This window comes from Neopsephotus bourkii, unplaced genomic scaffold (genome assembly GCF_033783945.1).
Source record: "Neopsephotus bourkii isolate Nb327-2 ecotype Australia unplaced genomic scaffold, CSIRO-AGI_Nbou_v1 NB_259, whole genome shotgun sequence".
NCBI lineage: Eukaryota > Metazoa > Chordata > Aves > Psittaciformes > Psittacidae > Neopsephotus > Neopsephotus bourkii.
Genome location: NW_026900768.1, coordinates 71,801 through 143,889, shown reverse-complemented (window position 1 = coordinate 143,889; position 72,089 = coordinate 71,801). Strand labels below are relative to the sequence as shown.

The 72,089-nt window shown below is 39.4% G+C and overlaps 1 protein-coding gene across 4 annotated transcripts; it reads right to left on the bottom strand.

Moving 5' to 3' along the window:
- Nucleotides 1-17,262: 17,262 nt before the first annotated feature.
- On the bottom strand, nt 17,263-56,677 carry GABRA4 (gamma-aminobutyric acid type A receptor subunit alpha4). Of its 4 annotated transcripts, none has more exons than XM_061346144.1 (10): nt 56,342-56,676; nt 56,132-56,250; nt 46,876-46,943; nt 44,252-44,472; nt 44,067-44,149; nt 42,173-42,316; nt 40,627-40,779; nt 37,268-37,527; nt 18,327-18,741; nt 17,263-18,006 (listed from the first exon to the last, which is right to left on the bottom strand). In XM_061346144.1, exons 1-10 carry the CDS (start codon nt 56,422-56,424, stop codon nt 17,876-17,878), a joined length of 1,677 nt encoding a protein of 558 aa, XP_061202128.1. In that variant the 5' UTR covers nt 56,425-56,676; the 3' UTR covers nt 17,263-17,875. The 4 variants fall into 4 exon arrangements, with proteins under 4 accessions (XP_061202128.1, XP_061202131.1, XP_061202129.1 ...); XM_061346147.1 differs by lacking the exon at nt 56,342-56,676 and adding an exon at nt 51,403-51,502 and having other exon boundaries at nt 56,132-56,248; XM_061346145.1 differs by lacking the exon at nt 17,263-18,006 and having other exon boundaries at nt 18,095-18,741.
- Nucleotides 56,678-72,089: the final 15,412 nt, after the last annotated feature.

The following is a 72,089-nucleotide window of genomic DNA, read 5'->3' as shown; positions in this document are numbered from 1 at the left end:
AAGCTCTAAATTTTAACTTTTATATAAAAAAATCTCTAAAAATTTGGTTTATCCAATTCTAATTTCTTTGCTACTAGAGCTCATTCTTTTCTCCAGCCTCATTTAAGAATGCAGTTCAATAGTCACAATGCCATTCTACATTTATCAGTCCTTACCTCCTCCTAACCTAAGTATTTTTCTACTATCAATAACAGGCATTGATAGCTACAGTATCCTATCCTTTAGGCTTATCCATAAGGTGAGATATACAAAACACTGAATTTCATGTCTGATATCCCTCTAAAATTAGTCTTTAATTATAAAGTTGCTGAAAATATAAATTTCATTATATTGAATAGTTTTGCACAGGTCAAAAGTCTACAAATATGAATTTTTTTTGTTTGGGTTTAGTCTTGCATTTATCTGAGCTTTTGACTCAGCCAGGCATATATAAGGCTTATAATTCATAAAGTCACTGCTTACCTGCTTAATTTGGTACAGTGCTGGGCAGGACTGGAAGGTTCAATAGCAGACACAGACATTCAACTATTTAAATTAAAATAAATAAATAAATGAGTCCATGACAAAGAACATATAGAATCATACTGGTTAAAAAATCCTGTTCCTTGACTTAGCTGAAGACTGGAAGTCAGATCCAGAGGTGTCTCCTTGTCTCTCAGGGAAAGGAAAACACTCTAAGTCACCCTGAAGCTCTTGACCTTCATCAGGAATCATTCTTATTTACCTGAACTCTCCCATTTTCTCTTTGAAATTCAAGGCAAGCAGGTTACATAGCCTTATTGTCTCTGCAATACAGTATCACAGAGCTGTGCAGATGATCAAAACAAGATTTGTTCTTGATTGAGTCATTTCCTTAAATTTTGAATACTTTCCTTCTCTGTCACCTGCAAGTCTGCAACCCCTCATCTGAAATTCTTTAGGCCAAGTTTATTAAAATAGGACATGCACACCCCTACTCAGTGGTTGGTTTATTAATACATCTTTTTCTATCACAACTGGGAAAGACTGTTTTTCCATAGAAAATTTGAAAATCTGGGGTTTGTTGACCTGTAAACTTGGGTGCTTTAAAGATTTATTTTTGATCATTGTCTTAGTTTTTGAAGCTCAACTTTTTAATACGGAAGAACATAAAATTCTGTGATTATTTCATTTTTTACGCCATCTTTCTTGCTCAAAGAAAGCTCTATGAAACATTTTACATCAGAATAACTCCTATGCTTCTCTAACGTTTAATGACAATGACACGAACTCAAGCGATCTGCAAGGCAGCAAAGGCACCTGCATAAAAGGGCCAGATTTCCTGTCTCCTGTCTGACCTGAAAGACTACAAGAAATGAAGAGATTACCTAGAATATGTGCACTTTGGCCATGTGTTTGATGATTCATGGAGCTGGCATTGTATGTTTGGGTGGAATAAGCTGTGGTATGTCTCAGGTACTTATATGCCACTGCTAGGATGTGATTACAGACCGTGAGGTTCACATGAGATTGCACCAGCAAGATCGTTTACTTGTGATGTCTGAAACACTAAATGGCTTTACCTGAAAATAAGGGAATGTGTTAGAGTTATTTCCTAGAGAACAGAAAGCACTTCCAAAGGATCTAATTGCAGTAATACATGTCAATTCATTTTGAAATACAGGTAATAAGGGCATACAATGCACTAATGATAGCTAAATTTGGCCTTCAGCTAGGATTATTAAAACGCAATGGGGTTTTCCTCTGCAACTGCTATTTAAAAATTCTGCTTTCAACACAGTTTGCCACATTCCTCCATAAAGTTTCTGCTAAATGACCAGGTAAAATGATAGTCTCTTGAGGAACACAAGGACTCCTCTCTACCCCACTGCCTTCTGTTGCACTTATGTAATAGGTTAAACCTGCCCAGGACATTGGCCTGCTGCTGAGGCCAGCTGGCAGTGAACTGAGTAATGCCATTTACTTCTCTTGCCTTTCAGTGAGGGCAACTATGTACTGAGAAAGCTCTCATCATGAATTCCCAGACTGCGTCCAGAAACCTCCTGGCTAGCTGGTGCAAGCTAAAACCATTCCAGAGACTAGTTTAGATACTTCTAGTACAGACATAATCAGGAATAAATAAAAGTAAGAAAGACATAAAACTATGTTTTTGTTTCACTGGCCAAACACTGGACTTCAGAGTATAATTATTGCACTGGGAGGTGACAACAAATGTTACTAAATTAATATCTAAGAGGGGTTATTTCTCTCCCACACCAGATATCTGAGACAGGTTTATGTAGCTGCCTGAACAATTTATTAATAAAATAATTTTTGACAAAATTAACATGAACAAATTGGTTTTGCATTCATTCATAACTCATAAAACTCTTCAGAAACATTATTTACTTCACAGACAATTTTAGTCCTGATTAACTAGAGCATCCTTCTTCAGGAGAGCACTTGAGCATGTCTTCAAGTCCCACTGAAGTCAATGATTAGGTTAGTTAAGAAAACAGTTTTGAAGCAAGATCAGGGAGGAACACTGGACAGGAAAAAAAAAAAAAATGGAAAAAAAAAAAGAGAAAAGCAGAGAAGGAAAGAAACAGAGGCAGGACACAGGATAAAGCCTAACTGAAAAGAACCAGCAGGATTTGAGATTAAATCTGATGGCCTTGGACTACTGTACTTTGGCCATTGTAGGGATCTGTACCTCATTTTTCAGTACCTCCAGCACAAACATAGTAGAAAATATCTTCTGTACTTCTCTAATTTCTTCATAACTCATGTAAAATGCTTTATTCTATACAAGTTTTCCTAGAAAACTCTTAAAATAAGCATGTTAATAACACAACACAAAGCTATATGTAACCTGAATTAAGTACTTGTGAGGGCCACCTAAATTTAAGTACATAAATGTAATATGTATTAACTGAATACAGAAAAAAAAACAACAAAATAATGGTTACAGAAAAACAGCAGCAATGCATTTGCAAGAGCATCCCTAATACTCATGGGGAAAATCCATGACAATGAATTAAGCACACAATTAAGTAATGATTTGGTTGATTTGCTCAATTTAGCATACCCTGCTCCTATGATAATGGAAGTAAGAGCTGCTCACACTATATAATATAATTTACTCAATGAATGTGAATGTGAACAAGGTAATGATAAATCAAGCCACATGAAACAAGAAGGGAAAGCTCAGGCTTGTTCCCTCAACTCTTACTTTGAGCACCTGTCACCTGTGGCTGTCATAGGTCAGCTCTTCCCATCTGACAGAACAACCAGACCACAACATCCACTGGGACAGCGGCTAGATACATAACCAAGGATTTAATTTAGAGTTCAGTATAAGTCTCTACATAATCAAATTTAAACATTTTAGCAAGACTTGAATTCCATAGCATACCTGTTAGAGGGGGGAAAAAAAGCCATAAAGCAATGACTGCAAGACCTTAAATTACCTCAGAAAACAAACAATTTTTTTATATTTTTCAAATTATGTCAAGATTATCTGAGAATAGAATTGCCTTCCTCTCCCATCCACTTCCCTCCTTTAGTTCTCTGTCACCTGCCCTTCTCTCCTCCCTACTCCTAGAAAAAAATGCAGGAAGAAAGGCCTTTGCAATGGTATCAGCATGAAACAGCATCTGCTTGAGTTTAATTCAAACTCTACAATAGGTTTGGATGTTGAATTTCACTGAGGGGAGCCTAAAAAGCTGTGATGACCAGCATTTAACCCAGGTTTTTTAATCCAGAACTTTACAGGCGCAGACCCATACAGTGTCATAATACAGGTACATAATCAGGGCAGTTTAACTTCTGACTGGCTACCTCTACCTTTACACACTCTCTTTTTGAGCCAAGTATCAAAACCACTGTGGCATTTAACAACAAAGCTGGGGTGGAGTTCACAGGATGCTTGTGTCACTGGGGAAAAATAATTCTCCTATAGCTTGGTCTGTGTCCATATAACCCACATAACCCTTTGCCCTCTTCAATTGAGTCCAGTTCCCATATTTCAAGGCCATAAACTGCTTTATCAGCTGCCATTTTAGCAATATTTATGGCCAAATCCAGCAACATCAGCAGGCACTGCAAAACCTGTCTCTTCGCACTCCACGTACAATGTTACCTGGGGCTTAAGGCAATCTGAGCATATAGGTTCCCCAAACAAGGGATCCTGAAACACTGTGAAAAATGTGTCCAAAGTTATCCCTTGAGCTAGCAACTGAATTATGCACCTTTGTCACCTCCAGATCCTAGACAGGCTTCTAAAGCAAAATACCTTCTAGCGTGCTCCAAGGAACACTATGAGGCTTCTTTACTATAGTGGCCCACTGGTTATGTTTACAGTTATTTTATGCCATCTGGGAACCTGCATCATATACACCTTGTAGGCAGGAGTTTTTGAAGGTTTCTTATGGGCAAGTGCTCAAAGATTAGCCTTGTAAAGAAATTACATAAGTACCACCTCAGTCAGTAATCAGTTTAAAAACTACCCGCCCAGCAGCTACAACAGTGGGAAGCCCCGGTTGTCCATGTCATTTTGTCGTGCTTTCCCATGCTGTGAACGACACTTCAGAGTAGCTCTTTATTCAGCCTCTTGTCGTCTGAAAAAGAAAATACTTTAATACATTTTTAATTTATTTTCTGTAGTTCAAAATGAGATTTTCTCATTTTCTCCACAGAGGAAACAGAAAAAGTCATATAGGAAATATACCCAAAATTGTAATAAATACTAGTGAACACATTTGGACACATTTCCCATCCTAGAACGCCTTTATCATCTTATCTCTATGGCTTCACATCTGCTAGTTCTCCAGCAAGATTCCTTTCACAGCATCCCTCACGGCATCAACATAATTCCAGTCCAGAGGCTTTCATTAGCATTAAAGCAAGCTCAGCAATCCAGATAAATCCTCCACTTTTCTCAAAGACTACCCTTCAGCATCACTTTCCAACAAAGTTGAAAAACAAGCCTTTGATATATAATTTCTCTAAATCTTGCTGCCTTAATCACTTCAACTCCTGCCTTTGTATTCCCTCACCTAATAACATCAGGTTGTCACCAGTTCCTTCCTGCTCTCAAACTGGGGCTACGCTTCACATTGTCTCTTGAATTTCTCCAGCCTCACTCAGCTGTGGTCTTTCCCAGGGTGAAGTCAATGCAACTGCCTGTCTCTCTGTGCCTATGCTGGCCATCATCCTGACATGACACCTGCTAGAATAAGGTACAACAATCTATGTGAGTTACATCCAGTCTATTCCCAGGTGTTCCTTCACTTTTTTCTGGAGCTGTTGTCTGGTTGATTTCCTAGATAATTTTACTCTTATCATCTCAGACTATCTAAGAGGCTGAGCTGGCTTTACATTTAATAAATTCCAGGTCAGAGTCTGCTCATTAGATGAACAGCAATATCCTCCATTTGAGACCAGGACCTTTTATTCAAATAAGGACATACTTACCTGTCTCTTCTCCAGGATCATTCCAGCAGAGTATCTCAGAATACATTTATGAGACTAAGCCCTGCAGAAAGGAAGGAGGAAAAGGACAGAAGACAGTGGCAGGCAAAGAGCCAAACCTGACTTCCCCAACCGAGTCCTTCTCAGTTGTACAGGTCCACAGTGAAAATGCTCAGGCAGCAAACAGGCTCGATTTCCTTCAACTCAAACCGAACATACACATACAACAGAACTCTCATGCTGCTAACTACCAGGAACAGATCCTAGTGCTCTCAAGAAATACTAATCACACCCAAATATGTGAAGATGTATGAAAAATGAATTTAGGAGGTGCTTTGCAGTAGCCTAAAGCAAAATTCCTAGTTGCTTTCAGCATGGGACTAAATTCTTTTCACAGGAAGAGTTCTGACTTGCATAAAACCTGATCCTAGCATCCACTGAAGCCAATGGCAACTTTCCTTGGATTCTAAACAGGCCTCATGTGTGGCCTAACAGTAGAATCCCCTGCCTAATCAATACAAGTGCCATTAATAAAACATGGGATGTGGGGTAGCATCATGCCATAGAGCATTAAGTGGCAGCAGCAGCACATAGGACTGATTTGTGCATCAGGCTTAAAAAGCACAGCCACAACAGCCAGGAAAAAAGGACATAGAGTCTCCCAAATCTAGGAACTAGCTGTGGCTGTCAAACACAGCAGATTTCTTGGCATCAACATCTGTGCCTGAAGCAAGCAGCAATTACAGCACTTTGCACTTCTGTAAGCCATTCTGACAGCTCTCATCTCAGCCTGCAAAAAGATTTGATGGTTCCAGCCACACTTAGCAGTAGAGGTGAGGGTGCCCCACTCCTTGTCTTGCACAGGCAGCCACACACACCAAAATGATTTTTCCATACATCTCTCTCTACACGTATTTAGTGCTAGGCATTTTTCATCCTTACTGAAACACAGGTTTTGCAAGTCTATGCCTTTAAATGCATGTAAGCTTTACCAGGCCCAAGCACAGAACATTAGAAAATCTTTTTAAGTCACATAAAGAACCAGAGCAGCTCACAACTGGCCTGTTGTCAGATAAGGCAAGAAGTGTTATACATTACCTCACAGCAATAAGAAATAAAATTAAATTTAAAAAGAGATAATAAAGTGGGCACTGCTAGTATGTGTATTATTTGTTTCTGCTGCTGGGAGAGGCACGGCAATTTATTTAGTTTTTAACTTGTTAACATAACAACACATCTTGACAATGATACAGCAGTAGACTGGTGTGCCATCTTAATACAATACAATATTATTCATCATATTGCTGATTAAACCCATCCCTTTTCCTATCTTATATAAAGCATCAGGTTGATTGATTCATTTAGCTAATGCCATTAATGTTCCAGCAATAACTGCAGGAGGATCCATCTCAAAGTTTACTATACTCCTTCCTTTTCCTGCTTCGGGCCACAATTAGAAAGACAACTGTTTAAGAACTCTCACAATTGTATTTTATTTGACATCAGCAATATACACTGGAGTATAAGAGGAACAATTTTTTTGCACAATCTTTCTTGCAAGATGGATTTATTTTCCAAATACATAGATGTTCATAATACAGGAAGGTAACACTTAAGCTGCACAATAGCAAAACAAGTTGACAGCTATCAAACCACCTTTTAAGTTTGTTAGTATAGTCAGGTGACCAGCATTGAATATACGCATTCAGACAATTTAGTTAACCTCTGATTCTTCCAATCCTCCCAGCCACATTGTTCTATGCAACAAAAATATGCACGAAGAATAGGGCAAAGAAATTCAACTCCAGGTTTCCCTTTGCTTTGATTTCCCTTCAGATTTTCCCCCATGTATGAGTTAATACGAAGGGATAAACATCAGAATTTAGCGTGGCATATAAATTCTTGTAACATGCATCTAGGACAGGTCACATATTGCAGAAGTAGTAACCCACTGACAAAGATAGTGGATTTAGGACTTTCCCAAGAGGGTGTTAAAGAATCATTTCTACTGTGCTGCCTTAGTGTGCATTTCCTGCATGCCATGGCTTTTACAGAAAACAGAATATAAAAATACTTCAAAAAGCTTCATATTTTTCCCTGGGAATATTCCTTACAGTTTCTTACAGCCTAAGCTTAAACCCAAATGCTTTGGTTGCAATGGGCAGGGCTTCAAAGGAAAATAAAAGCTTACAGTCAATTAAAATACCAGTAAATACCATCTTATTGTTTTATTTTTTTTTCAGCTTAAAAACTCACTTTTCCTTTTGGCTCCTCAGGTGGTATGGCTATTAAACTTTTAATTAGCACAGAAGTTATCATCTCCTAGCCTACCTCTCTGACCACTGGGAGTTGCGAGAGTGAGAAAAAGGATGTTCCACATCATTTGTTAGATGGACTGATTTTAACAGCTCAAAAAAGTTCTTCAGCAATTAGGAATATCAGAACTGGCAGGGTTAGCAGAGCTCAAAAGCTGAAGGTAAGGGTGAGGAGAAACAGGACCTTGAGGTAACTATTAGGGAGCTTATTTATCATCAGCATGTAAACACTGTGCAGACAGGCTTTTAACATCGTGTTGAGGCTCTGTGTTTTTGCTAGTGATGCAACACTCTTCACATGAATCCAAGTCAAATGGTCCCACAGAATGAGTGGGCACTGGTAGTATGCATCCAGAAAATACAGAAACCAGGAAATCTTCTGTCTGCTCTAAAACTGACTTGTATTTCAAGTGTCCAGAGTGTTTTGTGACTCTGCGCTAATGCTGGAGCTTGAAACCTGTGCAACAATCTTTAAAACCACTGCCTCAGTACTCCAACCCTATGCACGCTGCACCTTACTGCTTGGCTATCAGGTTTTATCTGCCACCAGCATAGGGACATGCCCTCCCATTGCCCAGGCTCTGCTGTCCACCTTGGTGATGCTCAGTGCAGAGAGAGCCTGCAGCCAAGCAAAAGGCATGTGAAACCCTCACCATACCATCCCAGTGGCTGCCACCCCCACCTCGATGCAAGCTAAGAGAGCAAAGCCAAGAACAGGTCCAGAACGAATCCAAATGGTGCAAAACTAGCAGGACATGCTGAAGTGTGTTTCTAGACTGTACACTTCAGGGTTTTTAAATAGCTAATGAGCAGCTCTGAAGCCTAATTCAAGTCCCATGTCTTACCTCAGCAAAATGGGTAATGGTCTCCAGCCTCAGCGGTTCTTACCTGCAATTGGGATTACCTTCTGCTGAACAGGTTACTCCATCAGGACTAAATTTAGACCTACAAAACCACGTTCTTAACTCAGCAAGGCCAGCACTTACCAAGTGCCCTCCTGACTCGACTGATGAACTGAACCTAAAAATTCCTAGGTCTTGATGGAAAAGGCATTGCCTTCTGTACTCCCCCCGTGGCACAGCAGAGGGAAAACCTGAAAGTGTATAGGAAACTGTTAACTCATGTACTTCATAAGAACAATTGAAAGTATGAAGATCAAAGAAGGTCTTTTCTTTACTCACGTTTTCTCTTACCTGATTTCACCATATTTATGCATATGATATCCAGGTAGGAAGTGAGAAGTAGCCTTTTTAAATCTCTCTACAAGACTATCCCACCTTGTTTATGCGCAATCATCTTATTCTCCAAAGGAAAATAAAACAAAACAATCCATGTCTTTATGAAATGGCTACTGAATATCACACAACTAAGCACCTTTCTCACAATGACATACATTAACTAGCTTATTAACTAGAAAACCCACATACATTCGTGTCTTACCTTACTAAGTGAAATGGCTACAAATAAAATTCAGATAAAAATTCAGCTTGATTTTCTCCCTCACAAAGACACAGCAGAGTGAATAAATGAGCAGCAAAGAGAAAACCCCTTTTCCAATGTTTAAGCTACAGGGGAAGTGGTAAGGGCATAATAACTATACCTACGAAAGATCAGATGCAGTCTGCTTCTGGGAAGGCCCACTAACTGCTGACATGAGACTGTGGGTACTTGCCAGTTAGCAGCACTAAGCATGCTCTGTTTCATTACCATATGTGTACTTGTCACTCCCACCACGCTCTGTATCTGAAGATTTAACAGACACACAAAGAGAAGACGACTGCAATACACCTTTGTCCTCCTTGGGGATGTTCAGTGCTGTTAGTGGGCATCAGCAGGGCTGAGTTGAAGGAAGAGTCAGCTTCAGTCTGCTCTATTTTGTACTCTAAAAAAGCATTTTTCATCCCACCCCCAGTGACCCAAGGATGCTGACACCCCATGGTACAGCTTAGATGCACAGCAAAGTGGATGCATCCCAGCAGGCAGCAGCTGCTAGCTCACATCTCTCCAGTTTCCTATTCACCGCATCAGAAACCTTAGGACAGATTAACTGTGCTGATCCTCAGGCAGGATTCCCAGTTGGTGCTGAATTCCACATTGCACTCAGCTGGTGCCTAAGCTGCCTATTTGGGAAAGAGTTTAGCTGGTATTTTCATAAGTGGCTTAATCCAATTTAAGATCTGCAGTGTGTCTGAAAGAGGCAGCCTCCTCAATCTCCTTCCTCCATTCTATTTCTGACCATAGATTTCTGCCTTTTCCCAAGTCAGCCACATAAAAGCCTTCATGCACTTAGTGGGTTACAAACGCATCTTTGCCTTTCATGGCACTGTGCAAGTGCTGATGTTGTGGATGTGCATTTTCAGACATATGTCCCATAAATGCAGCTGCAGCCCACAAGCTGTAGTATGACTGGATTATCAGAAATACTAAGAAAAAAAGCTCCCATAAATTCAGGTACAGGAATTAAGTCTTCAGATTTAGTAGGAAGGCATGATACTTCCAAAACTGACTGTTGCTGTAAGGAAAGCTTTTTTCTCACATTCCCGCCCTCCCCCTGAATTAAAACAGAAGTAGCAATCTTTGTATTGAGTCTTTTAAACACAAAGCAAGTTAAATGCTAAAAGCTCCAAAGTGATTCATTACTTTGAATATTAGATTACTGAAAATTAAATATATGAAGTCCAGAAAGATAAAATTGCTACTCTTTACATTTTTGGTTGAGAAATGCTCTGAGACAGTGGGAAAGAGTAACACTTAAAAAAGCCACAATCTTCTTCCTTTACCATTTTGATTCCTAATTCTCTTTGGCTGACAATGAAAACATCCTTTTTAAATGAAAACAACTTCAATGGAACACAAATGTTTCTAAGGGGACATTAGCAACTTAGTTTCTATATTACTTTCTCATTATATTTATAATGAAGTAATAATTATTTCTAGGCTGTTTCCTGCCAGATGCTGTTCTAGTACCTCTAATAGGACATATCTTAAAATAACTGCTTGGTAACAAGAAACTAAATTTTTCGTCCTTACTCATGTTTTCCTTTCTCTTCCTTTTCTCTCTCTTCAAGTAACTTCATTGATTTGGACCCTTTCATAAATTCTGGCCTGCTATTTTTCCTCCATTATTTGTTATTGAGGTAATTCATAAAATCACCTTTATGGGGGAAAAGTGACTACAGAGGGCACCTGATGTTCAAAAAAGGCAGAGACTACCTCTGTTTTAATGCCAACAGAGGCAGGATAAGAATCCTCAGGCTGTTTCACACCAGCTCAAAACATCACTTCTCACCACTTCCTTTGTACCACCACTAAGACAAGGAACCAGATCAGAGAACTGATCCCGCTGGCAACTAACCAGCCAAAAGACCAGCCAAACTTGGCTTTTTAGCTAGACAAGTTATTTCAGCCAGCTCACCACAATCACACAAATACTTCTCCCCACACAACACAAGACAGCAAGGAAGAAGGTGGCAGCACTATATTCAGATTCATCAGTAATATAGCTTTATGGTGGAGTAATCACAGTCCTAAAAAAAAATCCCAAACCAAAACCAGAAAATCCCCCATAGATTCTGCTAGCAGTCTGTCTGGAGCAGGCTGCCTCAGCGGATGGTGGGACATAAGCCAGCTCCAATACAGAAGCTTCTTAGAGTAACCTTGCCCCGAATCCTGCCCAGCTTAATATGCTTCATGAGCCCTTCAAATAAGGGTTAAATACTCAAGGCCAGGATTTTGCACAAGTGGATTCATTTTCCCACGAATATGCTGCTGGTATTGATTTGCAAATGCATGTGTCAATGAAACAAAAGGATATTTTCATTGTAATTTTACAAGAACTCCAGTTATCTGAAACTCCTCAAATTTTCACCACGGCTCTGGTGCCAGAGAATGTTGCCAAAAATTAATAAAAAATGGTTTCATGTACCTATGGAATCATTTATTTATGAAAAGTTTATTATTCTGTTGACAACCTGGCATATTCGAACTGAAAAAGAGATTTCCAACCTTGCAAATGTAAAGCAGACTATGAAGTTACTGTCAGTAATAAGGTTAACTATCTCATCCTTTGAAAGCACTTTGAAAAAATACCTGTACACATTCTTGACTTCTGAGTGCTCCATCATTGTGCATCTTTACATACCATGGAAATGAGTCACCAGCACAAGATGATGAGGCAAAGCACAGCAGTACTCAACTATATTTTGTAATGCACTGAGTTCAGAAGTCCAACTGAGTGCTGTCACCTGATTCTTCTATCAAACTCCAGTTGAGTTTTTCCCATGGATGAAAATATATTCACAAATAATTATTATTTCCTTAAATTCTTCTCTATGCCATCGGATCATTCGTAGAGTGCTGTGTCAGTATCCAGCAACATGGATACAACATTCAAAATAACACAGCACAAAGGTTGAAGGTGCTCAACAACAGCAAGACCACCAGCAGGAAATAACCTTTTTGTGCTAGTTAAGGGTTAATTCAGTAGTTCTGTATTTTTGCTCAGGACCTTTTTCTTGAAAATACAGGTATGAAGATGATAATAAAAAATTAAAAAATTAAAAAAATTACCTACCTTACATGGTGCTTTCCATCCAAAAAGGAAATCTTCCAAAACAAGACTGCTTGTAACTGTGTCTTGAGTCTGCCTCCCTTACAGTTCAGGGAATTCATATTATTTGAATGGATACATACATATGCATGCATCCAGGCTGCAATCACATTAGTATTTTAAATGCTAAAACTATGCTATTATATAAAAAGAGCATTCAATAGTTGATGGAAATTTGGATGGTTTTCTAAAAAGGAAATCTCCAAGGCTTTTTATTTTTCCTGCTGTTATTTTTATTTTAAAGAAGCCATCACACTCTCAGTTTCTCTTGCACAAGAGAAATTAAAATAGAATATAACAAAAAAAAAAATGTAGTGAACTGAAGTGGATAGGGACTGGTTTGCTTTCAAGTCCTTTCTAGTGGAATAATATAAAAAAGCATAAGTCTGAAATATATGTAGATGCATTACATTACGGTCTAGAAGGCCCTGTTAGTCAATTTTGAAGTAAATGCCTACTGCATTGTCTAATTCATGTGAAAACAAGGTATGTCATACAAATTCTACCAATTTTACAATAACTGTATTTTTCATTCCCTCCGGTTAAAACAACGGTACATAACATTAGCAGAGATCTTTATAGAGTGCTCTGTACTTCACACTACTCTCACTTGCTTGGGATGTGGCAAACACTTTCAGTCTGATTTACTTAGAACATGATGAAACTGCTCACCGCACACGTTTTATCCAAAAAGGCTACATTTTGACTCTGAGGGGAGATCTACAAATTAAAACTATACAAATTAATGCCTATCAGACTCTTTCAAAATGGTGCATTTTTCTTTTCAAAGTGTTCAAACTTCCTGTTCAAAGTACATTGAAGCCAATGAGAAACACCTATTGATTTCAATGGATACCAGTACACACCCTTATAACAACATAAGTAATTTTCCTTGAAATCACACAGTGAAAGAAATATAAAGTCTGGAAAAAAATGGTGAGAAAAGATGCTATTGTCATTTAACTGGTTTCTTTTATTTCCTGGATTTTTTCCTAGTCTGGGGGGATTGGGGATGTAGTTTATACTGACCTCCATGGGGCTATTTAGCTTTTGGATTTTCACTAAATAAGAAATCTTATTTGTGGAGGTTTGCTCCTCCAACTTTATGCTGTTTCACTTTATTCTTGTCAGACTATGTAGAGAAGCCCCTCCTGTTCTCCCCACTTTCCGCTGACCTGCACAAACTTACTACTACATAGTTATGCAATGCTTCTACAACTTTGATCATCCTTGGCTTTATCAGAAAACATTATACTTCACCTAGGCTTCTCAACACCTCAGCTGCCATTTTCCTAATCTGTTGTTTAATGTTGGGGTTAAATAAAACCAAGAGCAAATTTTGTCAGCTGTCTGTACTGCAGTTCACAACAGTCAGTGCTAGCCACAGAACACCTACCTATTTTAGTGCAGTCAAGCCTATTGACAAGTCCCAGGAAGACAAGAAGGAACTCACCAAAACTTCTTTCTTCCTAAAACTTTTGGGTCAAGCAAAAATTCTGGAGCACAGTGTGCAAGGTCCATCATCTACTCTGCTTTCTAAATAGACCTCTTGGAAGCTTTGGGGATTTGGAGGGTGATTGTGCTACAGCAGAAACCGTGCTTCAGCTTTCACATTGAGCAAGATTCTCCTAGGAAATCTCCTGTAGCACCTCTGGGAAAATGTCTCAGGGGGACAATATGGTCATTTCTTCCATTCTGGCCTTCCCTCCACTTCCAATAGCAGAAGGAATATGGGAATGTTAGGTTTTGGATAAACTGGATACATATACACTGTATACTCCGATGTCTTCACATGGCATACAGACACGGTGCTAAAGCATAAGGTATACCTCAGCCAAATGATATACAGGAGATATGCAAGAAAATGGAAGGAGACAGAATTCTGTGCATATTGAAAAGCTGAGTTCATCTGCTTTTCTGTAGAAATACTGGTTCTATCCAATTAAATACAGTTACTTGGTTTCCCCAATTTTTTTGCAAGGTCCATCCTGAATGATGAAAATGGTAAGATGCCAAAGGGCATGTTTGAACATTCTGTAATAAATACCTTTTAGTTCCTATTAACAGAAAAGCTCTAATCATATTCCTTATTAAATTATTTACCTCTGTCATCAAATTATCTTATGGTCTATTTGCCTGATCACAGGGTAATGACTGGATGACAAAACTGTCTACAAAGTCTACTTGGTTTTCCCTTAAAAGACACATGGGAGAAGAAATGTGCTACCAACATCCATTTGATGGAGATGAGCCCATTTATAGGAGGAGAAACATAATCCAGTTCTGCCAGTGAGCTTGAACAGCTCAGGTCACCAAAGAGAGCTGGGGTCTAGGCTTGTCACCTTGCTTGGCTTCATTATTTTCGTACTTGAAGTGAAACTTGTTAATAGCAGGCTGATAGAAATTTGACCTTGCTCACAATTGTCTATAAAACATACTTCAGTTCCCATGAAGGCAATCTCCCTCAACTTAGTTTTTAACTGGTTCTCTCAAATGATTTTGCTAGTGGTTGGGGCTGCATCACTGCAATCTGTGGGAGTTCTGCTGTTGGTAACAATGTCTCCGAGGAAACAGCAGTCAGTGGAGATCTCTGTTTCCTGGTAAGGTTTTTTGGCTTTCTATCCAGTTTCCTTTCTGTTGATTGAGATGACTTACCTGAAGGGTTTGGTTACTTTTAAATCACTACGGTACTGTCAAAAAAGATTGTCTGACGTAGGCAATAGCAAATACTAAAATAGCTCCCGCAGAGTTCATCTCACACAGACCCGTCCCTAATTAATCATTTGGTCAAAGAAATGACACCTGCAACATTCTCCCTTAGGATTTTAGTTAGCAGTGTTGAGTATTTGAGCTACTACATTTAATACAGATTTTGTTTGTGCTTCTGAATTACACAGTATTCAGAACCTGCCAGTTTACTTCAGGCTTTTAACTGTTTCTGATCACTCTACAAGGAGATTAAATATAATAAAGAGCAACTGTTAACAATAAACTCCTATTCACATTGTCCATAGGTACTTTGGAAAGCTAGTTACAATAGCTTTTTTATGTACTGTAACACAAAAATGTAGCACAGTACAATAAATTAGTCCTAGACTTATAATTAGAGTCCTATGAGTCCTAGACTCATGATTTTTTTCTTGAAATCTCATTTCGAACATAGGCATTCAAATGTTGGAAGGTACTTCAGACATAAATTGATGGGTTAAAAATAGATTTTCTTAGTGTGGTATCATTAAAAATTCTTCCAAAATAGAAGGATATAAATATTTGGAATATTTTTTTTTTTAATCCTTTTTTCTTCTTTATAAGTCTTTAAAATGAAATCAGAATTCAAATGAATACAAACAGCACACTGAACCCTGAACCTGTGTTGCTCCTACTGAACAATGCACTTGAAAAAGCTGTACAATCAGTATACAGGGATGGGTGGAAGGATGAGACAGCTATTTCTAGTGAGTTGTTTGAAGCTCTGCCTGACAGAAAGCACACTTGGTTTTTAGCATAGAGGAAAACAGAGTAATTTCAGTAACTTATGGTGCAAACACTAGGTTCGAAACACAGCAGGCCATCATTCTTCATACTAGAAATATTATCTCACTTGTGCAATTATGATCAATAATTGCAGAGAAGTAGCTTCGTTTCTTCTGGCTCAACAAAATAAACAAACAATCTCTTGTATACTATCTTCTATTCTGACAATCTGAAATAATGCGATCAAATCAGGGAAGAAGCCGCTATAGCAACCAGAGATACAGCCAAAGATGCAAACTACTGCAATTAGACACCTTGCGCAGGTGCTCCATTTTCAGTTCGGTGCTATGGCACATGTAATGGTTTTCTGAAGAATGTTGTAATCACAGACTTCTTCTAGATGTAAAACACAAAAAGGAATGGACCATACCTGGCCTTCTGAGAGCATTATTTAAGTGAAGAACAGGCTAAGGTAACAGCTTATACCACTATATCATAATAAAGTCATCTAAAACATTCCCACATCCCTATCATTCTACCATTGACAGCCCAATGCTATACATGAAATAGCAGCCTGGGATCCATACTACATGCTGTAGTCTTGCAGTGTCTCAGGTCGTGCAAGTTAAATGTCATATTCTCAGCCATAAACTGCCTAAAAGGTTTGAAGAGACAGAAAGAGGCACAACAATACAGTCATAATTTCACCATTACAGAGTCTTTTTACTCTGATTCTTCTCCCAACACAGTCTAGGGCAGTCTCATGCATGCCCTCAAGTGTCCCAGATTCTTATGGCCTCCATCAGTCACTTTATTATTACCTCAGCACAAAAATCACTCAACACTTACCTGATCTGCCCCCAACATAAAACTTTGACCATAGGCCACCAATCTGCTATTCCAGTCAACTGAAGCCAAGGATTAGCCCAGACCCTTTGAAGGCACAGCCAAATCACAGCTGAGAATTTGGCCTTTGATTTTTACATGTCACTTGCACAGAAACACTAACCACTTGCCTAACCAGACGGATCTGTACAAACATTTTCAGGTTTATTCCCAGCATATCTTCCACCCATTCTCATGAAAAGAACGTTTCTAATTAAGATTTCTATCAGGTTTAAACAATTCAATTCTTTAATAAAAGTTGCCTGCCTGCATATTGCAATTTGAGCCACTAAGAAAAGAACTTATCTATGCCACAGTTTGAGAGAAACAAATGGATCATAAACTTTGTATTCCTCAGGCTCCATCTAAAACCTTTATTTTCATATTTATGTCACAGCATTCCTTCACAAAAAAAGGTGTCTCTCATTCACTCATAGATGTGCCATAGCCACACTCATCAAAGCACAGGAAAATTTGTTTTGCTCAATTTTGAAGCCATTTTTATAAACTGTGTTGAAAATGTAACACAAATGTATATGAAGTGGGGGGTGGGGGGAGTGAGGGGAGGAATATGTGTTCAAAGGAAATCAGAGGAATGTGATTGAAACATAGGGAGGGGGGTGTGATCCTAAACCCCAAAGCATCCAAAGATAGAACAAAAATTTCAAATAAAAAGTTGAAGACTGTGGGCCTGGTCCTCATCTACCACAACTGATGTAATTTAGGAATAAAGCTACTCAAGCTGGTCAACAAGGTCAAAAAAAGAATCAACACTTAAGATTACCTTACCAAACCAAAACCTCCAATTTTGAAAATTACATTAGATTTCAGATTTTACAAGGTTCACTCATTCTTATTTTGGAGTGAGAATTTCCCAGGTTGCAATGCAAAATAATGCTTAGTAAAAATATATGGAGCTCTACAACTCCTTTGCATAACTTTTCTGGAGTTGCACTCTCCCAGGCTGGACTCTCTTTTCTTTTTCCACTGTTCATTTTCTTCCCCCCATTCTGCCAATTTAAATCTAGCAGGGAAAGTCCTTTTTCTATCAAGCACTGTCAAAATATTCAGGACATGGACCTTGCACTCCAAGAATGCAATGCTCTGTCCAGACAGCAGTGCTGGGTGCCTCAGGGATCTGAAATAATCAACATGCATATTCCTAGCAGTCAAGATGTGTTCCACTGCACAGCTGTGCACCTCTACCTTTGATTTGTTTCGGGTGCATGTTCCTCCCAAAGGCAAGTTCTGTGTAGCCAGGGTAGTCTGAAGAAAGTGATGGTTCACTGCTAGCTGAAGGGAGGAAGATAAATCTGTTACCCATTACCCTGGTAGGAGTCAACTAATTATCCCCAATAACTCCAGCCTTTACAATGGGAAAGTAGCACACAGCTTTTATAAATAAGAATCATTGACCTTTTTTTAATAGTTTCAAAAGAAGAAACTCTGCATCAAATGTGAGTATAATTTAGGAACTACTACATAGCAGCAAAACTACATTAGACTTTCCGATTTTTCCATGGTATCCTTGGATAGATACACCACCCAGTAGACCATGTTAAATGCTCCAAAGGTAACAGGAAATAAAATGCGTGCATATTTGTCTATCTTACTCGTGCCAGAATGAGAGGCGGGGGGAGCAGGTGGTGTGACAGCAGATGGCTTTGCAGATCCTCCTAACATGTTAGGAGTGGTGGTCTGAATCTGCTCCAGTCTAGATCCAAGCAGGCGCTGAATGGAAGGGGATCCAGCTGTGGCATGCTGGGATACAAATCCAGTTAAAATTGGGGTAGAAGGAGGAGCTGGAGGGGTAGCTCTTGCAGAAGATAATGTCTCTGATGCATTGATTCGTGTGAAAGGGTTGGGACTTGATGCAGAAAGGGAATGGGGTGTAATGTCAGAAGACCCCTGAGCTACAGAGGGAGGCTGGATGGAGCTATGCCTTGTGTCAATTCGGCTCCTACCATCAGCTTCGGACTGTACTGTGGCATTTGTTCTTTTCCTCACATTTGAGTTGGCATCTGTACTCTGCAAAGTTAAAAAAACCCTAGTCATTCTTAAAATAAACACACAGAATCAATGGAAACTTTATAATCAAGCACTATCAGAGTAATACAAATATAACCAGTAGCTCCATCCTGAAGGCACAAAGATACCACGTGCTCATGAAAATAGATTTATTAGCATATAAAGTGATAAACAAGAGTTCTTTTTACCTGTGGCTGGAATACCAGGGTGAACACACCTGATGCATCATATTCCATGTGATGTGGTACCTATGTAAATTCAGTATCATGAAGCTAAGGACTCTTGGATTTCCAGAGTCCAAGTTTTTTTTATTTTCAGGCTTATGCTCAAAACAAAATTCTCTGATGTTTACCTATTTTCTCATGATATAAAAACATTCTAGAGGCAACTTACCACCATGATGGTTTAGTTATGGCTTATATCTCCAGAAAAGTAACTACCATATATAAGGAACTCTAGCCTGTCTTCTACAGTAGGTGCTATTAAAATGCAAGTATTTCTAAAACCAAGTCACCACATTGCAGCTCTTTCAGAAATAAAGACAGTGCTTTTTCACATCAAACATAGGCAATAAATTCTCCAGCTGTAATTGAACTAGTGAATAAACCAGTCTTTCATCAACTACTCCTTTCCATTAATTAAACTAAGAAAAGTGGTAAATTCTCCATCACTTGATGTCTTTAGGCAAGTCTGGATGTCTTCTGAAATACATACTTAAGCCAAATAGTACTTATTAGGCTGGATGAGAAACTGAAAGACAGATAAATAAGTACAGATGGAAAATCTAGCAGACTTTAATATTTTATTGACTTCTGAGAGTGGGACTCAGGCTTTGCCATTCTTCTCTGTATCTAAGAAGAAACCTAACATCTCTTGAATCTCCTTTTGGAAGGGTACCTGAAGAACACTCTTTTGAACCTTCAGCCCTGCACCTAAAATATTATATAAAACTTATTATATTTTAAATATAATACTTGAATATATTTTGTGCAAAGACTCACTGCTTTCCAAAAGACAAAGATATAATGCAGATAGAGTACTCTCCAGGTTTCAGCTTTAACCATGACAGGAACATATACACAATAGCAGCAGTACCAGTCTAAATACAGGGAGAACCAAATAACCACTTGCTATAGATAAAAAATAAAATAAAATAAAATCATGTTTTGCACCTCTCTAATAATACTGTTCACAATTATCACTCTATAACACAAATACTGTGCCTTTGGCTCCCATTTCTTTCACCCACCCCTACCAGAGAACCCTGCCAAGGCTCACAGCACAAGGAAAAGGGAAAGGAAGCGGGCAATGATTTATTTTCCCTCCTTCATTCAACAGAAATTCTCTCCAGCTAAGTGCCAGAACAGTAATGGAGAACAACCCAGGTGTTACTCAAGGTACAAACACCATGAGAAGTGAGTAGTGAGAAGAGTAACAATCTGGGAGGGCTGTTTGCTGCATCAGTTGTGCTTAGCTGCTTTGATCAAAGAAACAGAGAGACGGAGCTGAGAAAAAAAAATGAAAAAAAAAAAAGATTTAAAAAAAAAAAAATCAAATCACTTGACATCTCCAGTACTCCTACCATGGCCAGAATGCGGTCCCAAATCCTGTTAATTGCAGTACAAATCAGTCATTGGCAATACTGCTGGCCTGAATTTATCTGAAGCTGTCATAGCTATATGCCAGTTCATGGCTGATGTACTTGCTAGCTCATGGTTGATAGATCAAAGAATCCCTCTTAAGTTTCACTTAGCTTTCCTTCTTGCATAGAAGTATGTCAATCCCTTTTATTTATTTTTCTGCATCTGCAATCCAAAGAAGCAGAGGACTGGAATAAATGCCAGAGGAAACTGGATTTCCTGAAAGAAACACTAATTGTACTGTCTGAAAGAGATGCCTGAGTCATTCTTTGGGAAGTGCAGAAGCACACACAGGTGTGCAATTTGGATACTTTCACACTAGTGATGTTCCACACTAGGTTTCAAAACAGCTAAATTGAAATTATAAAGCACAATCAGAACAGGAGTGCATTTACTAGAGACTTGGTAACACCTAGCAGACTATCACGTTACTTGAAGGCTTGCAAAGCTAAGCATGTGCAAGTCATTAACGTTCACTGTCCAAAACAATAGTTCCGTTCTACAGAGAAGCTGGCACTAGAGTCATTGACAGGAGGAGAGTTTTACCTTCTATGTGCAGCTCCTTGTTCAACTGGCTTTGCTCAGGTGAGATTCTCCCATCATAAAGTTCTCAAGCAGTGCCTGGTGAGCAAAAGTCCTTGGGCTGGGACAGGGGTTGCAAAGTAGATCTGCACTGGAACTAAGACATGTCTCGCTTCCCTCCTGGTCCCTGCCTACGTTAGACATGTAGCAGTGCCATTGCAGAAAAGTACCACACCTTGAGACACTCCAAGCCTATCCATAAAAGAGTGGTCCCAAGAGTAGAACAGAGAACTGAATGCAGTTCTCAGAGGCACCAATTTAATGCTCCTGCTCACTTGTACTGCGACCTGTTTTCAACAATCATCTCAGTGCATCATCAGCCACAGACACTGGTAAGACAGACAGGTAACAGCCATGCTCATTCTCTCATCACAGTCATCTCCATTTCTTTAGTGGGAACTTTTTTTCCATTGATAAGTTTGCATAACATTTCCTCTTCCCCCCACTTCAGCTGTCATCTAAGTGCCCAAATGGGACCTATTGCTATATTTTATCCACTAGTGCTATCCCATTACAGTGCTTATTCTAAAATAAAATTGTATATATATATACACTCATAAACATATATATCACATCAAACGGTCAAAACGTATAGCTGTCTAAAACTCTACATGGCATTCTCTTTCTTGCCACTGATACACAAAGCTTCCAATATTTCAGGAACCTTAAGATTAGAGAGAAACCCAGTTTCCTTGTAAGTATTACAATGTACACATAAAGCCCAAAGAGATAACACAACATACCACTGCACAACATGCCTTAAAAATATGGGTACTTACTTTTTTAACTCTTTTGAAACCACCTTTCATGCGCTCAAAACATGGAAATTAGAAATGTTATTTCCAATGTGGTCTACAGAGAACATATCACTGCAACCTGTTTTTTTCTTGCATAATGTAATTGACATAGCTTGGTTTTGTGTTCTTGAACTGAACCTTGTCCTTGAAACATACTGAAATATATAACACTGGAAAAACCACATTCCATACAGAGATGCTACATTACGCATAGAAAGACAGGAGCTTTGGCCAGTGCTAGAGTAACCCTGTTTACCATAAATACTCACTCTAACAGTGCTGGGAGCAACTTTAATATTGGAGATAGAAAATCTCCTGGGTCAGTATTCAGTTTCAATACCTTACACATTCCACAAGGCCCTGTCTAAGGGGAACACATTCAAACTCCCATCCCCAGTAAGTTTTGCAGAATCAGCATGTCGCAGCACAACAAGAGGCAGTCAGCCTGCCTCACTGCTTCCTTTTTTAACACGGCAGCTGTACTGTTCCCACTGTGAAGGGTGAGCACCCAGCTCTGTGCCCTGTCAACGCTGAGCAGAATGCACCCTCACTGCCAGGACGGCCTCTCCAGCACATTGCCCACCACCTTCCCTCATATAGCCTTTTCTTGCTCTTGCCTTATTCAAGCCTATATCATGACAACAGCTCACTCTCTGCCTTCAGGGGTCTCCCTTTTTAGGTTTGTCCAGTGGAAAAGTTTCTAGCAAGAATTTTTGTCGGTGGTTGTATTCATACAATCCCTATATATTCCTCTATTCCTCTGTTATAAAGATAACTAATTTCTTCCTACATTAGTCTATTCCTTCTCTGTATTAATGCTATTGCACAATTCTACATCATCTGAAGATCAGTGCCAAGGTCACTAACAAAAAATATTAAACAAGTCTGATTCCACGACCAAGCCTTAATAAACCAAATTCTATTGATATTAGCAAACATCAGGTTCAACAGTACATTGCAAAACATAACATTGTTTGTAATAAGTAAAACATTCCACAAGCATTTCAGCAATGCTGCATACCCCTAGTAAAAGGTTATTGTGATAATGGCAATCCGACCAACAAAATTATATACATATGTAAAGCACTTGCAGCCTCACAGAATTATTTTACTTAGGCTTTTTAAAACAGCAAGAAACACAAACCTACTGTCTATCAGTAGCTTTTAGTTTGGAGGCACTGTATTGGGTTTGTGTGGCAAAGTTTTGGTAGCAGGGGGGTACAGGGGTGGCTTCTGTGAGAAGCTTCTAGAAGCTTCCCCTGTGTCCAATAGAGCCAATGCCAGCTGGCTACAAGACAGACGCACTGCTGGCCAAAGCTGTGCCCATCAGCGACAGTGGCAGTACCTCTGGGATAATGTATTTAAAATGGGGAAAAAATTACTGCACAAGAGCAATTTCAGTCAGGTAGAGGAGTGAGAATGTGTGAGAGAAACAGCTCTGCAGACACCAAGGTCAGTGCAGGAGGGGAGGAGGTGCTGCAGGCACTGGAGCAGATGCAACCCGTGGTGCAGACCATGGTGAGTCAGGCTGTGCCCCTGCAGCCATGGAGGTCCATGGTGGAGCAGAAACCCACCTGCAGCCCATCAGAACCCTATGCCAGAGCAAGGGGATACCCAAAGAAAGCTGTAACCTTATCAGAAGCCCACACTGGCACAGATTTGCTGCAGGACTTGCAACACCACAGAGGACCCACGCTGGAGCAGTCTGTTGCTAAAGGACTGCACCCCGTGGGAGGGATCCCATGCTGGAGCAGGGAAAGAATGTAAGGAGTCCTCCTCCTGAGGAGGACAAGATAATGTGTGATGAACTGAACAGCCCCATTCCCCATCCCCCTGCATTGCTGGCAGGTAGGAGATAGAGAATTCAGGAGTAAAGTTAAGCCTGGGAAGAAGGGAGGGGTGGGGGAAGGTGTTTTAAGATTTGCTTTTATTTGTCTCACTGCCCTGCTCTGATTTGATTTGTAATAAATTAAACTAATTTCCCCAAGTTGAGACTGTTTTGCCCATGATGGTAATTGGTGACTGATCTCGCTCTGTACTTATCTTGACTCATAAGCTTTTCAGTATATTTTCTCTCCCCTGTCCAACTGAGGAGGGGAGTGACAGAGTGGCTTTGGTGGGCTCCTGGCATCCAGCCAGCATCAACCCGCCATAAGCACAAAACCAAGAAATAAAACATTAAAATCAAGTGGAAGTCAAATTATAGTGCAACCCAAGAAATGAAGAGATTATCCAACTAAAGATTCTTTTCTGAGTACAAGTCAGGAAACCATTTAATTATTCTGAGCCGACAGAGAGCTGCTGTGCTAGTCCAGATGGGACTCCACAGGAAGTACTGAGTCCATGTTTTTTACATTCTCACTCTAGACTGAGAAAGAATCTGATTTTCTGGAGGCATTTCAGTGAGATTTTTGGGAGACATTTAGAATGGTGTAGCTCAGGAATGCAAAATGGGAGCCTGGAAGCTACCGTAAAATGCAGCATATTCCAGCATGCAATGCCAGCCTTAATATATTTGGTAAAGATTGCCTTCTATAAATACAACAACTTGCTGCTTACGTAAATGACGCCTCACCCTTCCTTTGAAATATCTATCATTCTGACTTGGTCCAACCAACTCCACACTTCACAACCGTACGAAACCAGAAGCTGCAAGTACTTTTCTTTGCTCTACCCTCCTTCAAGTGGAAACCTTGCTATTCATTCAGTTAGGAGACTTCAGCCTCTGAACCTTAACTGGCAGAAATACTATGGATAAAGGTTTCAAAATCCTGGGCAATCTGATGGCACAATTCCTGTCCATGCACAGACAAAGTTCTCAAGAGCTCTGATAATAATTTAAGAATATATTTTTTGCTTTAATTGTAGGACATCATCAGATAAGCTCTGTGGTTGGCTGGGATATATTAATGTCAAGAATGTACAGCACGGATCTCCTAATTGATTTTTAACAGCCAAAATTTGCAACAGTGAAAGTTAAGTTTCAGCCTCCATGGGATCTCAAACATTTATCACCAAGGTTTGGGGACATTAAAAGGTACAATATGCCAGAGGTAGGTAGGTGACTGCACTAAGAAAGCCAATGAATTGACCAAACATAGAGAAATGCAGGCTCCAGTCTTTTTCAGAAGAGATTGATAATCTTTCCTTCTTTCTATCCAAATTAATATTTCATTAGTCCATCTAACTAAAAACAAAACCAGAACAAAACAAAACTCAAAAGTGAGTACAAGACATTTAGAAAGCTCTCATCCTGTGCACACTTTACTACGGAGGCAGAGGGGGGCATAAGATAGGAGGTTCAAATTCTGTCAGATAAATTCCATCATACAGCACGCCCTATACAAAATAGCTTTTGAAATATTTACTGTATTACAAGGCATAGAGATCATTGTTAATTTTTGCATGGGTTTTAGCTTTAGAAGAACTGAAATAGGGAAATATACATTCAGTACAAATTCTCCTAATTTAAAAGTCATGATGAACGATGCCCTTTTGCTAGTCCCAGAGCAGAATGTCCACTTTATTTGGCATGCAGATAGGATAACTAAACCAAATTCTTTGCAGGCATGTGTAAGATATAGTAATTAATGATGTAGCCTTCCCTTGATAAATGGGTTCACTTTTGCAATTGACCATGTGCAACTGACCATGAATAATACAATGAACAATGATGTTAGCATACTTCAGGATAAATCTACATGATTTATTGTCAAATACTGTGGCAGATTTGTGAAGCAAGTCTGATGGTCAACTTCTGTGACAAAATGTACAGAACAGAAAAGCCCCTACAATTAATCTATTGCCAAAAATCAATTTATAGGTCATATGCTTTTCCATTTAAGCTCAACTTTGATAGATACAGCTGTTTACTACTGCACTAAAGTGATGCACAAATATGATTCAATCTAAACTTTTCAGTATTTAACAAGGTTTGCACACTATAAACAGCTGCTCACATAATGTGGAAATTCTGAAACTTTCTATAAGCCTATATGAGCCTTGACTTGAGAAAAAAAAAATAAAGAACTGGATTGTTTTGTATGTATTACCAGTTTTTGACAAGCAAGCCAATTTTGCACTTCAATGAAGTCAAGATTGCAAATTTAGCATGAACTGAAGTAGCGTGCAGCAGCTGAGCTGAGATTCATGGGAAGGGGATCATCAGCACAGCAATATACAATACTGAATTTACAAAGTCAGTCATCTTGTTACAGAACAGAGAGCTGGCAACAACCACAGTGCGTATTCCCTATGATAAGGCCAACCTGGAATCTGTAAAACAAACAAGTAGCATTGTTTAAAAGTCACACGCCAAGTCCTGGGGAGAATGCAGCAATGATAAAAGCGATTATCAGGCATCAGGTAACTTCATCCTTAGGACTGTAATTTAAGAACGTAAGCACAGTGAACACTGCAAGCTGTGAGAAATTCTTGTGTTGGTACAGCCCTGTAGCACTCAAGAGCATCTTTCTATAGCCTGTTAGTGTTCAGCATAACAGCTTTAAATCAGTCTCTGCAATTTTAAATTGCTTCATAGTTTTTATGATGGATACATCCTGTTGGGATGCAATTCAAAATAAGTGGTTCCTACTGCCTAAGCTAACAGACAGTAACACTTAGCACTGAAAATCCCCTTCATAAGCTTTCTGGCCACTAGGAAGCTCAGCCATCATCAACTGCTGATAAGCAGGTACACATTAAAACTAGAACCATGTATCTGCAATATAATTTCGAGGCATTCTTCTAATCCTCCACAGCACTCTTTGAAAAATAGTTCACCAGTCCTGAGATTGGATATACAGATGGTTCTGATGACCTACACCAGTCTCATCCTGCAACAGACCTTCACAGCAACATTGTGCAAGGTCCAAAGGCTGCGTTTGCACCATTTGTTTACTTAAAAGGAGAGTTCATTGCTGCAAGTCAATAGATTTTCTAGGTCCTTAGCAGATTTTTAACACAGGATAATCACTAGTGCTATCTCTCTCTGGGACAGAGGCAGTACAATATTTAAAGCAGTAACTTCTATTTTCTCAGGATAAATTCACAGCAGAATTTACAAGTCACAACACCACCATCTGGTACCAGTCTTAGTGAAAGAGAACTGATGCTTCAACATTCAGCATGCAGCTGTCAAAGCTGGAGACACATGTCCTGGGTAGGATCACAGCCTAAATTACATGCCTTTGCAGAAGGAGCCATCCAACTGTACCCAGCACTTTCAGCTCTGAGCTTTTTCTTGAACCTAGATAGCTAAGTCACACTTTAGAAAGACACAAAAAGACTTTGTCAGTGACCAGGATGGGAACATTGGTTTGGTGATAGGAGACCTCTTCTGAAATCTGCCCTGACTGTCACAGGGGTATCAAAAGAGGCCTTCCACATCTTACGCACTTTCCCACCAGGCTACTGGATATTCTACAACAAGTGGTCCTCATTCCTTGTCATAGATGCTGCAATCTACCCATTTCAATCTCTCCCTCCCACTGCAGTGCACACATAGACAAGCCAGCTCCAAAATCCATTCCTCTCCTCACTGTCCCCATATAAATTATTTAACAAGAGCAGCTTCAACAGGAACTTAACGTCCCACAGACTACCTAGTACTCTGGTTACTAATACAATTGTACAAGACAGAAGGGTCAGGACTCAAGCCTGCTCAGACTATCCCATAGGGTTTGTGGGAGGCTATATCTAATAGCCATGATGGCCATTCAGATGAAACAGCGTTAAGTATTTTTCCACCTAAGATGTGTGGCAAACACTTTGGAAGCAGCAATTCTGTTCTGTACATGCCTACCCAGGAAAATCTAGTAATCACGCTTTTTAGGTGCCTAATCACCATTTTGGATACTTAACTTCCCTGGGAAGAAAAAAAAAAAAGAAAGAAAGGAAAACACAACCAACCAACCAACCAAAAAACTCCACAGCCAACCAAACCTGAAAAGGGTAGGGTACCACAAAGCAGTTTAATAACTACACTGAACAATTTTAATTGTTTACTAGAATAATTAAGCATATAACAGAGGTGTTACTATAATGAAATGAAAAGGAAACAGTAAATAAAAATCTGTATGCTTCAATGTTGATTTTGCAAGACTAAGATTAGAGCTTTCCATGATAATACACAGGAGGGTCAGTGATGTGCTGTATGAAAGCATAGGTTTCTTAAACTGAGAGATCTCAACTAATTCGAACAAAAATTCATGCAAAAATCGGAAGGCTTAAAGCTACCGAAAGTCTGGCATTACTCAATGTTTAGCAGCAATGTGAAAATTGTTTGTGTGGTAATCTAGTAATATTTTCCTACTAAACTCTACCATAGCAGTTTTTGTCCTTACCATTCCTTCCGCAGAAAACAGTCTGCTCTTCTGGGAGGACATTAGATAGCCTGCCAAATTCGCACCATATGACATTTACCAGGGAAGTAGCATGTTGTCATCAGTGTAAATAATGCTGCTTGTCCCAAATCCCACTGAGTCACCATATTGCCGTGCTGCTAGCAAATGCACAAGTTGGAGGAGAAATCTACCATGGCTTACTATTATGCTGTACAGCCAGTCAATCAAAATCTTACTGCAACGGTACTAGAGAGCTTGTTTTGCTTTACACAGCCCTGGAATATGACCAAGTAAAAGCTCCACCTGCCAGAAAATACAGTGAATTCTAGTTCATGGCCTTAGCAGTGCAAAGAGCAATGCAGATTATTTGGAAAGAAATGAGGGGAGAGAAACTATGAGAGCCAGTGCACCATTTGTGCTGCTCTTATTGCAATCTGAATCATGCAATAGGAGGTAAGAGCAGCACTACATTATATGTTCTACTATTTAACATTTTATTGGTGACATGGACAGTGGGGTTGAGTGCGCCTGCAGCAAGTTTGTCAAAGACACCAAGCTATGTGGTGCTGTCGACATGCTGGAGGGAAGGGATGCCATCTAGAAGGACCTTGACATATTTGAGAGGTGGGCCAATGCCAACCTCATGAAGATTAACAAGGCCAAGTGCAAGGTCCTACACCTGGGTCGGGGCAATCCCAATCACAGATACAGGCTAGACAGAGAATGGATTGAGAATAGCCCTGAGGAGAAGGACCTGGGGGTATTGGTCAATGAGAAACTGAACATGAGCCAGCTTCAGTGTGCACTCGCAGCCAAGAAAGCCAACCGTATCCTGGGCTGCATCAAAAGAAGCGTGACCAGCAGGTGGAAGGAGGTGTTCCTGCCTCTCTACTCTGCTTTCGTGAGACTCCACTTGGAATACTGTGTGCAGTTCAAGGGCTCCAAGCATATCAAGGACTTGGACCTCTTGAAGCAAATCCAGAGCAGGGCCACAAAGATGCCAGAGGGCTGGAGCATCTCTCCCATGAAGACAGGCTGGGAGAGATGGGCTTGGTCAGCCTGGAGAAGAGAAAGCTCTGGGGAGACCTTAGAGCAGCTTCCAGTGCCTAAAGGGGACCTACAGGAAATCTGGAGAGGGACTTTTTACAAGGGCATGTAATGACAGGAGAAGGGGGAATGGCTTTAGGCTGAAAGAGGGTAGATATAGGTTGAAGGTGCTAAGGCACTGGAACAGATTGTGCAGAGAAGCTGTGGTTGCCCCACCCTTGGAAGTGTTCCCAGGTTGGATAGGGATCTATGTGGTCTAGTAGGTGTCACTGCCCACGGCAGGGGGATTGGAACTAGGTGATCTTTAAGGCCCCTTCCAACCAAATAACATTCTATGATTCTCCAACAGACCTAAAAGTATATGACATGAAAGACAAGTGAATTCAAGGTTATTAAAGAGACATAATTAGAAGAACCATTTTTCGAAAATTAGATGCCAAATAAGCCTAGCCACCTGTATGATGCTTAAGAGCCATATATTTGTATGGTTACTGGTGTGCACAATTCTTGGAGATTTATTTATATCATGACAACAATGAAAGAGCTGAAAGCAACACTGGGAGAATAAATCTATTAGGAGAGGTCATGTGATAATCAGCTGTCGAGGTGCTCTATTTTAACATCTATGGAAGGAAGAACAGCTGATCAGGGACCAAACCCCTTCATTATTTTCTATATCTTTCAGTTTTTGGTGACCTTAAAGCTGTAGTTAAATTTGCTTCAGTGGTTTGCTGAAAATGCCTTGAACACTCATTGCCTCATAGATTTTCCCAAGCCCCTCAACATTTATGTCTTCTGACTCCAATCTTCCCAGTGTAAAAATGAAATCAGCTAGAAATCTCACACACAGCTGTGAAACTCAATTGCAATTTGGTGTCATTGGGTTCACTAGTACTGAAAACTGCATGGAGGGGAAACAAAACTGAAATCTGAATATAAATACAGAAGAAGGTTTAAGCAGAAAATACGGAGCCTCGTACTCAAAGGCATCATTTCATACTAATGATCACTGAGAAAACTATAAAATCCCTGACAATGAAAACTGTCAGGGATGCTGAGCAATCTGAAAATCTTACCCCTGTCACCATTCAGATTTGTTCTGAAGTGGTGTTTCTGAAATGCTGCCACATATGTTTTGAGTCCTTAACATCTGCGTCTTAAAATAAATAAAAATAAAAATAAATAATGAGATCAATAGCCCTATCTTAAACCTTGCTACTGACATTGGTATGAAAATAACACGAACATGTATTGTTTATTCTAAGGACAAAACCATAAGGAATACATTTTTTGGGAGCATGGTGGAGGTTTTTTTCCAGTAGACCAGCACAACAGCACAGGATGGCATTTAAGCATATATTTAGAATTAAAGACAATACAATTTAGTATTTTCTAGAATAACCACTTGGAAGATTGACATTACTGAGCTTTGGTCTCCAAAAAAGAGTCTTATCCTAGTACAATTTAAATTAAGTCTTCCCACAACTATAGTAAACACTGTCATCTATTTGAGCATCAGATGAATAACAGCTAAGCATACCCCTCATATTCCCTTGCCTACTATTGTGGTGGTTCATTATAATACTTATAGAAAATGAAAGAGTGAGCAATTCCCACATTTCCTAGCAAGGGTTGGAGGAAATATCAGGATTTTTTGTTTAGTTATAAATCAGGTGTTGAAAATAAACTTCTGGGGTTTTATGCATATTAAAAAAACCCAACAAAAAAACCAGCACCTCAACAGACAAACAGAATTATCCCAAACAAAAAGCATTTCCATTTTCTTGTATCAATAAGAAAAAAAACCCTCATTCCCCAACTTTGAACTGCAACACTTTCGTTTATTTTATCAACAGTCAGCCGTTTTCTGCCTTCATCATAACTGAATTCTGGAATTCAATGTATTTTACAACATGGTTGAGTCAGAATCTAATCCCAAACCTAATACTACATTGCATACTTCCAGTAATTACTCTGCTCACTTTGCAGTAGGCAAATGTTTCTACTTCCAGTGTAAATTTATTCCACAACTCAGCCATGTTAAAGGTAGAGCAATATCGGGTTCTCGGAAAGAGACCAATTTTTTTAATATAGCACTTTAATTTGTGCTATTTAGAAAGACATACAATGTGAAATATTAAGAAAACCACTGTAAATTGTACACCACACATTTATGCCTCAATTGTATTGTTTGAGCACATATTTAGCTTTATACACTGTGAGTAGTGTCACTTGTTGGGTGGGACTGCCTAAGTCTAGAGAACTAAGTTAAAAAAACCAACAACAACAAAAAAGAAACAATCAGAAGGAAAAAAAAAATGGGGGATGGGGAGGAAACACAACACAAAACATTGTACCTGGGCATTATAGTTAATAAGATATTTTAAGAACTAGTTTGTATTTATTCTATCTTCAGGTATCCAAACATTCAAACTAAGTCACTGCTACCTTACCCTAGGTAGTTATTAGCTCCCATCTTTCAAATAGCATCGGTATGAAATGTGCTAGTTGTTTATGACCTTCATCCACTCCCATCCTACCTAACATGATGCTAGCATATTACGACAGTAAATAATTGATAGCAAAAATGTTGACTAACAGAAAAAGAGTGACAGAAAATTGTTTACATGTCAAAGAAATTATTCATATGGCACAGCAGTTTCCCTTTGTAGGGTCCTGTCCTTACATCTGCATGAACTCTATAAGCATTTCTTGAACCTGAAGTCTTTCATTAGAATCTGAGTTTTAAATGTCACTGCCCTTAAAAAACCTGAACCAGAACACCCAAGGCAGTGACAAACCAGTGAAGCAGCAAAAAAATGATTATTATATTTAAAAACTGAAATTCTGTTCCAACAGCAAAACTGCTCGAGTCACACACAGAGGAGGTAGGCTATGCATCCATATAAGTTCAGTAAGTGGACCATCACCTTGTGGTCCAAGTACCACCATTAAGATCTAGCTGCTCTTCAGGTAACTCCCTCCACATATAAGGGAAGAGGGCTTAGCTCCACTTCTCTATTTGCTGAGACAGAGAAAGCTATTGTTTTACTAGTCCAAGGTAGAAGCAAAGAAAAAAAAGTGGTACTGCTCCAGATCTGCTACATTTATGCACCTCTCCATTACAGACTATGTCTACATAGTCAAAAAGAAGTTTTGGTTCAAAGGTTAACATTTCCACTTTCACTTACAGTCTAAGCCTTAGAAACAAGAGTGCATCTGCTGCTGTTTCAGCACTGATCAACTCTGGGGAGTAAGAACAACAACAACAACAACAAAAAAAAAGCTCAGCATACCCATGCACTAAGAGAAGTATCCAGCCTATAGCCCCTGAACTGTACCCAGCCCATAAGAGCTATTTATTCAGCTGAACCCTTACTCTGGAAGTCAGGAGATGAGGCAGAGAACTGGGCATGAGCTAGATTAATTGATCCAGACAAATTATTCTAGACATCTGCTCACAAAAAGCTGCCAAAGGATCCCCACTTTCCTCCCACACCCCATCACATCACTTCAGCTCTGTCCATCGTATGACCACAAAGCAAGCAACATAAAATACACCTTGACTACATATAAAAGCATATATGCACGTTGCGCACATGAAAATGTTTCTTGTAAACTTGCCAGGTACATGATAATCACATGTCATCCTACTAAGGAGAGGAGTGCACGCCTACATGGCAGTGAAGTTTGACCCTTTAGTTCCTCCATTAGATTGCTATGTGGCTTACTCAAGACGTGACACTTAACTATCTTCAGAAAACAGAAGAGAAATTTGAGAGTTACAATCTACTTCTGACTGAGTTTAATGAAATTATTCCATTCAAAAGGGTCTTCTGAGTCTGAACTGTTTTTTTCCAAGTTTCACACTCTTTTAACAAACAGCTGAGGTTGAAGCTCATGTTAACAGTGTTTAGGAGCCTGTTTTTTGAAGACTACCTTTCAGTAGCATTCTTCATCTCCAAAACAGGGTAGGTATTAACTGTATCCCAGATGAAACCAGGACATCTTTAAAAATAAACTTCATAGGAATACAGTGAGAAGGAAATAGTGCAGAAGCATAAAAATAGACTCAGAAGTCCAATAACAAACTATAAATCATTCATTTCCATCACACACTGACTTGCACAACATTTCTGCTCTTACTAAAGAAAGTAGTTCGGAACATTAGGGTCAGGCTCACAGAATCACTAGGGTGGAAGGGAGATCTGGAGATCAACTAGTCCAACCCCCCTGCTAAGGCAGGGCCACCTAGAGCAGGTTACACAGGAACGTGTCCAGAAGGCTGTTGAATGTCTCCAGAGAGGGAGACTCCACAACCTCCCTGGGCAGCCTGTTCCAGTGCTCTGACACCCTCAATGTAAAGAAATTCCTTCTAACCTGAAATCATTTTAACTTGTTCCAAAGACAACAAAATCACACGAGACCATGGTGTAAGTCATCTGTCTTGGCTTAGACATACTCCAGTATGGTCTTACTGTGCGTGACAGAAGGGATGAGTGAGTCTGTCCAAGTTCCTTGTGAACTCAAGGCAGACCTAAAGCAAGCTTGGACCCTACTCATAGGATGTCTACCGCAGAACTGCACTTTTTATGGTGACACGGTAAGTTTGTAGCAGAAAGTTACAGGCAACAAGAAGAAAGTTGAAATGAGGCAGGGAGCGGAGAAGGGTAAAAAGGTGCTGCATAAGACCATGGCTAAAACCAAATCAAGTGATAGAGGAGGACACCTGCATCTGCAGGCACTACTGGCTCACTCCTGCCACCCCCAACCCACTAATTTTTTGTTGGAGTTAATACAGTTCAGATTACTTAGCTATCCTCCAAAATTCTTTTAATGCTTACTGTAATCAATACATTGGTCCATCATCCACCATAAGGTTTCAAAAAAATTAAATACAATTACACAAATGAATAACCTAGAAAAGAATATAGTCCACATTTGCTACAGTAAAGATGTACTGGCTGTGGTGAATATACGATATGAATACATCCCAAATCATTTGATCATAACAAGAAGAGTTGCCTTTGATCCCAGACATCTGGAAAAGTGCTCCTGATCAAAAAGAAACCACCACCACACCACCAAGAATTCTAATTAGCATGAATAATATATGAACTGATTCAGTATAGGAAACCCACTTTAATTCTATGGTCAGAAACCAGTCACATACATGTTAAAAAAGGACTTCCAATTACATGCAATTTATCTTTATTTTACCAAAATGTACTATTAATATACTTAATTTCTAGTACTATTGAATAGTAAAATCCCTATGTCCTACAGGAAATCTCGTTTCACAGACCAACTTACTCCATCCCAGAAGCCTTCTAGGACAATCCAACCATGTTACCTGAGGTAAAAAATAAATAAAATTTAAAAGCTAGTGCATGTAACCACCCAGTGAATAATGCAGGAACAACAGCCCACAAAATTAAGGCCTTTAAAAGTATACTTTCACCTTGTTTGGTTTCCTTAACAGCCTCAACTGCTCTGGATGTTTTCTGTTTTCAGGGCACCTACACAGATGGGACCTCAACCGTGAAAAGCCAGTGCAACCTTCTGTATGCCAGTTCAAGGTGGGCAAAAGTACAGGACTATGAGGTGTAAGAGAGGGAAGTCTCCCTTTCCAATTTTAGAAGATCCAAAGCAAGTTGCAAATGGTGAGATACGCACTAGGAAAAAAAAAGTATGGTCTAGGTGTTTGGTCATCTTTTTTCCCAATTTACACACATTTCCCTCATGGGCTAAGTAAAAATTTTGAATTTTGGAATACTGACAAATTTACCAGACTAGTCGAACTCTCTCTGAAGTTTCAAGTTTAATATAAAACTTTCCCTTGAGCTCTGGCAATTGTATTGCTAACAACAGAGTTGCTAATGCAATAGTGGCAATGTACTACAGACTGTTTTTTAAACATAAAGTGGGTTAAGATTTCAAAACCTATCATTTAGCTATGGAGATGAAACTTGTAAGAAACAATGCTCACAGATTACATGCTACAGGCAGGCTATTGTTCTACATTCTTTGCACCACAAACTCACAGGAAAAATGAGATTCTGTTAGCTCTGGTAAATCAGCACAGATTAGACAGTATGGGGGGGGGGGGGGGGAAGTCAGATCCATAATAAGGCATAAGAAAATTCTAGATTAGTCTTTCATAAGCAAAACTAAACATTTTAAGGAAAGGATATATTATACATTAGGTTGGAAAGCAGAGTCTAACACCCATATAAGCTTCTAGCAAATTAAAACAAATTAGCTTCTGTTCTGTGCAGCAGGAGACCGGAACAGAAGTTATCCTCTACTTATGCAAAGAACTGCATGGTAGGTAAGTTATTATAACAGTATCCGTGTTCTCACCATGTACTCCTGTCCTGGAAGAGCAAAGACTCAAGTCTTAGCATAGGCATAAGTGCAGAAAAAGCTGTTAAAATACCCCAACAAACAAACCAGAACAAACCAACCAGCAAACACACACAAGCGCTCAACGTACAATCAACATTATTACTCACTCACATGCTCATAACATTAATGTGTAACCCTTTAAAAAGTAGATTTCTCCTTGAGGGCTTTCAAAATCCCCAAATCTGTAAGCACATGACCACTTTTATCACAGAATAATTAATTAAGCAGTGGAATGGAACTATTCACTTCACATTTTACCAAGCTCTCAATCTGGATGTATTCTGTTGTTGCTGCTGTTAAAAAAAAATAAAGGGGGGGGAGGGTAGGGGAAGAAATACAAAGAAGAGTTTTTCCAAAACATGTGTACAAGTGGCTAAGCATGATACAAGACTGACACAGCAATTCTGACCATGAACCAAACCAATTTTGTTAAGCCCCCATAGTTGCTACCTGAGAAATCTACTATTTTTAAATTTTTGTTTTACTCAAATCTTGCAAAGAAACCTAGGATGAAACTGTTCTTGTGCAATTTATATTCCTATGGACTCAAGTGAAACCTGGCTATCACCAAAAGCAGTAGTTATTAACCCTCCTCAGGAGTGCATGAGATACTAAACTGCATGCTGTACAATTAAGAAGCTTAACACAAACTAATGGCACTAGTATCTTTTTGTACACAGCCAACTCCACACCACCATAAACATACTTTTTCTTGTTCCCAGAGTGATGAGTAACACACTCTTCAGGAGCACATCTATGTGTTTAAGCAGAAATGGGAGCTAACAGAATAACACAGCCAGGAGATTGAAAGCAGTATCACTCTATGGTAGGACAGCAAAGAAGAGAAAGAAAAATGGAAGTGGGAGGACAGCAGCTGAGCAGCAATAGCAAATGGAAGGGGTGGGAAGGCAAAAAAAAAAAAAAAAAAATAGCAGATGAATAGGAAAAGAGACAAATGAGATATGAAAGAGACAAAAGACAAAATTACCAAGAGTCAGTCTAGAACAGCAGTTCTTAAATTATGGCTCAGCCAAAGGAAACTACAAAGTCAGCCTGACAGGAAGAGTGAATTACATTGCTGCTGTCAGCATCTTACTTCTTGAGTGGTGTTGCCAGAAGTCAGCCATGGCTACGAATTACTGGCCTACCACATGTCAGTGCAGGTGCTGCAGTGACTTTGTTAGCTAGGTGTCTCATGAAGAAAGAAAACTCTGAATATACAATACACGCAATGAAAGGAGAACTGTGATATCTAAGGAAGTGCACCAAGGTATTACTGTACTGCCTTAGCCTATTAGCTTAGCCTGTTAGCCTTATAGCCCATAAGATATCATGCTTTCCTTACAATATGCAATACCTTGGTCTGTATAATCAATCCAATCAGAATCAATGTGCAAAAGGGAAAGAAAGTTTTCTAAAGATGCCCATCCTAACTGACCTTTGCCAAAACACAACTAAATAACAGAAGAGACTGCAAGTATGGATGGACACAACTTTCTTCTCTCCTGAGTTAATCTAATAATGCAAGTAAAAATTAAGTCATGTTTTACAAGCTTTCATCATTTAATACAGTGTAGCATTAGCCTTCCATTAGGCTGACTTACTGCATCACTAGCTCAGAGGGAACCTTAGAAGGAAGTTAAAGGCCTTTTTTTACCAAGAAACTGTACCAGAAAGATAAACAAGTTAACACAGGCTGAAAACCTACCATGAGTGTCTCTTCTGTACTTCTTTTTCTTTGTAGTGGAGCAACTGGAAATTCAAGAAGGGATTTTACTGTCTTCCTTTTGGCTTTTTCCATTTGAATATTAGTAAAATAGTTGACAGCAGCAAACTCAATAAGAGCAGAGAACACAAAGGCAAAGCAGACTGCTATGAACCAGTCCATGGCAGTAGCATAGGATACTTTTGGCAGTGAATGTCTTGCACTGATGCTCAGTGTCGTCATTGTCAACACCGTAGTTATTCCTTCAAAGAAATAAAGCAAAAGCATTGCTGAATATGAGTAAGACAAAGTGAGAATAGGCAAGCAACTTCAAACACTTTTAAATCACTCAGAAATCTCTCTGCTGCTTATGAATAGTTCATTAGATTTAAGTCATGGCAATAATCATATATCTATAAGCAGCTATGCATACAAAACAGTTAACCAGATTTTTAAAGGAGGCATGGAAATCCGTGACATCAGCAGATTATCTACAGTTCAAATGAAGAAAACATGGAAGCCTTCATTTCACATTCTTTTTGTGTCAAGTTTGGTATAATTTTTTAAGTTATTTTATCTCTGAAGTTATTTTATAAACATCTGAACATAATTTCTTAAATAATGTCTGTGCTCCTCAGACTGCAGCAAAACTATGATTTTTCCTGTAATGGGCTCAGAATGCCACCTATTAGTCTGTGTCTGTTCCTCTGATCTCATTTATAATCTAGGTGCCATTAAGTCATGGCAAATTATTTTGGTGCTAAGGAAAGCTAGAATGTTATGTTAGTAACTCTGTTAATTAAGAAAATATCACCCTATTTTTTAAACCCTTCTGCTACTACTCAACCAATAAAATTTAATTAGAATTTATTCTTCCAAAAAGAACAACTTTTTAATTAAAGTATACAGGCATGAATACCGAACTCAAAATATGCCCACTTCATGGGAATACTTCAAGTGCAAATACATGCTGTATAAAACCAAGGTATGGGGTGGGAATTTTTTTCCTTTTTCATCCAAATTATCCCATATCATGCAAACTCAATACCAAGAATATAGCAAACACTGCATAAGTCCTACCATGATAATGGCAAGAAAGACTGACTACAAATGGAGATGTCTTTACTCTTATGAAAAGAATACTGTATCCATTTTAATTCAAGATGAAATGCATATGCTCAGAAGAATTAAAAATAATTAAGAGCATGGTTTCCAACAGGATCTTCACATGCCCTATTCCTTAAAGCAGTGGTATTGCATATGGGTAATCTAATATGAAAATGTTTCACCTAGACACTGCCATACAGAGAACTGGACACAAAAAACCCCAGTCCTTCCTACTGAAGAATTAAAAAAAAAAGGAAAAAGTAATAGCGAGTTTGTGAAAGCACAAAGAATAACTCAGAGCAAACTCAGCAGGATAAAAACACAGATGCAAGCTCACAAAACCTTCTTCAGTGGGAAGGTGTTGAAAAACACATCACTAAAAATATTTAAGTCTGAGTTAAAAAAAAAAAAATGGAAAGTTATTTTTTTCCTGGAAGAGACCCATTCCTGATTAGCCCTATCCTTACTCCTCCTACCTTTGTCCACTAAGCAAAGAGCTTGTCTGAATAGTTTTTTTTAAAGACATTTGTTTAATAGATGTAATATGATGAAGTGACTTGAATGGACAACCATTCTCCAAACAGAAGGAGAAGCAGGCAGGCCATAACAGTTATCACAATTTATTGCCATAGTCTTTATCAGTCGATGATTAAATCATTCTTCTGGGAGACTTCGAGCTGCCACTCCAGTTGCTCTTTAATACATGCCACAGGGTTTTACAGGGTAGGAAATCAAGTTCTGGTAAAAAAAAAAATACTACATATACATATGAACTGCAAATATTCAGAGCGAAATACTTGCAAGCTTCTGCAGTGTCCAATGGAAAGATCTTTTTCTGGATAGCCTCTTCTCACAGTTCCACTAGAAAGCTGGTACTATAGCAGGAGTTCTGGCTTCATTTCTACCTCTTGCCTATATTTTCTTCTAAGAAAACCTTTAGAAAACAAGGTCCCTGTTGGAATTTATCAGAAAACTCAATAGATACTTTTTAGCCACACTTTAAAGCCATTGGCTTCCAAAGGCATTTTAGAGAATTATCTGTAACTTAGTGGATGTCCAAACATTATTATTTGCTTCAGTGTGAAATATGGATATAATGATACATATTACATCTATTGCTCTATAATTTGTACATTTTCAATTATCACATTCTGTCTGTAAATACAGATGCTACCTTTCCAGTTCATTGTAATACTCCCTTCAAAAAAAGTTTCATTATTCAACATCCCTTCAAGGGCATGTGAAGTGATATACTACTTTGACTAATGTAATGCTTGAGTTCTGAGCTAGTATGGTTCTTATTAGGTTTGCAGGTTATTTCTCCTGTAACCAATCATTAAACTTGTTAATTTGTGATACTGAGCAGTGTTCTGACTCCACTTATGTTGTTTGAGCTGGCTGTCACGTAGAAACATTAATTCCCATCACTCCTGCCAGCATCTATCTATCTATAGAAAGGCTTTTTGTAGAACATTTTCTTCCTGATTAGTCCTACTTTAGACTACAGTACATTATAAAGTCAAGACATTGCTCTATAAAGACTCCTTTTAAAAATGTTTTTATCCTACTTCATTGTTAGGAATTGTATTTCCATTTAATGTCTTCTGCTTTGTCTTCCATCGAAGCTTTTTTGTTTTCATTTTCAGAGTCACTGTACCATCTCATTCAAGCTGTATTTTGATGAAGGCAATTTTAATATCTTGCTATCATTTTGCTTTTTCAATTCATTTTCATAATGGCAATGGCAGAAAGGAGAGAAAAGCATTAAACATGAAATTACAGGAACAGGATCTAAGACTTACTGATAGCAAACTTTCACTAATGACACAGATATAAGAAGACATTGATACCTCTCACACACTCCCAATCAAATTGTTTCAAAATAAGTAATTACACTACTGTCCACTAAAGGATAAAATTGTTCTGGATGTGGATTAAGGACTTGACTGTATTACTCGGGTCTTCCCAGTTTTCTGGGATTCTACCCAAGCAGGTAGAATCTCTCCAGATACATAGCCATTTGCCACAGGCAACCATGACACCGTTCAGGTTATACATTCCAAGTTTCTCTTCAAATTCCAGTGATTCACAGAGGAGCATTCTTCATACATTGACAGCAAAAATTTCTCTGAATTTATATGATTCCCTTGTTTCTGCACTAGTATGAAGGCAATATACCCCAATGCGCTAAAAAGGCCTATTCTAGTGTAAGTCAATAAAGCAGTACAAGAAAAAAGAAAAAAAGAAATAATTACCAAACACAGTTCTAGCTGGAACAGATTCCTTATTTATCCAAAACGAAACTTGAGAAAGGATCACGGTCATAATACATGGGATATAGGTCTGAATCATAAAATAACCCATTTTTCGTCTGAGGTGGAAGTAAACTGTCATAACAACATATTCACCTAGAAAAAATAGATAAGTAAAAGAAAATATTTTTCTGACTGTGCAAAAAATCTGCGTTCAGAATAAGTGTTTCCCATTATCAACTAGTATTGTTTCACTTGATGCTATTCATAACATGTATAGAAAGATATGTTCCTTAAAGTCAAGAATGAAAGTTTTAAACAAATATCCTGGAAGTAGTAGATCCTAACAGTGGCATTCAGACGTTGATATCCAAAATACTATAAACGTACAGCTAATATTGGATTACATTTTATAGTATTAGCATGATTTTAAAAATTCCCTTAGCAGCTGTGTATGAAAAGAGCCCAAAGACACAAGCTACCTACCCACCATAGTATCCCTAACATTGTGGTACCTATCTGCCAAATAAACAACAACAATGATACACATTAAATGTTATGGAAGCATTTCAGCTTTTTACTAGTTTTATATGTCAGCATCACTATGATAATGAAACACATGCAAAAATCACTAATAAGAATTAAAAATACTGTAACTTTATCTAAAATGTTAACATTCATATTAAACAAAAAAATAATTGCTGATTCACCATAAACTGAGCAAACTGTCTAAATAAAGCACTACAGAATGAGAATTTTGGGAATAGTAAGGAAATTCTGTTGTTAACTCATCATAATCAATATGCTTAGAAGTAAACTGCTAGTGTATTGCAAAATGCTTTTTTATCTTTGAGAAAAACATCCATAGAGCAATACATCGAATATATTTGTTTTCTCTGCTTCATTTTGACTACCTCACAACACGCAAACTTGCTGATGCTTAGTAAATTATTCCAAATTTTAAAAACATTTTGGGAATATGCTTGTTTATCGCCATACTGCTCATCAGTGATACTTCGCTCATTTCAGATGCCTGTAGTTGCCATTTGCTTTACTTCTTACAGCACAAATCAGCAGAAGTATCTATATTGTGACTAATGCATTTTTGCCTATCCTTATCTGACTAGAGGGTTTTTATGGCTTTAATAACCCATTCTGTATGCTGTACTTCTATCTCGAGCTGTTTGCACCACCAAACAAAGGAAGTCTTTTGCACATAATGTGGATACAGTAGTGAGAAATTACTTCCTCACCCAGGCATCCTCTTGACTCTTCAAACTGCATTTTAAGCAGTGATTAAACGCTTATTTTGTCTCTTAGAGTAATGATCTCATTTTTAGCTTTCTGAAAGACCATAGCAATCTACTGTAATGAATCTGCAAATGTAAATCTGAAGGACAGAAACCTAATTCAGATTTCTGTCCTCAGCCCTTCATATATACCCTCTGACATTTGGTAGAACACCTTACAAGAAGGAAAGAAAGAGACTTTGGGCGATGTTACAGGGTTAGTTTTACCTCAAGTTGATTTTTACTGATGAGATTCCTACCTGTAATAGATTTAATGGTTTCAGTGGATACCGTATGCCCAAGAAGGTCATACTGTACTAAACTGGAAGACTCCTCAGGAACTTCCACTGACTTCTCAGGTCCTTTTGTCCAGGTATAAATCATTTCACTCTTTGGATAAGCATCTACAACACAGCATCAGTTTGTGTAAATAGGAAACTTCTCACACCTTACAAAAAGCCCAATCCAAACCTACTGAAACAGTAAGACTCTCACTAACAACTTCAGAAGATACCCTTCATATTAAGTTAGCCCCAAAAGCCACCCTCAGAGGAGAATAAATAGCAGCTAAAGTCATATGTCAAGTGTCACACACAAATTCACTGTGAATGCAAAGTCTAAACATGATTTCTTTATGGATTAGCCCTTATCGGGCATGTAAAGTTTATCGTTAAATTACTTTGAAATTTTTATCATTAAAATATACTAATTTATAAATAGAATATATATAAGGAGGATACATTTTGGAGACCAGGTGCACATTTCTTTACAGAAAAGAATGATTATACTAAAAACTATAGTATAATATATTCTAAAAAATACAGTATACTAAAAACTTCAATATTTTAAACTTGTGTTTAAAATATTTGCCAGAACCGGAAGTCAGTACAAAAACCACAACAGCCCAAAAATAAGCACAGCCAAAGAAACATTTTACATTTAATACAAAAGACATAACTTAGGGCTAGCATTCAATCCGTACACAGCCCAAACTCCTGTTACAATTAAATTAAATCAGTCTTGCATTTGAAATGGCTACATCTTATTTCAAGTTTCACTGAGGAAAATTATCAGGTTAGCGTCAAGCACAATTTCTGCTGGCTCGTGATTCTGCCTTAAGAAATATGCCTGTGGAGAAGCCCTCGCTCCTGAAGCTCCAGTATAAAACAGCTGATACCAAGCCAGATCTGGCAGTGCCTGGTCTCCAGTCTCACCATAAAAGGGATGACAAACCTTATCAGAGCAGTGTCTTTAAAACCCCCTTTTGATTGACTACCCAGCTGTGTAAGCTAAATTTATGCTAAGGAAATACTATGAGGAGCTTCCAGCCATTTCTAACCTCACCACTCTGGGGTCAAAGAAAACAGACTAATATCTAGGCACTGACCATGTAAAGCAGAGGTCCGTGACTGAAGAGGCTTAGAAGAGTGACCAGATAGTTAATCTAGTGCACTAACCATCCCCAGGCAGTCTCAGAGGTCTCTGCTGTGAATTCAAATTGAGGAATCATAACTACCTCGGTTGTTAAGCAGTATGTCGCAAAATGTTCCTGCTAGTCAAACTTTGGAGATTATCATAGAATCATAGAATAGTTAGGGCTGGAAAGGACCTTAAGATCATCAAGTTCCAACCCCCTGCACTAAGGTTCTTCTAATCAGTCTAAAAGTTATCTAGTCTAAACTTGCCATGCAGAATCCTGTTACAGGCCATGAGTAAAGATCAGATCTCTGCACATAACCTACATATCTACCATAGGATGTCAATGCGCCTGCACTAACTGCAGAGAAAATCAAATAACCTCCTTCCCTAGGTGCCTTTCACCTGACTGTTGTAAATTGAGATGGATCCACCCTCATTTTCTTCTCCAGAAATCTCACACTTCACTGAATATCTCCCTAAGAACCAAGAACAACTAGGTATTTCAAGCAGCTGTGTAGCCAGAATAGTGGGGTAGTAGCTGAATCACTGCCCAGTTTTCAGTTCTCTGCCTGGATTTAATTTTTGAGGCCTTAAATAAAATTCCCAAGGAAGTTAACAGGAGTTTTGTCTGCATAAGGATTGTGTATCAATATTCAGAAAGTTTAGTAATTGCTCAAAATCTACTTCTACTATTTAAATTCTGTAGTTACAAGAAATTTCATAATTGCAACTTACAACTCCCAAATTTGAGAGGACAAGCATGACCATCCATGGGAAAATCCACTAATCTCATGGGACACTCTGCACTTATTGTAAGCCTATAATGGAACAAATTAAATAGTCTCTGGTTGCCATTTTGTCTGGGCATCATAACTTTTGCATACAATAATTGTAAGAAGCCAAACAAAGTGATGAAATACCTCATTGTGTATAGGATGGTGCCATTTCTCATTATTCTGAAGAGTTTATTTGGGGCTGTCATATTATGTGCAACAGACTTTTTCCCATTCCTGAAGAAAGTGTCAGGAGTCCACACCTTTGAAACCATCAAGTTGTTAAGTCTTAAAATTTCAATAGGGCCATCATATTTTAACCTTTTGTCTACCCATGTCTGACGGAAGAAGACATCCATTGTATATTCCTGTATTAAATTTGCAGAAAAACAAAGATCACATTTTCTTGTGTTTCCTGGAAATAAAGAAATCCCTCAGAAGCAAAGAAATCAGTAGTAAAGAAAATGCTAAGTCCACGATACAAACATTTACAGCAATTAAGGTGGGTTATGTACTTCTTAATAGCTTAATTTTCCACATTAGTCATATCAATAAATTGCTACACATATTTAATCATTAGGGAATAATTTATCTAATTAGATTGCAGGAAGAGGACAACTAGATTTGTAGTCAAGCATATAACCAGAAACAAAATGATGTCTGACAATAAGTGTCAATAAATTCTTAAAGAAAAGGCATCCATGGATTTTCTGCTGCTGGCTAAATTAAAAATACCATGACAAACAATTACTTCCATTTTAAATTTAGGAAAGACAATTTAATTTCAACTCATGGAAAGTAAGCTTTTAACTGAGGAAAGCTAAATATTTCCTTTGCCATACTCACAAAACATGGATAATAAATCATATCTAGAATCATAGAATAGTTAGGGTTGGAAAGGACCTTCTTACATATATACACATTTGGTTTTAACTACATAAGTATCCCAGTAAATTCCTCAGAAAAGCTCCAAAGAAAACATGCAAACAACTACAGAACTGCAGACACAGGCACATCATGGGAAATATACGTGAATGAATGGACAAAGGAATGCATTTCTCACCTTGGGAAGCTAAAGCATGTCACACAAAAAAAGTCATCATGTGGCATAGAAAAACCTTTAACTCCTTTCTAACTTACAGCTGTGATTTTGGTGTTAAGCCAATGTTTTCCGACTTCATTTGAAAATCTTCTGCATGACATTACCTTTGAAACTACTTGTATGACCATATCTGTTCTCACCATCAAGGAGGAATGTCTATAATGTAGTGCATCTCAGAATTACTTCTGTCTTCCATGGCTGCATCCCCCACTTTGGTTTATACTTAATCTATGAAAAGTCTTATCTAGTGTCATTTCTTGCTGGTGTAGCTCATAAGCAGCACTTTCTGTTATTAGCTTCTACGTGACAAATTTTGTAATATAAGATTTTGTAATATTTAAACTGTTTTCATTACACTGGGTACCAAAGTAACCCAGCTCTAAAAAGGCATTCTGACCATCCCCTGTACCAAGACTGCCACTCTTCACTGTTCCAACAAGTTTCATGAGTGCAGCCACATTCAGATCACATTGGGTCACTAATGGGTACACTAACTAAATTATTCTATGATTCTATGATTCCAAAGCCAGTTCCTGGATCCCTGACTAGCCTCAGCTATAAACTTTCCTTTTGCCACCTTCTTACCTACCTTCAGTCCATGTTCTCACTCTTGCCTTCTCCAATATAACTAATAATTTCCCATGCAGCACCATGTCAAATACTTCAATAAAACCTGAGATGCTGTACAGCCCCCATTTTAGACTTGAGGCACACATTACTGAATTTCCCTGGGACCAGATTCTTGTACCCTTGTCACACTGAACAGTATCATACTGTACATGACAAATACTGAAGAAGTAAGATGTATTTCAACATGAGACTGCTGTCATGAATGTAGCCCTTGAAAAAAATCTCTTGCTATCACATATCTTTCCACATGATAGCACCCAATCAGGTGCACCACAAAGTGCATGACAGTACTGTATGGCGAGAAAGGTACTGCCGCAAAACTGCCTTTCCCTTAAAGAAGTTCTGTTCAGCAGATATGGCTATGCTACTTCCATGGGATTTCTTGGATATTAATAGAAACTACTGTATGATTTAAGGTTGTACCCCTGGATTATAGAAGCTGATGAGCATTCTGCTGGATTTGACCTTGAATGCAGATGCTATTCAGGCACAAAAACCAGTACATGCAAATGTAACATTTCTCTTCTGTGACTATTTCATGCATGTCACTTTGATGTTTAATTTCTGCAGACATTTATGAAAACTCTTTATCAGTCAAACATTTGCTGAAACTGATGCTAAAAGGGCACAAAGATCAGCAAATAGTATTCATCTGAAATGAAAATATCAAGTATTTGTGAAATGATGTCATTATTATTCCCCTGGGAATAATACAAGCTTCAGAAAGGAAAAGCAATTTCAAAGATATTACACATTTTCCCCACAGCAGACTGACTTAGATGCTCCCCATAAGGCCTGATTCTGCCTCTCCACCATTTTGTTTTAAATCCTATGATCTGAATTCCTTAAGCCAACCAAAAGTGAAAGTGTGACCAGAATCAGGCCTGTTGTATCTAATTATAACGTGTAAATTAAGCTGTTACTATTCTTGCCTACACTGCATGATTGACAGAACAGTACAGATGAAGCATCCCCCCCTTAGTGCAGTTAATGGTTTCTCAGAACCAGGAAACGGCATTTTAATCCCAGAAATACATACCATTTCTACATCAGAAACAGGTCCAAAACTGGTGACATATATATCTGTTTTGACTTCAGTAACAGGACCTAATGTATGAAAAGGAAGTGAGCAAGAAAATTTGAATTTTGCAGGTCAACAATTCCCATAAAGGATCCTGATGTGTGAACAGTTACTGCTTTGAGGGTTCTGTGGACAAGCAAGAGCAAAATGCAAACACAAGTCATTTCGGAGAAGTCTCTAATAACAAGAGCTGCTCAATTACCTTTACCACGTATGTAAATCAAAGGCAGAATTTCCATGCAAATCCTCATCCAGAAAACCAATGTTGACTCAACAGATAAGAAAACAGATGCCAAAGAATTAAAAGGCTCACTGAAAACACCACACTAATTAACAACAAGCACTGAATTCAGGAAATCCAGATTCTCAAAGGTATTTATTACTAACATTTGGTCCTACTGGTAATAATAGGACTACAGATATTAGCATGCCATGCACTGGGCAAGTCAGTAATGCAGGATCAAGACCGGCACCCATATACTGAGATGTCCTTAACTGCTTTAACATTAACAATATAAGTAAAAATTTGATATCTAAGCTTTTTTGATGGTCTAAACCTAGGTGCACATGCTATTACAAAGCCTGTCATGAAAGAACTGATGATAATCTCAGACACTGTTAAGTGCTCTGAGCAGTGGCCTTGCGCTTTCACAGTTGGATATGGCATAGCAACCATCAGAGAAAGCAGATTCATTTTAACGTATTATTTTGTTTACTACAGGACAAAACACCTTGAAATTTCAGATGGGCATTCACTCTACGGTCCCCCTTAAGCCAAAGAGCATATGAGCTAACTAATTTCACTGTAATTTAGGTCTGTGCCCAATGTAAAAGGCTAGAAAGATGCTAAACATTACCAGCTATTATGATAACTCTGCAATCAAAGCATTAGCTAATGGTTTAGTTCAGATAATTAACTCACATAATAAACATATCTGTTTGGGAAAAAAAAAACCACAACCTGTGATATACAAATCCACAATCACAGTTTCGAAACCCCTACAGCTCAAATTTCTACAGAGAATAATTGGCTTGAGTCTCCTAATTCAGGCATTATCATAGTATTTGCAATCTAAAAATGAAAGGATGACTTAAGACTGTTAGCAGCTGTTTCTCTCTAAGAAAGAAAAAACAATATTAAAATAAAACACTGTTGACAGATGTCACCAAATCAAACAGTAAAGGAGAAAAAGAAATAAGCAACTGGAAAACAGGGAACCCATGCTTCTTGCACCTAGAACAAGTATTAAACTGTGGAAAAAAAAGTAAAATAAAGCCACATAAAATTATTTCAGTAAAAAGTTTGCAAGTTTCATAGAGAAGAACAGCTATGAATTTTTAAGCTAAATGTCAGAAACCAACTTTGCTGGAGGTTAACAGCTTCACAGAAAGACATTTTTATGAGAAAAAATCTGAAGGAAATTCACCCATAAGAGCTGATGTCTCAGTGGTACATGGAAAGTCAGACAGTTTGGCATGACTGTCTTGAAGAGGCTTTAAGAAGAAACTTCCAAGCTCCAGGTAACACACTTTCATACTATGCTGTTTGTTTTGCAATGGGCTGCTCTCTAAACATGTCAAACGGAAGCTGTGCTCCTTCTACAAATAATGAAGTGTTCATTAGGTCAGGGAAATCCATGAGTGTTTAGGCCACTCATTTTACTGATTACATAGTCCAGTGACATCTCCTGAATACAATTATTTTTGGAGAGCAGAAGAGCTCCAAGAGATTAGACAAACTCATACTAGAGCTGTCAAGATACCAAAAGCGAAGACATTCTTCTGTATCATTAGAAAAAAGGCAAGAAAAGCCCAGTCGTACATAGACAGAAAAGATCCAATCATATCTGACCTCCCATAATCACAAGACTGTAATGTATCTAGGGCTGGTTTCAATATATAAATACTTACTTAAATATATAAATACATAAATGAAATATTTATGAAATCAAAGTTCTAGAAAAACGAAAAAGTCATTTTCCCATGTAGCTCTAATAAGAAAATTCAGAAACTGCTTTATTTGTTAGTTGTAAGAAACTAAATATGAATATTCCTCAAACCTTTAACTGCTTTCCTCTGGCAATATCTTATTTTCTTTAGCTCAGAGAACACTGTGATGTTACAATCATATCAAATTGAGCAATGGGGCAGATTTTTCCCACAGGCATGTGCTGCCTCTCCTCAGGCATTAATTTCTTTTGTTTTATTAAATGATTACAGCTTCATGAGCAATAAATGTTCAGAGGCTTTTTGCAAATTCATTTTTTTGGAGTTTCTCAGAAAGAAGGGGAGAGCTAAGATCAAGAAGTTAACTTCCAAACCAGTAAGTCAACAACTTAAATCTATCAGAAAGCCTGAAGCAGGAGCACAGGACTAAAACTATGCTCAAGTTCATTCTTCAGTTAACTGCTATTCTGCTCTCAAACCTTTAGTTATTAGTAGGTCCCATGAGAAAGAAGGAAGCAGGAAATCTCAGACAATAAAGAAGCCACAAAATAGGTGGAAATTAAAGTTTACTTTGGTTGCTTGCCTGACATGATGGCAGTACAGTGACAAAACGTTAAAAACACATTTTAGGCCACTAGAAAATGGCAGATGAATGAGGATCTAGAAATATTTGGGGCATCATAAAAGATATCCACCTAGTACTGATATGCAAATCCTCCCTTTGCATTCAAAACCGTGGGCAAACAGTAAAATGATTGGTAGAAGCAATGACAGCAGCAAGGGACAGTGGAGCTGATTATCTCCCTAATTCTTCAACTGCAGCTCAGTTGTGCTCCACATCTTCCACCTGCATTGTCACTTTATCACTGTTAAGGCCAAATCTTGTGTATTTTCTAGCAGATCCCAGTACTTAATGCCAACCCAGGAGTACCTATGGCAACACCAAAACCTATCCCTTATCTTCTTTTTCTAGAAGAAAACATAACTCCAGTTGGTAACAATAGCGGGGGTACAAACAGTGAGTCATACTTTTTATTCTTTATCCTTTTTTTAACTATTATTAATTGTGGGAATTCCTGTCAACGAGGGGGTGATCTGCAGTCACCTAACCTACTTTTACTGGTGATTTAAGCAGCCCTCCAAAAGGAATGTGTTGCCCCACTTAATCAACCCATGCACTGCAAGCAAAAGATCCTATTGGAATCCTTAACACTCTATTACTGGCAATAAAATGCAGTGAGTTGTAAGAAGGCCAATTAACTTTAAATATGACCATTTGGGCTCATCCCTCAGTGGATGTTCAGAAAGTACCTATCAACCATAAATCTTCAGGAATGATGAACAACTATTTATAACATACTGGTGTGTATTTTTATGTCAATGAAATAGGAGGAGAGTCCTACACACTGCAGTGGGAACAGTTAAGTCTGAATCACTGCTTGCAAGATAATACACTTTAAAGAAGATAGGGCAGGATTAAAAGCAACCCCTGCAAAAAGCCAGAATAGTTCAGTGATGTTACATGTGGGCTGAAGAAGCGATGCCAGGCCCTAACCCTGTGAAGAGGTACCTAAGACAGCTCTCCCATGGATTTTATGCCAACATATGGGTTGAACTGCGGCACAGCTCCCAGTGAAAGACTTTGGGCTCCATTATCGCTGCGTCTCCATAGGCAACTGTCACTGCAGAAATCTCCACTGTATGTAAACAGTCAAATCCTCCACAGGCTTTCTCTATATTGCAAATTTTGCCATCAAGAGTCACACAGCCAATCAGGAACATTAGCAAACAAGCCTATACAAAGCTTTCAACACATGAAGTACAATTTAAATGCTAAGTGCAGTTATTTCTGCTATTATGAGATCAGTCCCAGGATACATAAACTACATGGAATTATATTACATCAGTTCTTACAGCAACATCTAAAAAAAAAAAAAAAAGTATTTGCTATAGATTTATTTGTTAAATATAACTACACGTGACGGATTTGGTGTTTCCTTCTTGCAAATTCTTGCTGCCTGGACAGGATTAATCTCTTTTTCTTTTTCTTTTTTTTTTTTTCTTTTCTTTCACTGAAAAAAAAGCCATCATATGAAGTGTGTTCTCATTTCATTCTATCAGAAAGAACAGCTGAGGACACATACTATATGTAAGAACATACTTCTGTTAGGAAGTCAGAACAACTAGATAGGGCATTTTTTAAAAATTAATTCAAACACGTGGAATTCAAACATGTGGGCTACATTCTCTACCAAAAGACAAACACAGCAGCACAAAACTGCCTTTGTCTCTACATATGTTCATCCATTATCATGTATGAACCCTGAAAATAAAAACCATACTTCTAGATATGAGATTACTGTTCCTTTGCCTGCTCATTATCAATAATCTCTGCTAAGACAGCCAACAAGCTTGATACTGGTGCCAGTTTTCATGATGTGGACACCTGTCTACTAAGAATTGGACTAAGAATATCACCAAGTTTTATATAGGTCACTGCACAACAGACAGATGGTAATGACTTCAAGCATTACTAACCTGGGCCAAATTCAAATCAGCCAACTACAGGTATCTAATACCATATCCTGTTAAGCCTGAGTCATCTACTCTCACCAGCTGAGGAAGATTGGACAACTGCCTGAAAAAAAGAAACAATCAGCTTCACTTTACAATGCTCACTTCAAGTCCATTTGTAACCTAAAAAAAAACCCCAAATAAATGAAAATACCTATTATGCTGAGCAATGGAACCTTGAAGGTCCACATGTATTGCTAATAAGAGCATAGAGTCACATAGATATTTTTATTTTCTCTAAAAACAGAAAATTGCTTTTGCTCTTCAGATTTATTCTGTGTTTATTTTCTGACTAAAGTCACTCCTCCTGCAGTGACAGGAAATGAAACTCTTCAGAAATGCTGTTCATCAGCTGAACGTCACACAGCCCAGAAGGGGCAGAGAAGTCCTCTCCTTCCCTTCTTAGGGGAGACAATGGGCAACATATCTAATTCTACCAAGTACTCAGCTGCACTTTCACAAGTACAAGATCATGAGAAAGAATATGAAAAGAGAAAGAAAAGAAGAAGAAAAATGAATTAACACAGTCTTGTTCCTTCTAACTCGCAAGCCAGTGTACGTGGCAATTTCCAAACAGAAAGCCATGGAGCTATCCCATTTCACTACCTGATAGTGAGACTTGCAGCTCATATCAGACTCTAGCTCACACAAATAAACAGAACTCAAGAGGAAGGAGAGCTTCAGCTTTCACCAATGATGGACAACCACACCACAAGCAGTAACATGCTGTGGGTGATGCTGCCTGCTTCTTCAGAGCTGTCAGCGGGTTCTGCAGTCAACCTAAGAGTATTGGGCAGGAGCGCTGTCACACACCACCTTGTGTTTTTGGTCTGGTCATACAACTGGCCATTAAAAGCAAGATGCAAGAGATGAGATGTTCTCTAAAAGGCACAATTCACTGAAATTAGCAGATACATGGCAGCACACAACAATGCTGCCCTCACCAGCTTCAGCCCCTCCATTCCTTCTTCCTTCCCTTAGAGGAGGCTGAAGTGTGATGAGTTACTGTATCACGAAAGTTTCAAAGACACCATTATATTTTTTTCAAACTACAAAGCCGTACAGAGGTTTGAATCACATCTAACAGGCCCTTCTTTATGTCACAAGCTAGCTGCTCAGGTAAAGTCTGAAACCATGCAAGTGTTTAAAATGCAAAATCAGACCCAGGCCCTTTCACTTCAAGTAAATAATACTAATTTTTATAAGTCTCTGGACTTCTACCATCAATTTGACACTAATCAGCAGTAGAACGGTAACAATTTTCAGAGAAAATCCAGGTTTTTGCAACTGCCCATAGTTTCCTTTTGCATCATATTCAAAATTTTTAAAGCAGATGAAAACTGGGGCCAGGGTATAACTAGAAATGCTTTTCCTTCAGTTTTACAGCTGAATCAAAACAGCATTGCAGTAGCACTCTTGAAGTTTTCCAGCAGGTAATGCTTTTAGTTAATTACTGAATCATTTAGGTTACGAGAAAACCTTTTAAAATCATCCAGTCCAATTGTAAACCACTCTAAATCACACTACAAGTGGCTTCTGTAAACACCCCATTCCTATAAAGTGATTTAGACCACTAAACCAACATGCATTACAAATTGCATTCTGAAATTCAGGATAAAGATATAATGGGGCATACAAGTGCAGGAAATGGAACTGACTTTATTTCCACCACACTAATTTTCAAACATCTTACATTATTACTTTATTCATTAGTCCCTAAATTCCTTCCCTCTACTGAAATTCAAAACTCTTACGCATTTAAAGTCTTCCTGACAGCAGCGAAGTTGTTTGTTTGGGGTTTTAAGCCTGTTCTGCTTCATTTCATCAAATTTCTAGGTGAAATCTCTTCGTTTCTCTCTTGCTTCTTTAGATTCCCTCTCCACCTGCCCAAACTTAAGTGGTCTTTAATATTCTTTTTCCTAAACCCTTCTGGATTTGTTTGTTAGACTACCAAAGCTGACAGTGCTTACTAAGTGTCAGCAAGTTATTAGGTTTTCTTAAGTCCATTTAATAAAGCGAGTTTGTAATGCAAGGTGGCTATCCAAGGACACAGAGAACTCCATTCTTGTATTAACACTCAATATATGCCATGCTTCTGCATGAAAAGTACTAAGACAAGATCCCTCTAAGTTTCAAAACCCTCCTGACAGGCCATTTCCATATTTGTAAGCATGCTCAGGCGATTTAACTTCTCTTCAGTAACCACCCCAAATTGTGCTAATTCATGATCGCATGGTGAATTTGGATCCAGTTGCAGGAAATCTCCAAAATCTTCCAAAGTCTTCTACTTCATTCTGCATGCAAAAAACCTGCATGAATTATTATTTGTGGAAACTCTGTAAGATGCCAGCAAAATTCTGAATTTGGCTACTTCCCCAAGTCTGATTTTAAACATCATTTGTGCCAGAATTGGAAATGTTTTCATTAATTTGAAGTTTAAAATCAGCATCAGTCAGACCTCTATGCAGCCTTTTGTTCTTAAAATAAAACCTTCGTTTCATTCCGAGCCACGTGAAAACTAGATGGTGAATCAGCCCCAAGAATAAAACAAAAATAAATATTCTGCTGTTCATCAGAAAGTGATGCAGTTTTAACATTACCAAAACGCACTATACTTTCCACTTCTAAATATTCCCATCCCCTCTGACATTTTGTTTCCTATGCTATAAACTACTGAGTGGCCCATTTTTAAGATACAAGTCCCATTTGTCATTCAGATTTATCAGGAAAAAAAACAGGGAAAACTTGATTTGGACAGTGTATATTTTAATAAGTAATCCATAGTTATTGCTCTGAGTTATGCCAAAAAATCAAATCTGACCAATTGCAGAAATGTCTTTCTTTGGTTGATTTTGGTTTGCTTTCTTTAAGAGTTCTTCTTGACAAATCAGGTGAAGGTAACTTTTGTGGTAAAGAGTTAGGGAGGCAAGCATCATTTCCAAAAATAAAGCATTCCCCCCCCCAACCCCATATTTTACTTATAAACTCAAAGATGAGTGGAAGAAGCAAGAAAAAAAAAACAAAATATCAATTTTGTGAGATATTCACCCAGAATTGTTTTTCCCAGACTGAAATCTGAATTTTTTTCTTCCTTTACCATTTACTTCAATATTCTCATTATGAAAGTTCAAGGAGGTATAATGAACTTTTTCTCCTTGTTAGCATTTTGCTGAAAGCCTGCAACACTTCTTGGGAAAAAGATCCTCTCTTGCAAAATATCCTGCAAAGAACAACTGTATTAAAATAAAAATTAACATAAACTGTAAATCATATTACATATTTAGTAGTTGTTTAATTTTGGAAGTCTGATAATGCTCATAAAGCATCTTTGCTAGATGACTAATTAGTTGGCATTCAACCTAAAATAATGCCAAACATAGCACATCTCTTGTACGCTTGCAGAAGTGTCTGTAACCTCTTCACAGAGACTAAATTGCAAAAGGCTACCAGTTCCCAATGATTCCTCTGGGTGCTAACAAATTTAGCTTCCTTCTCACTTAAAGTGTTAGCTAACTCCTAGAAGCCCTCATTCATTCTATACACTCAAAATAATAAAGAAGGTGATCACCAATGTCAGGTGTTGTCCTTTAACAATCACGATCATGCATGCGAGAACTGTACATGGCATGGGGGAACGTGTTGGCACACATGACAGTGTAGATGGATCACGTGTATAAAGAAGGTACTTTCAGAGGAGGAAGAAAGTATATAGCAGCATAAACCTACACAAGGATCTCATTCAGTCCTGCATAGGAAGCAGTCTATAAAACTATAAACTAAAAAAAAAAAACAAAACAAAAACACAACAAAACCCCCAAAACTAAAACAAAAAAAAAAAAAAACCAACTCCTCCCCCCAAACCCACTTTTATTTCTGCATGTTTAACATCTCCATTACAGATTAGAAAATAAACTTTTTTGTCTAAATCTTAATGACTTCTAGTTTCAAGTCCCTACACAGCAACATCAAACCCGATAAAGAACTTCAAATCTGGCTGCTTCTTCAGCAGCACAAAACTGCATCTTAACAGCCTGGGGCTCAATCCCCTCCCCCAAAATGCAGAGCACAGATGAAGGCAAACTCAAGACTCCTCCACTTCTAATACGGCAATTAGGTTTACTACTTCTAAATCAAAGAATCCGAGCAACTGCGGTAAAGATTGGTGTGCTCAAACACCTGACCTCTGGTTTTCCCTAACTAGCGGAAGAGAACCCACCAGAGACCTGACCTTTTAGGCTGGTAAAAGTACATTTGTTTCTACTAGGACCCGGTCCGTGGCATTCAGGGGTCAAAACTGCCAAGAACCAGAAGAATTGGGATGTTAGACAGGTCCCCTCCACCTCCGCCAAGCCAACCCGCACCGGCTCCAGAGCCTTCCTGCCCCCGCCAGCGCGGCAGCCGTAGCCGCCTGAGCCCGGGCTGTGGGCAGCACAGCGGAGCGGGGGCTGAGCCCGGGACCGCCCCTGCTCGGCCCCCACAGCCGGGGCTGCTCAGCCTTCCCCCGCGACCTCGGGACCAGGAGCTGCCTCGCTGCCGGCCCTTCCCTGCCCACAGGCTGGGACCCAGGAAGCGGAGAACGGGACTTGGGCGACAGGGGCGACCACACACACGTTTTCGGTCGGCGAGTGCTGCACCCCCCCCGACCCTGCCAGGCGCACCCCCTTTCTCCGCCGGCACCGCACCGCCACCGTACCCCCGAATCCCGGTCGCAGCCGGTTGTCATAGCCATCCAGGAGGCTGTTCAGGATGCTGGTGAAATTCTCCGGCCACAATTTCTCCTCTTTTTTGATCTGCCCTGGCGGCCCGGTGAGACTGCGAGGCAAAGAGGGATCGGATGAGAGGAGCAGTCGGGACCCCCAGTACCGGCCGCCCCGGGTCCCCCGCCGCTGCCCGGGGTACTCACCACGTCGCCAGGCACAGGTAGTGCAGGAGGGCGATGGAGAGACCCGAGGACATGGCGATGGCTGGCTCCTTGGCAGAAACCATCTTTGCATGCCATACTTCACGCCTGGGCACGTTAAACGCCTTGTCCGGGGCGGGGAAGGGGACGCGGGGGCCCGGTGGGAGTGGGCGGTGGCAGCCCCCGGCGCCCCTACATGCGCGGCGCCCCGGTTGCCAGGCGCCCGGCACGGGCGGAGGAGAGGCGCGTTCCCCCGCTCCGTTAACTCTCTCGGGGCAACAGGCGCCCGTCCCCGCCGCACCCCCCGGCTCCTCTCCGCTCCGCCCCGACCGCGGCCCAGCGCTCCGCCCTGTGGCGGGGGGCGCTCTCCGGGGCGCAAGACCCGCCCGTCCGGGGGCTGCCGGCGGCGCGGTGACCGCGAGGGACACGGCTTCGTTTGAGCCCGTCATTGTCTGCTCCCCGAGATGGGGGACAGCACCAGGGACGGGGCGCGATTGATGCCCCAGCGAGAGGGGTTCGGGAGCAGGAGGGTTCCTGTGCTTCGGTGTGAGAGGAGCTGCGGGCAGAGGGAGGGGACAGGGAAAAGAGAGGAGAGTAAGAGGGAGAGGAAAGGGAGAGGGAAAGAAAAAGGGAAAGGGATGAAAGGGATAAAAAGAAAAGGAGAGGGAAAAAACAGGGAGAAGAGAGAGGAAGAAAAGGAAAGGGGAGGGAAAGAAGAGAAGAGAGGGGGAGAGAGAGAGGGGGAAAGGGAAAGAAGAAGAAGACAGGGAGAGGACGGGGAGAAGAGACGATAAAGAGAGGGAAGGAGAGGAGGGGGGAAGGGAGAGAAAAGGAAGAAGGGGGGGTGAGAGGAGGCGGGAGAGAAGAGGGAAAGGATTTGAAGAGGGGAGAGGGAGCTCCAACTTCAAGGTTAAAACACAGCACACCCCAAATGGATGGGAATGAGTAGGTTATCCCAGGTTTCTAAAAGCTAAAATGCCAGAATAAGGGAATGGTTTCACATTATATATCTTCTATCCCCACCCCCTTTTCATTCCTATAATTAGGAAACAAGATTTGCTGACCCAAATAATTTCCATTATGCAAGGTCCAAGGGATTCTGCAACAGTTAAAGTAGTGTTCCTAGTCTGTCACAGGCTGTTGGGATGGTTGGGTGGAGCAGGGAAGAGAGGGGAAAAGGAGGAGAAGGGGAGCATCCCACACACTATAGGTATTAGCGGTAAACAACTTGTTCTTCTGATCGAGAGTGATATGGGTACAATTGTTTAGGGTTAGAAATCAAATGTGCACATCAGTTTTAATGAGGATGGCGAAGTTCATCATAGGGGAACACATACAGCCTGTATTGTAACTGACTCCAAGAGTACAGTACTCAGTGCTGACACAGAAAGGCTTTATTCATCACTTGCTACAGTATCTTCAAGCATGAAAATGCCTGATTATTTCCAAAACTACTATACACTTGAAATCTTCCTAATTGTACTTCAGAGTTTGTTCCAGCTAGGGTGACCTTTGCTGATTCCTTTGAAAAACAATTAAAGCTGTGCTTGAAATCCAGAAAGAGCTGATGCTGTTTATCTTTCAAAATCTTTGTCTATGCTGTAAGTTCTGCATCCAATTTTAAAATCCCTATTAAGGCCTCTGCAGCTTACTAGTCTGCTTCCTGAGGTTTTGACAGAATCCTCATCTCCCAGTTGCCTTACTAGAATGATAAATGCTCTGCTAAAACCTCCTGGAGCAGGCAGTCTGTCTGCGGACAGCATCCACGGTCCATGCACTATTTGCAAGCCTGCACAACGCAGACAGTAGGACGTCACACCAAGGTCGCTTCAGCTTTTGTGATAAGGCTCTGTGAGCAGCCTCTTTAACTCCACACACAGGTGAAAACCAGCATGCCAGGGAGACACCACTGCCCTGGCTCCATTAGCAGTCTGATCAGGAGCAAAAGGACAGATCAGCAGCTCTTCAGGAGTCTAATTTCACCACATCAGATAAGTTTGCCTGGGTTAATCAGCCACTTTGCTCTTCTATAACATGATGTAATTTGTTTTTCTGGACCAGTCTTCTGCTATAGCATGGACTATGCCGACATAATACTGTCCTCCAGTTCTAAGAATCTAGTTCTTCTGTCCCTTTCAAGAAAAAGAGTAATGCCTTGTTGCAGAACATTGAAAATATTTCTAAGTGAGGTTATCTGATCTAGGGATATCTCAGAAAAATTTTGCTGGCAGAAGCGAAATTCACATAAATAATGCAAGGGGAATAAATGGCAAGTGAGAACTGGGAAGAATCCTGCTGGCTACTCACAGACACAGAGAAAACTGTGGCTCTACAGAACTGCCACTTCTGACAGCTGCTGTGGAAGAAGGCCAACAACACTCTGGCAGAGCCAGGGACATCTTTTGGTGTAGGTTGTTTTGTTACCTTCTGCATATGTACAGACACCTGCACAAACTGAAATAGAAAAGTCAGGGGGTGTCACCAGTAATGATCTCCCCACATTAATATCCTGTGTGTTATTATTTGAGCCCCTCTCAAATCCATGCCTGGAGTCAGAAGGAACATGGATGTCATAGGCCCACTAGTTCTGCTACAGGTAGAAATCAGATAAACTCACTCAGTTAGCCCCCTTTCAGTAATTTTAGGAACTGAGCTGGTGCTTGAACAATTCCTGGATTCTTTAGGAGAATAATAGTATTGATACCTCTTGTTTGTTCAGCCCAGGTACATCAGTAAAGGTAACATCAGGTTACCTAAGAAGATGTTTGTGTTGTTTTTTGTAAGTAGACATAGTGTCCCTCTGTCACACCCTCCCTGACGCAGGTTGTATTGGTGTAGGGCCCAGGTTCCATCTGTGTACATTTACTCCCTACAAGTGCTAAAACTAAGTGAGAAATCACTTTTTCTAAATCTAGAAAATGAATTCAAACACTTTGCAAAATTATCAGTGGTTAATATCTCCCTTAGATCCAGCAGTGACTATCAAGAACTCTGTAAGATTAATACCAAAACCAGAGATTATCACCCTGAAAAACTGTGTCATTTGTACATTGCTCAAACTTTTACAAAAATAAGCTTGAAGGAAACATAAACCAGTTCAAAAAACCAGTTAACAGTCCTGAAAGCCAGATATATCACCTCTGACTACTTGTTTATACCTTCTGACATGTGCATTGCCCTGGCTAATTTCAACATTTTTTGGAATTACATTTTAAGAGATATTCTGCTTCTTTTGTAATGTATTTGTAGCATGGACATATACAGAAACTCCCAGGGTGCTTCTGTGTCACCAGCAGATACATGCTGATTTTAAATATACTGCTTCATTGGCCTTTGATCACTTCAAAGAATTTCTGGGTTATAGCATATCTCTAAAAGTGCCTGATGAATCTAAGAGGGATTTAGTGGTCACGGGCTGGATTGATGGTCCCTAAAAATGTTTGCTGAATTCAGCAGTTTCTCAGCTTCCCCAGCTTTTACCACCAATTCTTTCAAGATTTCTCTGAAGAAATCTCACCCATCGTGAACTATTGTAAGAAGGGGACTATTTTTGCCCAGCTCCATATGCTCAGAAAACACTTGAATACCTTAAATAGATTTTCTAATTTATTTTTTTTTACTGCCCCTATGCTGATGTATCCTCCTAATGATTTTTGATGAAGCATACATTCTGGCCATGCCTCAAAAGCAGTTTTATCCAAAGCTATGGATTTTCAATGATAGCTCGATCGTTTTTTATTTATCACAACACACAAAGAAGCAGAGTTTTTTTCATCATTCTTCCCATTTCCACTTTACCATCAGATTAAGGCAAAAGAGGAAGAAGGAAGTCGGTACCTTTCTTGTGGAAGGCATTATCTGATTTTTCCTTTTTTCTTTTTTTTGTAAACTATAGTGTCCACCAACATTACAGTTTATATGGGTAAATTACATGTTACATCCTTTTCCCCAGCACATTTCATTATTCAGCTGATTTTCACCGAAGTTACTAGTAGCACTAAATTCATGAAGTCAGCCAAGCTTATATGGAAAAGACTGGGAAAATCTTTAATGCCCAACTATATATTGCATTGTTAAAAGCCTCTAACACTTAGAAAAGAGGAGATAAAACTGGGATCACTGCCAAGCATCTAATAATGTTTCTTTATGTGACTAGCTAAGTCATTGATTTCTTGGACTCTTTACGGTTTCTGCCCGTATGAACAGAATTTCCTGGAGTCCTGATCAGATGGCTTGTCTTCACATACATCCTTTTTAAAGCTCAGGGGTTGAATATTCATTCTTTGGAAAACGTATATCTCAATCCTATTTTGGGTAAATGACCAAGAAAATATATGAATACCTTTTCTGAACAGCTAAATAGAAGGTCTTTCACTCCCTTCCTTGCAGCCCCTCAAGGGTGCAAGGGGTCTTTTGTGTCCTTCCTGCATCCACACACAATAAAGAGTAGTGGGAACCTATTAAAAAACACCGCACCTGCCATTGACTTTATCAAGACTTTGATCTGGAGCTCAGAAGAAGCCAGAACTACCTGTTCAGGAAAGAGAGGTTTGCATCAGTGAGGATGCCAGGATACTGTGGGCCTTGACTGAACCTCTAGCAATGTGCTTATGTTTAAGGAGTATAGATTTTGATCTACTGATTGCAGTCTCTTTGGGAGCAGTAAGATAAACGCTTAAGCTCTTTTTGACTCTTCTTCCAGTCCATCTTTCCCCTCCCACTGTAGTTCCAGTAGTTTTCTTCCCAGCTTCTTATTTCAGTATCCTATTATGAAGTTGTTACCTCCAGGATCCAATTGCATTCACTGAAGCAAATATATTACCAGACGCACTTCCTTCTTTCAAGAGCTTACAGACTAGATAGATAGTCTAAGTAAGTATTGAATGCAAGAATAGTACTAGTATTTCTGGTTTGCTGGGAACTCATGCAAAAAGCTGAAGTGGCAATACAACACCATAACACCATGTGAGAAATTTACAGTCCAACAGGAATTTAATTCCAGGCTGCTGTTTCCCAGATCAGTTTTCTAATCACCCCCTTAGCTGTCAGTTCAAAGCTCAGCATAAGCTCTGTGTAAAACTGAACCTTCAGCTGGCCCAGCTTTGCTTAACTTCCATGTCTGGAACTCCTACGAAACTGCAGGAACTGAAGTCGACATGCATTTAGCCGTGTATTTTTTTCCTCTGACATATGGTATTTACAAGACTGTCCTACAGTACCATGGTTATTTTAACACACATGTCATTGGTTGCTTGAAATAAGACTAGAAAATCCTTTGAGTACCAAATATATATACATGCACACACATACATATTGCTATTACGGATTGCAATAGGAATCATGTCGATTATTCTAGTGATTGACACATGGATGTTTAAGGAGGTAAACTGTGAGCTTCATATTTAAGGGGCCCTTGACACACTGCAACGGAAACGTGTTTGTGGAAGCACTCGCTGCAGAAACTGCCAGTCTGGGGCAAAAACTGTTTTTAGCAAGACAGCCATAGAGAATTCCTATGCCTCCGTGTCTCATCTCTCATCTAACCCTACCTTCTCCAGCACACACACTCATATAATCAGGCACACCACTGACCCATGTCACACCTGCAGCAGGAGCCTTGTTGGGATGCAAGGGCCATCAGGGCAGGTCACAGTCACTTCCTCAGTAGCAGAGTGGGAAATAAAGCAGACCTCCTGATTTCTGTCTCTAAAATGGGCATCCCCAGAAAAATACTATAAAATCTCTTCATGCAGGGGGAAACAAGATTTTTCTAAAAGCACTATAAGGATATTTCTGTTTCATTGAGGTGAAGGACATGAAAACTGGGGTTTTGAGGACGAATCTGGGAAGCCAGTGCCCTTGTACCCTGCCTTTCCTTATTAGGCTCCCAAGTTTAATGCAAAATGTGTCAAAAACTTTGGCTGTCTTTGAGCAAAAGTAGCAAACCACCTGCAGGTTTCAGAGGAGGCCAGGAAGGTGGAGAGAAGGGCAGGGGGCTGAGGCAGGGGCAGTTTGTGCGGGCTGTCATGGCTCAGAAGGAGGAGGGAGGAAGGCTGGGTGTTCCCATTTGTGGTCTCCTTCAGGTTCCTGCTTTCAGGCACAGCCTCCTGCTCTGCCATCTCATTTTAAGACAGCTGCATCCCACTGCTGGCCCCTGCTCTCAGGGGGAACAAGAGAGCAGAAGTACCAACAAACTGCCTCCCTGGAAGGCTTCATGTTCCCGATCATTACATGTCTGTTAATCCCAGAAGTATATGAGTCATGGGCAGAAGCCTGCAGAATGAGTTAAATATGTCATGGGAGCCATAGGTCTGGCTTCTAAAGCACACTGAAGCCGTTGGTATCAGCTCCAGTGATTTTCTGCCTGCTTTCATGGTGTTTGGCTTGCCCAGGTCTCTCAAAGGCAGGAGGAACTATATTTTTCTATAAAAGAAGGAGAGTGAGAGTCTCTGGGTTGTACAGTGGAGGAGGAAAAGCCTGAACAATTGATTTTACAAGGTACTGCATGAAGAACCCAATATCATGCAGGCAGCTAAGCAAAACTGAGAGTTCTGAATTTCGTGACCCCTGTGGGTTTGACTGTTGATTCTCAAAAGACTGGGGTTAGCAGTACTGATAAGGCTTTGTTTATGCAGTTCTAACCTCATATTGCTGTGCCGAGGGGATTGGTGAGCCATGCTCAGCACCACCTCTGCACTCACAATGATATTCAATTAGGAAGAGACACTTAGCTTTGATTTGGTTCACTTCGCACCAGTGCTCTCTTTGCTGGTGTCAAGCACACACATCAACAGAAAGACCATCCTTTCTACCTTGGAAGAGATATATCATCTATGTCATGACCTTTAAGAAATACTAGGGCTCCATAAGGAGCATGGCATCCAGTCACCTACAGGTGTTCTGCATCTACGTTCTTACAAGGCATAGCTTGTATAGTTGTACACCAATTGTAGTGAAAAACCTTCTTTATAATGATAACATCTCCATATTAAATATTAATATCAGCATTTATGTGTTATGTAGAAAATATTCCTTTTAAAACATTTTAGGATAAAACCAATCAGACATTTTGTATGCAAATAGAGGTACCAAGAAGAATTTTGCAGCAGCCCAGGGTCTGTAAACAGCTCAACAAATTGGTCTTGTACTTCTACGTTCTGCTTGCGAAGACAAAATTTGCCATTGTGATTATACACTTACTCTACAAAAGACACACAACCAGTCTGCTCTTCATTACCATCTGGTGGTTGTTGGATAGAGTGGCATTACTCACATCTCGAAAGGTTACTGTGGGGAATTTTCATATGGTCTACAGAAAGGAAAGGATGCTGTAGCAGCAGTGGAAAGCACAAGGGGGCTAGTTTTGTCTTGCAGACACTAATAAAGAAGTATCAGGCCCAGAAAACACTGACAAAATGAGCAGGTCGAAAGAGAAAATTAAGAAGCATCTGATGTTACTTTAGCATTTCGTCAAGTAATTTAAGGTGTACCTGAATATCATTTGCAAGGAGCTAAGAACTGTTTGGAAGCATACTGCACTCTTCCCTCCCACTGACAGCAATGGCAGCTGAGACCATTTGGCAAGATATGTTGTTAACCACTGTTAATAACTAGTTCCCAGATCTCCTTCACTACCTACCCTGAGAGGCATCTTACAAGTGATATCTGAGCAGGGGCCCTATGTCCTTGGTGGTAAGCAAGAAGATAATCCCTTTCTACAGCTATATAGGGAGCTAGCTCTCCTCTCACCCTGTTCATGCTCTCCACTTTATAATCTCTTCCCCTTCCCACCAAATGGTTTCATCAAAGGGAAACTGTGTGGTGTGATTCAGCTTGGAAGGAAATTTTAGAAGTCATTGGTCCAAGCTCCTGCATAAAGCACAGCCAGCCTCAAAGTTGAATCTGGTAGCTCAAGGCCTCTGAGGAGATCCTTACCCTTTTCAGTCTTCTTGAAGTATTTTTAATGAAGGAAAGATAGTCTGCTCTTATACCGAGTGAAAGAAGTATAACTGATGCCCTTTTGCCTTCACATGTGTATGGATCAACAGATAATTGTTATACAGTGTCAAGTCCACTCTAAGTATTTGGTAATAGAAATACAACCTCCTGGCCACAGTCAAGAGGGTGCTAGTCTGGATAAACCATGTATCCAGGTTAATCTAGTGCAGCTACAATCATAGTGCATAAGACAATCTCCTGTCTTATGTACTAGATTGAATTTTTCAAGTATAGCCTGAAATAAAATAAATTCATTATTGCAATTAAAATATTCACAAAGCATAAGAGACTTAAAAACAGAAATAGTTTTACATCTCAGCTGCTTTTTACCTTGACAGAAGATATATTCTTCAGTTCCTTTCCCAGCTCTGCCACTGATTTCTGTGACTTTGGATAAGTCACTTAGGTCGAATCTTCTCAACAAGTGTAGCTAATACTAAGTGCATGAACATATACGAAGGCTTTTATATGTAGGCATGACACAGATCTTCTGGAGGTCAAATGCCTAAATCTACATTTAAAATTTTGATCTCCAGACCTCTGTGTCCTGTTTTATAAATTTTAGCAGAGACTTACATTAATTAGTTCAAATGCACACAGTTCCTTAAAAATGTAGAGTATATAATTACTATTACTATCAAATAGGTCAGTATATAACCAATACTCATGTCCTTGTTAGCTTAGACATTTTGTCGATTTTGTGTCTCATTTTGAATATTTAATACATAATCAGCTTTCTAAACATTTCTCTGCTGGACACAGGCATCAGAGCACATGAGATTAATACTATCTGAGAAATAAACCCTCCTTAGCCAATACACTGTCTAATGCACAGGCCTCCATAGTCACTTCTTTGACCTCTTAGCCCATTTAGACACAATAAATGAAGGACTTCCACTGCTGATGGTGAAAATGAATGGTGGAAAACCCAGGGAATAAAAAAGGAAGCTGAATATTTTACAGAGACAAATACATGATTCCAGGAGGCAGCCTTCACAAAATGAATGGTCTTAACAGGATGGATGAGATTTGCACTCACAAGTGCTCTTTCTTATCTTGTGGAAAACCATCTGTGCATTCCCTGTCTTATCACTCCAGAGGAATACATGCTCTTTTCCCTGCTGCATGGTTCAGCTCACAGCCCAAAAAGATGAAGTACAAATCTACCCTGACTTATGTATGATTTAGACACCAGGGTCATTTATGTCCTGTTCCAAAACTCACTGAAGTAAACTAAAAACCTGCCACTCAAGCCAGGGATTCTGGATCAGAACCAGAAAGCATTTTTCACTCTAAGTTCCTGACTTACTTTGCTGGAGTTTTCTCTATATTTATATTTTGTTTTCTTATAGCCTCATTGTTGCAGTTTGGTTTTTTTAAATCCTATTATGTTCTAATTCCTCACCACATTACACACAGGCATGTGATATTTTGCATTCATCAAAGGGGGATGGACAGGAATTTGACTTGCCTGCCACTCTTGTGGCTGGCCCCTCAGACTGGTCTAACACAGAGATGAGACCGAAACATTTTTCAGACTTCTTTAAATTAAAACCTTGATAATGTCCAGAAGCTGAAGTAAAACGTAAGCCTTAATGTGCTAGGTGAAAGGAGAGAAACTCTCTGATCCAAGGAACAAGTCACTTAAGGAGACACTTGGCAAGATGACAGGGAAACGCTTCCAAATTATAAAATTAAGTATATTTTTTATATTTCTTCTTTTGGTCTCTTCTGCCCATGAAACTAAATCTTTCTACCTCTTTCACTTCTGCCCAGAGCTGGTATTAGAAAATATCTGAAGCTAATACTACCAACCACATAAATGCTTGCCGCTCCCTAGGGGAGCAAGAGGATACTCCCTCATTGTTTATCTCACGTTTTACTGCTTCCTGAGTTTTCTGGTTCTGCTGATTCCCCTAAAAGAGGAGGCAAGATGGTTTTGCCCTCTGAGGTGGGTTTGAAGGCAGCCACAAACAGTGCAGTCTTTTCCAAGGTCCCTTAACAGTGAATAAACCAATACCCCCTGCTGTTCAACAATTCCTCCTGCTGGCCTCTCAAAGCAGTCATCTCAGAGACAGCCTCTGTGTCCCTGTGCCACTGCGGTGGCAAGAGATACCGACAGGGGCTAAAAAACTAGTAGCATCCCAGTTTTGTGATCTGACTGAGGAACCTCTATCTCTATCTCATGTATTTATCAGTTTTCTCTGTGTTCAATTTCTTTCTCTTCCAATTCTTATATTTGCACTTATTTTAGCCTTTATTTTAGGGTTCTTCTCCAACTCTCTAAAAACAGCACAAATGATAGGGTGCAATCTATTTCTCAGTTTATGGACTGCTTTCAGTGACTTGCTGCCAGCCCCCACAACATATATAAATCATGGATTTTAGACTTGCAGCCCTGCATCAGCTAAAGAGATAAGTAAAATTACTTGTCTTACACCTCCCTGTTGACAAAGTGACTCCCAGCTGAAGAGATTCACATGTGCTCTTTATTTCAGCAAGCAAGAAACATCCATCTCACTCTTCAAATGTGCTCCTGAGACAAGAAAGGAGTGTGCAAGCAGCTGTTGTGTAGGACTATTCAATTTGTTAAAGTCATGCCCACTTTGTTTTCTCCCAGTGTAGGTATGACTATACATGGTGATACATATCTAATGCTGTCATTTTCATGGCTGTAAATCTACTCAACAGAATTCCAGAGGAAACTGTCATCAGCAAAGAAATCGGCCTGGAAATTTTCAGTCTGGCAGCTGTTATATTTTGCTCATTTTCTAATAATCACTTTTAAATGTGAGAGATGAAATATTTAGTAAACATATTCTTGAAATACAGTGCAAAATTTCCTCATTGTCACCTTTGTCCCTGCAGGCAGCAGACAACCTTGATAGTGAGTGGAAATACAATATGCCTACCTTTCCTAAGGCAGATGCAACAAGAGGATAAAGAACTGTTTCTATATGTGATGACCCTTCTTGGCTCTTTAGGGCCTTACCATAAACAGGCACAACCTCTTAAAAAACACCATAGGTCATAACCTCTTAAAAAACCAAATACTACCCAATCTTAACCAAAACATCTCTTTCTTTTCTTCCTGAACCTAGCTCTTTGAGGAATATGTGATTTGGAAGCTGTGTCTCCAATGCACTGAGGATACTTTCAGTTTGATGTAATTTTAAAACTGGAAGTACCTGCCAATGGGAAAGGCTCCTATTAAGCATTAGTTTTAATCCCAAATCATACCTAAGTCAAGTTCCCAAAACCTTTGATACAAAACTAGTTTTGAGGAAAAACTAATTAGGACCTTCAATCTCCCCAGCAGCGTAACACAGCATATAAGCAGGGGCTACTGTAGATTACAGTCTCCATGGAAGAACTGCAAATCACAAGTAGGGGCAGAAAGTGATATTACCACCCTTTAGAGTAACAAGATCACAAAATACTTAAAATTGGAATGGGATGTTATCTAGCCTACCTCCTGCTCAACTATAGAGCTGAGTTTGACTCCAGCTCTGAGTTGCACTAACCTCAAAGTTAGATCAGGTTGCTCAGGGCTTTGAAAGAAGTATCTCAATTCTAAATTGCTTGAGAGTAAATAATGCAGAAATCTACCTTTCTCAAAGAAAATTTCATTTTGACTGTGCATTTTCCTTCTTCTTCCTGATGATGGAATGCTTTGATCAACACGCTTATATGATAATATACCCAGAAAAGTTGCTTTCGTGACTGAATTCAGTCATTCTTTCTCTGTTGCTAGAAGCGAACAAGCTAGGCTCTTCGATTCACAGATTTGTAAGTGTATGTAACGAGTGCATCCCATCACTGAAACGGGACAAAGAGACACATCGCATTCTAGTGGCTCAGTGTGGTAAAATACTTCTGAGTATGAGCATCCTACTCATATTTCTCTAGTCACTACTTTTAAAAGGACTTATTTAACCTGACAATTTAAACAGGGTTTTGCAGTGAGCTGCTTCAGAAAATAATGAAAAGGCAAGGCTGCAGAAAATGAACTCCATTTATCAGAAAAATGATTTCTAGGCCATTCTAGTAACAGTATTTCATTTCTTATGCCAAAAAAACCCAAAACCAAACAACCACAAAAATAAAGACAGGACCAGGTCTAAAAAGCATAGAAGCAAAGATCTCAATCCTGTAAATACATACACAATTTGCCATGGTATGCATCAGCCTGTTCAAATCAAGGGAGCTGCTTGCAATGGAAAGATATATTTGTGCTCAATTTCTACACAATAATACATCAGGTATTAACTCTTTCTATCCTGCTTCTGACATCCCACCAGCACTGACAAAACTGAGTTGTTAGGAACTATATAAAAGGAAATACCTGAATTTTTTTTTAATGGGAATCATAACAATATCACAGTTCATGTCTCTGTTCTTTAAATATCTCTTTAAATGCCTCTGCAGTGCTGTCTACAACTGCCTTCATTTTTTCAGCAACATGTAAGACTACAGAATCCTTGTAGTTAACACGCGTACTATATAAATGCATGCAAACTAAATGCTGCCTCCACCTTCTTCATGTCTATCCCAGCACTTGTTGAATGTCTTCCTAACTTATCCTGGATGGTTTCTTCTCTAAAGCCAGGGTTGTCTTTTTTACAATCTGGCACAAAGACCTTAATCTTTAACCTCTTGAGCTAGCATCAGAAGGAGAAGGAGTTTGTGACTCTCCCAAACCTGGGTTGAAGAACTCAGAAGATCAACTTCCTGTAGGCCATAAGGAGGGGGGCAAAGAAAATCTACTGCTGGGGCCTATCTCTCATTAGTCATGCAGCACTGGACTCACATGCCTTGAGAAGTAGCAAATTCTGTAATGTTAAGAAAGGATGTTGGATAAGTGGTGTAGATACAAGGCTGGGAGATACAAAAAGGGATTTCAAATGAGTGTTACAGATGTTTATCTGACATGATTACAGACTCTCTAAATTATTCTGGCTGCAGATATTATAGGATAAAAAGAATCCCATAGCTCTTATCATATATTCTCTTCTCACTTTGATTATTAAAGGTGATAACTTAATTCACAGTTTTGATATTTACAGTTAATTCTTTAAAAGCATCATCCTAAGTGTTTTACGGGCTATTGAAAGAAATTAGAACCTGCACCAAGATCTTCATTGACAGCATTAAAAAGAGGGATAAAAATGGGGCACAAGGGCATGAGTTTTGAAGTGTACCTTTTTTATTTCCTGCAGGAAGGGTGAGGGTGTTGAGGCTTATTGAGAAACCTGATGGAAAGAAAAATGGCTGGGTGGCTAAGGTGATCTGAGTGTGGGACAGCATCATGCTGCCTACAGATCCCAGGATAAAGCACACATTCAGTGTGTCACTCCACAGCTCTCTCAATCGCTTTTGCAGCTTGCCCACTGTACTGAAATCCCACAAGCACACTGTAAGTATCTCCAATTTGCCATTTTCTGCTATCCAAGAAGACTGCTCACAAGCTGTATTTGAGTCAAGGGACTACTGTAGATGTAAAATGACAATAGCATCACCAATAAGCAGATGAGCATCATCAATAAGCAGGGGTCCAGTTTAAGAAGGACAGGGACCTGCTGGAGAGAGTCCAGCGCAGGGCAACTAAGATGATTAAAGGAGTGGAGCATCTCCCTTATGAGGAAAGACTGAGGGAGCTGGGTCTCTATAGTTTGGAGGAGATTGAGGGGTGACCTTATTAGTGTATATAAATATATAAAGGGGGAGTGTCACGAGGATGGAGCCAGGCTCTTCTCAGTGGCAAACAATGACAGGACAAGGGGCAATGGGTACAAACTGGAACACAAGAGGTTCCACTTAAACTTGAGAAGAAACTTCTTCTCAGTGAGGGTGACAGAACACTGGAACAGGCTGCCCAGGGTGTTGTGGAGTCTCCTTCTCTGGAGACATTCAAAACCCGCCTGGACATGTTCCTGTGTAACCTTATCTAGGTGTTCCTGCTCCGGCAGGGGGATTGGACTAGATGACCTTTTGAGATCCCTTCCAATCTCTAACATACTGTGATACTGTGATACTGTGAAATATGCTCCCTATTTCTTTACCTGCCTCTTTTCTCTAAGTATAAATATTAACAAGGTTTGGTTTTTACCTGCACAGGTAGTCATTTCACAGTTCCTAGCTTTCAAACCCAAATCATTTATCATAATTTAAAAAAAATTGAAAATTTGATCTAAAATTTCAAATATATCTTATCAGTACAGTTATTGCAAATTGTCACCTGCTCATTGCTAAGTAAGAAAAAATATATAGCCATCCTAATTCTCCTTTTTTTTATTTCCTGGGCTATATGCAGTATAAAAACTCACACAGCCAAGAAACCAGTGGGGTCCAGATACCTGACAACAAGTAATCCAAAGATCCCAAGCCTGGTATCCTGTTCTATTTTTTGTGAACACTGTTACACTGTAATGGAATTTCACTAATTAATGATGTTGCTTTCACACTTAACACCAGTCCTGCTCCTGGCCTGTGGCTGGGGTACCTACTCCTGGCCTGTGGCTGGGGTACCTGCTCCGACAGTAGTTCTCCCCAGTGACTGGAAAACTGCAATTACAGTTGGACAGTTAGATGAGGAGTATCCTGGGTCTGCAAGTCCCTATTTCAAATTACTCAAAGCAGTCAGTAATACAAGTATCAGTATTTTCAGTCATCCCCTCTGCATACAAAGTGCACAGTGTGAGGCAGACAGCTCTCCTTCTCTGAGCATAATCACAAAGACATACCTTCCCCCACCCTACATTTAAGAAAGCACAAAGTATCACTAGAGAAAGTTTGCAGTCACCACTTTCGCATTTTTCTCCCTAGCTTCATCAAAATTTGTTGCCTTCCTTCCTACAGATCCTATCCAATGGCAAACAGGAATAATTTCCCCCTTCTTTTGTTGTTTTTTTTTTTTTTTTTTTTCAGTGATCTTGCGTTCTTTTTAATCATTCAATATTGTCTGGGCAGGACATTATCTTTGTACTCTGTGCACTTTCTGATTCCAAATGAAAATGAGCACTGTGAAAAAGATCTTTAATACACTGGAAACATTTCTTTGTGTAAGAAAAAAGGTTCCCTCCAGAAAGTTTATGCATAATGAAGGTGAAAAATTAATATGGAACTGGTCCAGGATGGTTTCATGCATCATGCTTTCAGATTGTATTATGTCTTGCTTCTAGTAAGCATTTGACATGCCTCAGAATATGAAAAAAAAAAAAAAGCAAAATAAGAAGTCATGTCTACTATATTAGAACCGGTGGATTTCAATTGTTTTAGTTTACTATTATGTGTTTAATCAGGATGAATATATTCCCAACCCAAAAGGTCCAACTTCCCTAAGACAGCCCAGAAAAAATATTTTTATAATCCTATTAATAAGATATATGCCTATCTCATAGACCCTATAAATACTAAACCCAGCATAGAAATGAGTGGGAAAAGAATTTGGCATGATCATTAGCAATGTTTTCAAGAAGAGACTACTGAATAAGATATATAAGAAAATAACCACAAGAAAGGAGAGTAAGAGCAAAAACTGAAGCTACCACAATGTCTGGTTGTCTTTAAAAATACTGCAAACTACTGGCAAAAGTGTCCAGACTAACCTTATAGGCTTTTAGGCACAAAGCAGCCTGACACCCAAAAGTACAGAACAGCACATCTACTTATGTAGCTAAATTCTGGGGTGCTCAGCAAGTCCCAACATGCCTAAAAGTCATGTTGGGTACCCATCAGGTTTCATTCAGCCTGA

Coding starts and splice junctions, on each gene's coding strand:
- GABRA4 (XM_061346144.1), bottom strand. CDS start 56,424: ATGGTTTCTGCCAAGGAGCCAGCCATCGCCATGTCCTCGGGTCTCTCC. Junction 56,251..56,341: donor TACCTGTGCCTGGCGACGTG/GTGAGTACCCCG, acceptor TTTGCCTCGCAG/TCTCACCGGGCCGCCAGGGC. Junction 18,007..18,326: donor CGCCTCTCATTCTGGCACGA/GTAAGATAGACA, acceptor TCCTCCCTTCAG/CTAGCAGTGAACCATCACTT.